Consider the following 72,089-nt stretch of genomic DNA (forward strand, 5'->3'; position numbering starts at 1 on the left):
AAGCACACAAGCGTTTCATCTCACTAGCGTTATTGCTAACAAAACGGAGTATAGCCATGCACTGGTGATCCCCCACGGGCCCCTCTCTAGCGGCATGGGTGGGAGCGGTATCCAAGTGGGCGGCAGCGGAGGAGGACGCGCTACGCAAAGAAGAGGTCAAGGGAATCCGAAAACACTCTATCTCCATGGAGTGAGCCGTGCTATTACACCTTTTTAAACAAGCAACACGCGATGAGGAGCCAGATGCTAGCCCATCCATCCCCAATACCCCCCACCCACCAACGCAGGCACGACTGCGGACCTTGAGGGCGCCTGAAGGCACACTTATGCTGCTGACAGTTGTACCTCACATCCTGTCATATTAGACAATTGAACCCTGCCAATGGCCTAACGTAGCCCCTTCTCGCATGACACTAGTATGCTGCTGCACAACTCAGTGAATCGTACGTCACCCAGCCCCGGATTATACCTCCTACGCCCGCACTCTGCACTTACATGCTCCTCCCCCAGTTTACACCCCAGTTTTAAATAATACTGTTGCATGAAGCCTACAGATCCGCTCCACATGTTACTGATGTCATTATGGGCTTTTGTGAATGCAGTACATTGTATTGCTTATATGTCTGATTAGGTGATTTGTAATGTCCAAATAACGAAATGCCAATAAAAACAAGTTAAAAAAAAAGAAAAAAACTTTATTAAACTTAACAGCAATTCCAAATCTAACTCCTGATGACCGGTACCGTTTCATTCTCCCCGCGCCATTTCAACTCACCATCTCATTTGCTTCACTCCTCCACAGTTCCCTCGCTGACCTCAGTCCATATCTCCAATCTCTCCTTCACTTGCCCTCCATTTATCCTCCCTTGGAGTTCTTTCCATTGCTTACTGCATCCCGTGCCCCGCTGTCAGTCACCTGTGCACTCTCCCCCCTCCCTGTATGTGACTCACCACCCCTCCAATGTACCGCCAACCAGGAGACCCCCAGAGGGCGGTTATCTGCCCGACCTGAAAAAACCCAGGGGCACCTTTCTCGTGATGCTTCATAATTCTACTTTTTGGACAAATGAGACCCCAGCTGCATCGCCAAACCCATGTAGGGCAATTTCTTGTTATTTTTATCCTCTTCCTTTTCTTCCTTCCCATCTGCCCCCACTGTACCGTCTGTCTGGACCCCGGTACCTACCAGCCGTTTCCTGCCGTCCCCTTTCTTGGGTTCCGCAGGTACCATGATTGTGCCTGCCTGCACGGCCCGCAGTACCCCCACCACCCCATCCCCCACCCATAATTACCTGCAAGGTTTCTTTTTTGCACCCGCATCCCCCACATCCCATGCAGTCCACCACCCGGGATCACTCCACTGCTGACAGCTTTGTCCGTGCGTCGAGCTCCTCTGCTCGGGCCCCATAGGTTTGCCGCTCCCTTTGGCTGCGCTTGCCACCTGAAAAACAGCAACATCTCTGGTTGTCTGTGCCGCTGCCCCTGCATCCTCTTCATCATCATGCAACTCTCCTTCCTCTCATCCATCACTATTATTCTCACAATCAAGTGCCAGCTCCGCATCACCTTCAACCTCATCACACACAGGCTCCTGCCCCACACTCTTTTTCCGTTAAACAAATGATTCATCCCGTGCGGGTCCGTCCTTGGCCACCAGGCCTTGCACACCAGCCCTCAGCAGAGGGTGGGCCGCCGTGGTCTACCCTGCTGCTTCGGGCCAACGTCCTGAGGCTCTCTTGTGACCCGTTGGCATCGCCACCTTTCTCCCAGCCTCGCTCGCCGGTCTCGTACCTCTCTCCCCTACCAGGCTTCTCCAACCTGGGGGGTCCCAAGCACCACCGGGCCCCCCAGCTGTGTTGGCTATCACCTTACTCCCCTCTCTGTCTTGATATTCTGGCACCCTAACCCACTGCCTTTACTTCCTAGCCCTCCTGCCCTAACTTCTTTTCCCTGGGCATCTTTGGGCTTGGTCTCTTCCAACACAGGTGGGAGGGTGGCGGCCCTCTCCCTGGACGCGCATGTGTGTGCCCACCTTTCCTCTGTCTGCTGCATGAGGAGGCACTGCTCCCGTATCCGTGCCTCCAGGTCAATGCCCTGCAATTTACTGCTCTGGGTATACCTGGGGACAGCCCCCACTATGTCCCTTGCCTTAAACTTCAATCAATCAATCAATCAATCAATCAATCAATCAATCATAATATTTGTAAAGCGCACTACTCACCCGTGAGGGTCTCAAGGCGCTGGGGCGAGTGTGCTGTTCCGGCTTGAATAGCCAGGTCTTCAGTAGCCTCCTGAAGGTAAGTAGGTCCTGGGTCTGCTGTAAGAGGATGGGAAGGGTGATCCAGGTTTTGGCAGTGAGGTGGGAGAACAATCTACCACGGTGGTCGCTCTTCGGATGCCGAGGATGATGGCAAGGGCGACGCCAGTGGAGCGGAGCTGTGGAACAGTGAAGGTTTTGGATCCTACATCTGCCCAGCCCGGATCTCAACAATAGGGAAAACAGAACAGGTTGGCTGGACAGGAAAATTAACAAGAAAATTCTACAGTCACGCAGTCAATATGTACCACGTGACCACTGGATTTATATTCCAAACAAATTTATTTTCTTTTTAACTTGAATTCCCAAAGTTTCAAAAAAACAACAACAGGCACAAACAAAAAATCGTCAGAACAGTAGGTTCATGTGTACAGTATCTACAAATATACAAATTTACAAATGTACAACACTTACAACAACGAATCAAACGAAGCAAATAATAACACATCAAAAAACAGTAAAACATACAGTGATCCAATTGAATTGCAATTATATACAGTGCATAATTAGTGCATGACAAAGGACAGAAATCCAGTCCTTAGAACTAAAAAACCAGGAGACAGGCGGGATTGAGATGGAAAGGAGTGCCTGCCTGTCTACCAAAGCCTGTGGTCGAGTATTTATATGGGGTTGCACTGCTAGGGTCCAAGGTAGTGATATGATTTACATCCTAGCGGCACCCTTTGAAATTGCCACAGGGTGGAAGTGTCGACGCGTTTCGAACCTAAATGTTATAGGTTCTCTTCAGGACAGGGACTGGGGACGGTAAATCTGCAAAGAAATACGAATTGGTGTCAGAATTGTACATCATAGTACTGCAAGGGCCTCCTCTGACTCCGAAAGAAAGGGAAATGATTACCTGCACAGGGGCACAGAGGTTGCCGTAGTGTGGGTAAATCTCAGTAAGAAGTCAAATCTGAAAAAACATACAAAAAAGTGCTCAGCACGATCACAAACCGTAGTGTCTGAGATATTAAAGCGATAATGGACTGGCGCAAGGCCTTTGTGAGTGTGAATCATACCTGTAATTCACGCAGTGGTGGACTGAAGACGTAATGCCCGCCGCGCGGTGCACACTTGGGGTGGGGAACAACTCACATTTTGCAGCGCAGGTGTTGTTGGCTGAGTGAGTAACAACAAGAGAAGGATTCCCAAGGTCAGCATGATTGCAGAGTTTCAAGACCCAGTATAAACAACCAACCAGCCATAGGCATGAAACAAAGGAGAGAGTTCCTACCGGAGTTCAAAATAGCGGTGATTGGGGCGCCTGGTCACTGAACCAAATTGTGGAGCGGAGCTGGCGGTTCGGGGTGTAGAAGGTGAGTCGTCTGTTGAGGTATGTCGGTCCGGTGTTGTGGAGTGCTTTGTGTGCGTGGGTGAGGAGCTTGAATGTGATCCTCTTCTTGACGGGAAGCCAGTGCAGGTCTTGTAGGTGGGGTGTGATGTGACTACGGCGAGGGCTGTCGAGGATCAAGCGTGCAGAGGCGTTCTGTATGCGTTGTAGTCATTTCAGGAGTTTGGCCAAGGCTGCTGCGTAGAGGGTGTTGCCGTAGTCTAACCTGCTGCTGTCGAGGGCCTGGGTGATCGTTCTTCTTGTTTTGTTGGGGATCCACCTGAAGATCATGCGGAGCATGCAAAGGGTGTTGAAGGAGAACGAGACGGTGTTGGCTTGCTTGGTCATGGAGTGTGTTGAGTCGAGGATGAACCCTAGGTTGCGTGCGTGGTCGGTGGGTGTTGGTGCTGCTCCCAGTGTGGGGAGTCATCCCACGCCGAAGGAGTGGAGTCGAGGATGAGGACTTCCGTCTTGTCTGAGTTCAGCTTCAGTCAGCTGATCTTCATCCACTCGATGACGGCTTTCATTCCTTTGTGAAGGTTGGTTTTGGCAGTGAGGGGGACCTTGGTGAAGGAGAGGATCAGCTGGGTGTCATCTGCGTGGGATGATGTTGAGGTTGTGTAGTTGGGCAACATGAGCGAGTGGTGCCATGTAGATGTTTAACAATGTCGGGCTGAGGGATGATCCTTGGGGTACTCCACAGATGATCTCGGTGGCTTTGGATCAGAAAGGGGAGAGGCAGACGCTCTGGGTTCTAACGGAGAGAAAGGAGTTGGTCCAGTGCTTTGTCTCAGATCCCAGCGTTGTGGAGGCATGTGCATAGGGTGCGGTGGCAGACAGTGTCGAAGGCGGCTGACAGGTCCAGGAGGATGAGGGCCGCGGTTTCGCCGTTGTCCAGTAGGATTCTGATGTCATAAGTTGCAGGGATGAGGGCAGTTACGGTACTGTGGTTGCTGCGGAATCCTAGACTGGGACAGATCCAGGATGATGCTCTCCTCGAGGTAGCATGTCAGTTGATTGTTGACGGTCTTCTCCATGACCTTCGCTGGGAACGGGAGCAGCGAGATGGGTCGGAAGTTCTTGAGGTCCTTGGGATCCGTCTTGGGTTTTTTGAGTAAGGCTTTGATCTCGGCGTGTTTCCAGCTTTCCGGGAAGGTCGCGGTCTCGAAGGAGATGTTGATGGCCTTACGGAGAATGGTGTAGCTGGCTTTTTTGAAGAAGTTGTGTGGTGATGAGTCTGACGGAGAGCCAGAGTGGATGGTGCATGCGTAGAGTGGAATGCGCATGCATGGGCTCCAGCGCATGCGCAGTTCCCAGAAGAAGACGCAATGGAGACGAATGGAAGCCTGGGGACGCCGCTGATAAGGTAAGATTATTTCAAATGTTATATATCATGCTTTTCAAAGTTATTTAATACTGCGGGCGGGAGGCCAACTTCCGTTACGCCAGAGTGTGATGAGGTTTGCCTTGTTTCTCCGCCTATATCACGGAAGGCGGAAATGGCAGATCTCCGCACATTCCGTGGGTGGAACTGAGTTGTCCACCGACCACTACATATTATAATCAGCATGCATCTGGTGTAAGGTCTCGATCAGGGGTACTCATAGTACGGTCCACGGGCCTTCCCTGCGGTCCGCAGACCTTGAGACATCCGTGTTTTATACATATATATATTTTTAAAGAGTTTCAGCAAACGGCAGTGTGACTCGGAGACCTCAGAGACTCTGCTGCTCTGTGGGGGCCGGGCGATTCCCGGCATAGTCAGAGTGGGGCTGCAGGGGCGCTAAGAGGTGTACAAAGCCTCATTAACATGCAAATGGTCTTTGAAAGACATGTGAAGTGCTCGGGTGCGGCTGTGCGTGTGCCTGGAAGCGGTCTCAGCCCGGGCTGACACACAGGCAGGGTGAGATGAGAGAGTGGTGCCATTGTAGATATTGAACAATGAGGGAGGTAGAGGGAGGGAGACAGAGGGGGGGGGGGGTAAAGGGAAGGTGACAGAGCCAGACAGAGGGAGAACGAGGGAGGGAGTGAAAAGGGAGGGAGAGCGACGGAGGGAGGGAAAGGGAGGCAGACAGAAGGAGAGCGAGGGAGGGACGGAAAGGAGGGAGGGAAAGGGAGGCAGACAAAGGAAGAGCGAGGGAGGCAAAGGGAGGGAGAGGGAGGGAGAGCAAGGGAGGGAAAGGGAGGTAGAGAGCGCGAGGGAGGGAAAGCGAGCAAGGGCGGGAAAGGGAGGGAGAGGAAGGGAGAGCTAGGGAGGGAGGGAGGGAAAGGGAGGCAGACAGAGGGAGAGCGAGGGAGGGAGAGGGAGAGCGAAGGAGGGGAAGCGAGGGAGAACGAGGGAGGGAGGGAAAGGAGGGAGGGAAAGGGAGGCAGACAGAGGAAGAGGGAGGTAGGTAGAGGGAGGGAGGGAAAGGGAGGGAGAGCGAGCGAGGGAGAGGAAGGGAGAGGGAGGGAGGCCGACAGAGGGAGAGAGAGGGAGCGAAGGGAGGGAGGGAAAGGGAGGCAGACAGAGGGAGAGCGAGAGAGGGAGGGAGGGAGGGGGAGGGAGACAGAGAGAGTGAGGGAGGGAGACAGAGAGAGGGAGGGAGACAGAGGGAGGGAGGGAAAGGGAGGGAGACAGATGGAGAGGGAGGGAGGGAAAGGGAGAGAGAGCGAGGAAGGGAGTGAAAGGGAAGGAGAGCCAGGGAGGGAGGGAAAGGGAGGCAGACAGAGGGCGAGCGAGGGAGGGAGACAGGGAGGGAGGGAAAGGGAGGAGGAGGGAGACAAAAAGGAGAGGAGGGAGACAGAGGGAGAGGGAGGGAGGGAAATGGAGGGAGAGCGAGGGAGGTAGGGGAAGGGAGGGAGAAAGAGGGAAGGAAAGGGAGGGAGAGGGAGACAGAGGGAGGCAGGAAGACAGAGGGAGGGAGACAGAGGGAGGGAAAGGGAGGGAGAAGGAGACAGAGGGAGAGGGAGGGAGAAGGAGACAGAGGGAGAGGGAGGGGGGAAAGGAGGGTGAGGGAGACAGAGGGAAAGGGAGGGAGAGGGAGACAGAGGGGGAGGGAGACACAGAAAGGGAGAGAGACAGAGTGAGTGAGGGAGACCTCAGAGTGAGGGAGACCTCAGAGTGAGGGAGAGGGAAGGAGAGAGAGGGAGACCTCAGAGTGAGGGAGAGGGAAGGAGAGAGAGGGAGACCTCAGAGTGAGGGAGAGGGAAGGAGAGAGAGGGAGACAGAAGGAAGGAGGGAGAGGGAAGGAGAGAGAGGGAGACAGAAGGAAGGAGGGAGAGGGAAGGAGAGAGAGGGAGACAGAAGGAAGGAGGGAGAGGGAAGGAGGGAGAGAGAGAGACAGAAGGAAGGAGGGAGAGGGAAGGAGAGAGAGGGAGACAGAAGGAAGGAGGGAGAGGGAAGGAGAGAGAGAGGGAGACAGAAGGAAGGAGGGAGAGGGAAGGAGAGAGAGAGAGAGACAGAAGGAAGGAGGGAGAGGGAAGGAGGGAGAGAGAGAGACAGAAGGAAGGAGGGAAACAGAGTGAGGGAGAGGGAAACAGAGTCAGGGAGAGGGAAACAGAGTGAGGGAGAGGGAAACAGAGTCAGGGAGAGGGAAACAGAGTGAGGAAGAGGGAAACCAAGTGTGGGAGAGAAAAACAGAGAGAGAGAGAAAAACAGAGAGAGAGAGGGAAACAGAGTCAGGGTTAGGGAAACAGAGTGAGGAAGAGGGAAACCAAGTGTGGGAGAGAAAAACAGAGAGAGAGAGGGAAACAGAGTCAGGGAGAGGGAAACAGAGTGAGGAAGAGGGAAACCAAGTGTGGGAGAGAAAAACAGAGAGAGAGAGGGAGACAGAGAGAGAGGGAGTGAGTCAGAGTGAGTGAGACAGAGGGGAGAAGGAGGGAGAGAGAGGGAGTGAGTCAGAGTGAGTTAGACAGAGGGAGAGAGGGAGGGAGAGAGAGGGAGGGAGAGAGAGGGATGGAGAGAGAGTGAGAGAGAGAGGGAGGGAGACAGAGAAAAAGAGAAAGAAATAGAGAGAAAAAGAGAAAGAGAGAAAGAGAGAACGTGAGAGAGAGAGAGAGAGAGAGAGAGAAAGAGAGAAAGAGAGAGAAAGAGAGAGAAAGAGAGAGAAGAGAGAGAGAGAGAGAGAGAGAGAGAGAGAGAGAGAGAGAGAGAGAGAGAGAGAGAGAGAGAGAGAGAGAGAGAGAGAGAGAGAGAGAGAGAGAGAGAGAGAGAGAGAGAGAGATGTGTGTATGCCGGGTCTGGTGGCTAGGTGGATGACGGCGTCCGCTGCAGGGACCTGTGGTCAACCTTATGTTCACAGTTTGTTTTTGTTGCTCTAGCCTGCCGCCTTCTCCACTGACCCCTCCCCCACCGGTGCGGCCCTCGGACACAAACCACACTGTAAATTTGTCCCCCGAGAGAAGGTTTGTGAGTACCCATGGTCTAGATGGACAAATTATCCTTATAGGACTTCTTGGCTCCTCCTTGTGGGGTGCAAGAGTAACAAAAATATGCTTGGGGGATCAGGCGTAGTACCAAGCAGGGCATGAGCAGGATATTTCTCCTCAAGAAAGTATGTCACCCTAAGTACTCATATCAAAGAAATCAGGAAAATTGCTACAAACACAATTTTGCTTCTTACAGACCAGGAGGACCAAACAGGCTCATTTCGCTCAGGATGTGAAGCCGTGAAATGCTGCTTCTCCTCCTGCATAGGGGGACCAAAGTGATACATATTCTTTTCATAGAACTGTGGGAAGACTTACACTTGGAGCGAAGCTGGAATAAAGAAGAAGAAATCAAACAATACATTGTCCACTAAACGTTGGCGCTGTTGAGCACCAGCACTGGAGCTGCTCATCCAGCTTGTATTCAAATCCCACTTGCAGGGCAAAGTATCTCCTCCTTCAGAAACACAGCGCATTTGCCCTGTTCGGTGATTGCTCGAATTATCGCACCAATCCCTCTGTCCCTGAGTTATCGTTGGATCCACTAGCAGTGTACATGCACTCTATTCTTCAGCAATGCAGGCCATCCCTAGTAACCTGACGTTCCCTTTGGTGCACTGTTCGTCTTACGGGGGCGCCAATTGTATCTCAACACCCCAGGGACAGCAGGGTCAGAGAACAAAGGGTCCAGCTCAAGGGGAGCAAGGGACAAAGAGCCAGGCTCAGGCACATCAGTGGATTGGGTCTCAGCTGGACGCAACTCAATCACTGGTGGGCCAGCATGTTGGTGTTCGTGTACGGCCTTACTTTCAGGTGGCCCTGCTTCAGTCATCACTGCATCACTTTCCTGCTCTGTCGGTGTCCATGTGAGCCAAGCATCCGAGACAGGGATGAACTGTGGCACTTGCTCCTTCTCGCAGTCCCCCATCCCATCCGCGACCCACTGGTCATAGGGCGATGGCAAGGGCACCCTTTTGCAGTGGGTGCTTTGGATCCAGTTCTTCCACCCATCTACTTTTACTGCTGCCTGGTGGCCAGAAGGACCTGGAGAGGTCCCTTCGAGCATGGCTCCAAGCTGCTCCTTTGATAGTTCTGTATCAACACCCAGTCACTGGGCCGTAGTTCATGACCAGGAGCCTCTGGATGTTGCTGCAATGTCTCAGTGATCTGTTTGTGAATAGAACGCAAATTTTTGGTTAACTCATAAAGATAATCGATAAACAAGGGGTATTCAATTTCAGAGAATCTGCGCGGGACGCCCCACACATTTGCCGGGCATCCAAACACGACCTCATACGGACAGAAAAGTTGCACAGAAGTATGATAAAGGCACGCCAGGCAGGTCGTTATTCAGGAGGCCACCAAATGATTTAAGCAGCATCAGATCACCAACTCAACTAAGTCCGTGGTTGATCCCCGTGAGAAATCGCAGCATCAATCTTGATCTTGGCCATTTTCACCTTGAGAGTACCAGTGTACTTCTCGACCAGGCCTGCTGATTGGGGGTGGTTCTCTGCATGAAACTTCTGCCTAATGTGCAATCCATCGCACACCAACTGGATAAAGTTAGCATTGAAATGGCTGCTGTTGTCACTCCAGATCAAACAAAGCAAACCAATACGCGGGAAGAACTCTTTCAAGAGTACCTTCGCTGTCACCATGGCGGTGTTTTCTTTTGTGGGGTAGGCGTCACCCATTTACTGAATGCACAGACAACCACCAGTACATATTTCAAGTTATTGAACCATTCCATTTTGATGTAATCATTCTGGAGGGCGGTGCAAACCTGCAAACAGTAGTGGGAGTACCTTTTCAATGGTTATATTTTCAACAAACCATGCAAAACTTTACTAGGTGAGCTGGAATATTGTCATTTTGCCATACAGGGTCTAACAGTCTACAGATACCCTTCGCACTAATATGTGCTGGCCCATGCGCCATGGTAACCACAGGAGGACATACGCATCGGGCAGCATCCATCTATGCTTCCCGAATTTGTCCATCCAACACCCATTCTCATCCAAAGTACCCATACTCTCTTGCCATCTTGCTATTTCTTAATTGTTGCCTCACTTTGGATGTCTTTCACGTTCTCTAACGCATCCACAAACACCCCATTTTAAGGCACCGATCTAGCTGGACCTGCCACAAATATCCACTTCATTTTAGTACGAGCTGTCTCCTTTGCTGTCCGGTCTGCAAATGCATTCCCCCTTCCAACATCATCCGTTATTGCCTTATGAGAACTACACTTTACTATTGCTAGTCTCTTAGGGAGTGTCAAGGCTGACAAATGTCTTTGTATTAATGGGCCAATCTGTATTCTCATGCCATGGGATGTCAAGAACCACCTGTATGCCCATAGCCGCACAAAATTATGGGCCACTCCGAATGCTTACTGACTGTCAGTATATATATATATTGACAGCCAGTCGCTCACTCAACTCACAGGCACAAAGGAGGGCCACTAGCTCTGCAGCCTGTGCTGATTGGTAGGGAACTTGTGATGTTTCAACAACAGTGTGTAAGGTGGTGATAGCATAGGCTGCTGTTGTCATGAGATCTGATATTTTAAACCAAGAGCCATTAACATTTAGCTCCCCTTGAGGTTCAGATAGAGGAACCTCAGTAAGGTATACCCGTCCTTTCTTCTCTTCCTCCGTGCAGTAGATGCAATCATGCACGTCCGCTTCCTCACTCTCAGAAGGGAGAGCTAGAAACGTGGCTGGGTTCAGAGTTGTACATCGTTTGCTGGTGACGTGTGGTGCAAACAGGGTCAACTGATAACCAGTCAGACGTGTACTGGTAAGATGCTGTGTCTTCGTTCTGTTCAAAAGTATGTCTCAGCATGCGGACCCATGACTGTGAGATCAGTATCAAGGATACGCCCTGCCGATTGTCGGATGGAGGTGGCCACTGCCGCGGTCCCGCTCAGACAGCTTGGGAGGGCTCTGGCGAAGCTGTCAAGCAAAGCGGAGAAGTAAGCACCCGGCCTTTGCTTACCTCCAAAGGCCTGTGTTCAGACAGACAGCGTGCAGCCAGCCATTTCATGTACAAACAATGTGACCGGCTTCTGATAGTCTTGGGTGCCAAGCACAGGTGCAAAGCAAAGCGCTGCTTTTAATTGCTCAAAAGCATTCTGGCAATCATGCTTCCAGGACAGGGGTTCATGCACATCTTTAGTGATTAGTTGCAATAAGGGTTTTGTTAGTAAAGCAAAATTAGGGATCCAGTAGCGACAGTACGAAGTGATGCTTATTAACGTGCGCACCTCCCGCTGTGTCTTAGGGATAGGCATCTTAGTTATGGCAGCCACGGGCTCAGGTGTTAGTCTCCCTCCCTCCTTTGACAGTAGTTGACCTAAGTAGGTGACCTCCTGTCGACAATATTGAAATTTAGAAAGATCTGGCAGGTGGTTGCCTACATGTAGGGTATACACTCTGACGTGGGTGGACTCCACCGTACAGTCCAGGCTTTGTCATCCGCAGTGACGTCTGCCCTCCAACAGGCACATGCTCCCATTCCCGCTCAGGTGCCTTTGTCCACCCCCCATTCAGTGGCCACATCAGAGGACAGTGACCACGGTTCGCATGCGTCACAGACACAATACAGCACAAGGAGCACAAAGCAGACACAACCCAAGCGGTCTTGCCCACAGACACCATCCCCACAGAAGAGCAGAGCCAGCCCAGAATGCAAAGACAAGAGCCCGTCAGGGTAGAGCAAAGCCAAAAAAGCAATGAGACTGACATCAGGCTCACATACCTTTGAGGCATCATCAGCAAAGGACTATCCTGTCCCTAAAACTTCACGCAGAGCTAGGCGTGCAGTGTCTGTGCCCACTGAGGAGGTGATTTATAGCAAGGGTACACCTAGGAAGGGCACAGGCCACATCCCCCCACAACATCAACTCAAATTCCAAGCCCAGTGAAGCAGGTGGAGGAGGACACTGTAGGGGCCACCCCTGGCAAAGTGGCAAAGGAGGGCACTGTAGGAGCCACCCCTGACAAAGAGGCCAAGGAGGGCACTGTAGGGGCCACCCCTGGCAAAGAGGCAAAGGAGGGCACTGTAGGGGCCACCCCTGGCAAAGTGGCAAAGGAGGGCACTGTAGGTGGGACACCTGGCAAAGAGGCAAAGGAGGGCACTGTAGGGGCCACCCCTGGCAAAGAGGCAAAGGAGGGCACTGTAGGGGCCACCCCAGGCAAAGTGGCAAAGGAGGACACTGTAGGAGCCACCCCTTGCAAAGAGGCCAAGGAGGGCACTGTAGGGGCCACCCCTGGCAAAGAGGCAAAGGAGGGCACTGTAGGGGCCACCCCTGGCAAAGTGGCAAAGGAGGGCACTGTAGGTGGGACACTTGGCAAGCAGCGGAAGGTGGTCCAGAGACGTAGCCAGACAAAGCGTTCCGCAGGATCCAGCACGTCACCACAGGGAGTGCCAGTGTCTGCACCTGATACAGGACAGTTGGTGTGTGTGCCTTTTATGTCATCACCAGTTTCCATTAACCCCAAGACAGGGAAGCCATTTTGTATTCCCAAAAAGTGGAAGGACACCCCTCCAACCTCTCCCACCCACACTGTGTCACAGGTCTGCATGACTCCACCTCCACGTGCCACTACACCACCTGGTCCAAACAGCCCTCCATCTTGCCAAACGACTGATAGCCCTACATCACCGGCTTCTCTGTCTCCCCAATCAAGTGTTCCTGCTGACCCCGACACACAGACAGCTTCAAGTCCACCTGACAGCCAAATGTGAGTGGCAGTTCCCCTCCTACACCTGTCTCTCATACAGGTGTACTTGTCCTGCCTATTGTCTGCCACCTGGATGTGTTGTACTCTCCCCTGTGCCATGGACACTGGCCCTGTTGCTCTGCTCTGTTGTACTCTCCCCTGTGCCATCGACACTGGCCCTGTTCCTCTGCTGTATTGGGCTCTCCCCTGTGCCATGGACACTGGCCCTGTTGCTCTGCTGTATTGGGCTCTCCCCTGTGCCATGGACACTGGCCCTGTTGCTCTGCTGTGTTGTACTCTCCCCTGTGCCATGGACACTGGCCCTGTTGCTCTGCTCTGTTGTACTCTCCCCTGTGCCATCGACACTGGCCCTGTTCCTCTGCTGTATTGGGCTCTCCCCTGTGCCATGGACACTGGTCCTGTTGCTCTGCTGTGTTGTACTCTCCCCTGTGCCATGGACACTGGTCCTGTTGCTCTGCTGTGTTGTACTCTCCCCTGTGCCATGGACACTGGCCCTGTTGCTCTGCTGTGTTGTACTCTCCCCTGTGCCATGGACACTGGCCCTGTTGCTCTGCTCTGTTGTACTCTCCCCTGTGCCATCGACACTGGCCCTGTTACTCTGCTGTATTGGGCTCTCCCCTGTGCCATGGACACTGGCCCTGTTGCTCTGCTGTGTTGTACTCTCCCCTGTGCCATGGACACTGGCCCTGTTCCTCTGCTGTATTGGGCTCTCCCCTGTGCCATGGACACTGGCCCTGTTGCTCTGCTGTGTTGTACTCTCCCCTGTGCCATGGACACTGGCCCTGTTGCTCTGCTGTATTGGGCTCTCCCCTGTGCCATGGACACTGGCCCTGTTGCTCTGCTGTATTGGGCTCTCTGCTGTGCCATGGACACTGGCCCTGTTGCTCTGCTGTATTGGGCTCTCCCCTGTGCCATGGACACTGGCCCTGTTGCTCTGCTGTATTGGACTCTCCCCTGTGCCATGGACACTGGCCCTGTTGCTCTGCTGTGTTGTACTCTCCCCTGTGCCATGGACACTGGCCCTGTTCCTCTGCTGTGTTGTACTCTCCCCTGTGCCATGGACACTGGCCCTGTTGCTCTGCTGTATTGGACTCTCCCCTGTGCCATGGACACTGGTCCTGTTGCTCTGCTGTGTTGTACTCTCCCCTGTGCCATGGACACTGGTCCTGTTGCTCTGCTGTATTGTACTCTCCCCTGTGCCATGGACACTGGCCCTGTTGCTCTGCTGTATTGGGCTCTCCCCTGTGCCATGGACACTGGCCCTGTTGCTCTGCTGTATTGGACTCTCCCCTGTGCCATGGACACTGGCCCTGTTGCTCTGCTGTGTTGTACTCTCCCCTGTGCCATGGACACTGGCCCTGTTGCTCTGCTGTATTGGACTCTCCCCTGTGCCATGGACACCGGCCCTGTTCCTCTGCTGTGTTGGGCTCTCCCCTGTGCCATGGACACTGGTCCTGTTCCTCTGCTGTGTTGGGCTCTCCCCTGTGCCATGGACACCGGCCCTGTTCCTCTGCTGTGTTGGGCTCTCCCCTGTGCCATGGACACTGGCCCTGTTCCTCTGCTGTATTGTACTCTCCCCTGTGCCATGGACACTGGTCCTGTTGCTCTGCTGTGTTGTACTCTCCCCTGTGCCATGGACACTGGCCCTGTTGCTCTGCTGTATTGGGCTCTCTGCTGTGCCATGGACACTGGCCCTGTTGCTCTGCTGTATTGGACTCTCCCCTGTGCCATGGACACTGGCCCTGTTGCTCTGCTGTATTGGGCTCTCCCCTGTGCCATGGACACTGGCCCTGTTGCTCTGCTGTATTAGAATCTCCCCTGTGCCATGGACACTGGCCCTGTTGCTCTGCTGTGTTGGACTCTCCCCTGTGCCATGGACACTGGCCCTGTTGCTCTGCTGTATTGGGCTCTCCCCTGTGCCATGGACACTGGCCCTGTTGCTCTGCTGTATTGGGCTCTCCCCTGTGCCATGGACACTGGTCCTGTTCCTCTGCTCTGTTGTACTCTCCCCTGTGCCATGGACACTGGCCCTGTTGCTCTGCTGTATTGGGCTCTCCCCTGTGCCATGGACACTGGCCCTGTTGCTCTGCTGTGTTGGGCTCTTCCCTGTGCCATGGACACTGGCCCTGTTGCTCTGCTGTGTTGTACTCTCCCCTGTGCCATGGACACTGGCCCTGTTGCTCTGCTGTATTGGGCTCTCCCCTGTGCCATGGACACTGGCCCTGTTGCTCTGCTGTGTTGGGCTCTCCCCTGTGCCATGGACACTGGCCCTGTTGCTCTGCTGTATTGTACTCTCCCCTGTGCCATGGACACTGGCCCTGTTGCTCTGCTGTATTGGGCTCTTCCCTGTGCCATGGACACTGGCCCTGTTGCTCTGCTGTATTGTACTCTCCCCTGTGCCATGGACACTGGCCCTGTTGCTCTGCTGTATTGGGCTCTTCCCTGTGCCATGGACACTGGCCCTGTTCCTCTGCTGTATTGGGCTCTCCCCTGTGCCATGGACACTGGCCCTGTTCCTCTGCTCTGTTGTACTCTCCCCTGTGCCATGGACACTGGCCCTGTTGCTCTGCTGTATTGGGCTCTCCCCTGTGCCATGGACACTGGCCCTGTTGCTCTGCTGTATTGGGCTCTCCCCTGTGCCATGGACACTGGCCCTGTTGCTCTGCTGTATTGGGGTCTACCCTGTGCCATGGACGCTGGCCCTGTTGCTCTGCTGTGTTGGGCTCTCCCCTGTGCCATGGACACTGGCCCTGTTGCTCTGCTGTATTGTACTCTCCCCTGTGCCATGGACACTGGCCCTGTTGCTCTGCTGTATTGGGCTCTTCCCTGTGCCATGGACACTGGCCCTGTTGCTCTGCTGTATTGGGCTCTCCCCTGTGCCATGGACACTGGCCCTGTTGCTCTGCTGTATTGGGGTCTCCCCTGTGCCATGGACGCTGGCCCTGTTGCTCTGCTGTGTTGTACTCTCCCCTGTGCCATGGACACTGGCCCTGTTGCTCTGCTGTGTTGGGCTCTTCCCTGTGCCATGGACACTGGCCCTGTTGCTCTGCTGTGTTGTACTCTCCCCTGTGCCATGGACACTGGCCCTGTTGCTCTGCTGTATTGGGCTCTCCCCTGTGCCATGGACACTGGCCCTGTTCCTCTGCTGTGTTGTACTCTCCCCTGTGCCATGGACACTGGCCCTGTTGCTCTGCTGTGTTGTACTCTCCCCTGTGCCATGGACACTGGCCCTGTTGCTGTGCTGTATTGGGCTCTCCCCTGTGCCATGGACACTGGCCCTGTTGCTCTGCTGTATTGGGCTCTCCCCTCTGCCATGGACACTGGCCCTGTTGCTCTGCTCTGTTGTACTCTCCCCTGTGCCATGGACACTGGCCCTGTTGCTCTGCTGTATTGGGCTCTCCCCTGTGCCATGGACACTGGCCCTGTTGCTCTGCTGTATTGGCCTCTCCCCTGTGCCATGGACACTGGCCCTGTTGCTCTGCTGTATTGGACTCTCCCCTGTGCCATGGACACTGGCCCTGTTGCTCTGCTGTATTGGGCTCTCCCCTGTGCCATGGACACTGGCCCTGTTGCTCTGCTGTGTTGGGCTCTCCCCTGTGCCATGGACACTGGCCCTGTTGCTCTGCTGTATTGGACTCTCCCCTGTGCCATGGACACTGGCCCTGTTGCTCTGCTGTGTTGTACTCTCCCCTGTGCCATGGACACTGGCCCTGTTGCTCTGCTGTATTGTACTCTCCCCTGTGCCATGGACACGGGCCCTGTTGCTCTGCTGTGTTGTACTCTCCCCTGTGCCATGGACACTGGCCCTGTTGCTCTGCTGTATTGGGCTCTCCCCTGTGCCATGGACACTGGCCCTGTTCCTCTGCTGTATTGGACTCTCCCCTGTGCCATGGACACTGGCCCTGTTCCTCTGCTGTGTTGTACTCTCCCCTGTGCCATGGACACTGGTCCTGCTGCTCTGCTGTGTTGTACTCTCCCCTGTGCCATCGACACTGGTCCTGTTGCTCTGCCGTGTTGGGCTCTCCCCTGTGCCATCGACACTGGTCCTGTTCCTCTGCTGTATTGGGCTCTCCCCTGTGCCATGGACACTGGCCCTGTTGCTCTGCTCTGTTGTACTCTCCCCTGTGCCATGGACACTGGCCCTGTTGCTCTGCTGTATTGGGCTCTTCCCTGTGCCATGGACACTGGCCCTGTTGCTCTGCTGTATTGGGCTCTCCCCTGTGCCATGGACACTTGCCCTGTTGCTCTGCTGTATTGTACTCTCCCCTGTGCCATGGACACTGGTCCTGTTGCTCTGCTGTGTTGTACTCTCCCCTGTGCCATGGACACTGGCCCTGTTGCTCTGCTGTATTGGACTCTCCCCTGTGCCATGGACACTGGCCCTGTTGCTCTGCTGTATTGGGCTCTCCCCTGTGCCATGGACACCGGCCCTGTTCCTCTGCTGTATTGGGCTCTCCCCTGCCATGGAGACTGGCCCTGTTGCTCTGCTGTATTGGGCTCTCCCCTGTGCCATGGACACTGGCCCTGTTGCTCTGCTGTATTGGGCTCTCCCCTGTGCCATGGACACTGGCCCTGTTGCTCTGCTGTATTGGCCTCTCCCCTGTGCCATGGACACTGGCCCTGTTGCTCTGCTGTATTGGCCTCTCCCCTGTGCCATGGACACTGGCCCTGTTGCTCTGCTGTATTGGGCTCTCCCCTGTGCCATGGACACTGGCCCTGTTGCTCTGCTGTATTGGCCTCTCCCCTGTGCCATGGACACTGGCCCTGTTGCTCTGCTGTATTGGGCTCTCCCCTGTGCCATGGACACTGGCCCTGTTGCTCTGCTGTATTGGACTCTCCCCTGTGCCATGGACACTGGCCCTGTTGCTCTGCTGTATTGTACTCTCCCCTGTGCCATGGACACTGGCCCTGTTGCTCTGCTGTATTGTACTCTCCCCTGTGCCATGGACACTGGCCCTGTTGCTCTGCTGTGTTGGCCTCTCCCCTGTGCCATGGACACCGGCCCTGTTCCTCTGCTGTGTTGGGCTCTCCCCTGTGCCATGGACACTGGCCCTGTTGCTCTGCTGTATTGGGCTCTCCCCTGTGCCATGGACACTGGTCCTGTTGCTCTGCTGTATTGGGCTCTCCCCTGTGCCATGGACACTGGCCCTGTTGCTCTGCTGTATTGGCCTCTCCCCTGTGCCATGGACACTGGCCCTGTTGCTCTGCTGTATTGTACTCTCCCCTGTGCCATGGACACTGGCCCTGTTGCTCTGCTGTATTGGGCTCTCCCCTGTGCCATGGACACTGGCCCTGTTGCTCTGCTGTATTGGGCTCTCCCCTGCCATGGACACTGGCCCTGTTGCTCTGCTGTGTTGTGCTCTCCCCTGTGCCATGGACACTGGCCCTGTTGCTCTGCTGTATTGGGCTCTCCCCTGTGCCATGGACACTGGCCCTGTTCCTCTGCTGTGTTGTACTCTCCCCTGTGCCATGGACACTGGCCCTGTTCCTCTGCTGTGTTGTACTCTCCCCTGTGCCATGGACACTGGCCCTGTTTCTCTGCTGTATTGGACTCTCCCCTGTGCCATGGACACTGGTCCTGTTGCTCTGCTGTGTTGTACTCTCCCCTGTGCCATGGACACTGGTCCTGTTGCTCTGCTGTATTGTACTCTCCCCTGTGCCATGGACACTGGTCCTGTTGCTCTGCTGTGTTGTACTCTCCCCTGTGCCATGGACACTGGCCCTGTTGCTCTGCTGTATTGGACTCTCCCCTGTGCCATGGACACTGGCCCTGTTGCTCTGCTGTGTTGTACTCTCCCCTGTGCCATGGACACTGGCCCTGTTCCTCTGCTCTGTTGTACTCTCCCCTGTGCCATGGACACTGGCCCTGTTGCTCTGCTGTATTGGGCTCTTCCCTGTGCCATGGACACTGGCCCTGTTGCTCTGCTGTGTTGTACTCTCCCCTGTGCCATGGACACTGGCCCTGTTGCTCTGCTGTGTTGTACTCTCCCCTGTGCCATGGACACTGGCCCTGTTGCTCTGCTGTATTGGGCTCTCCCCTGTGCCATGGACACTGGCCCTGTTGCTCTGCTGTGTTGGGCTCTTCCCTGTGCCATGGACACTGGCCCTGTTGCTCTGCTGTGTTGTACTCTCCCCTGTGCCATGGACACTGGCCCTGTTGCTCTGCTGTGCTGTACTCTCCCCTGTGCCATGGACACTGGCCCTGTTGCTCTGCCGTGTTGGACTCTCCCCTGTGCCATGGACACTGGCCCTGTTGCTCTGCTGTATTGTACTCTCCCCTGTGCCATGGACACTGGCCCTGTTGCTCTGCTGTATTGGGCTCTCCCCTGTGCCATGGACACTGGCCCTGTTGCTCTGCTGTATTGGCCTCTCCCCTGTGCCATGGACACTGGCCCTGTTGCTCTGCCGTGTTGGACTCTCCCCTGTGCCATGGACACTGGCCCTGTTGCTCTGCTGTATTGGCCTCTCCCCTGTGCCATGGACACTGGCCCTGTTGCTCTGCTGTATTGTACTCTCCCCTGTGCCATGGACACTGGTCCTGTTGCTCTGCTGTATTGGGCTCTCCCCTGTGCCATGGACACTGGCCCTGTTGCTCTGCTGTATTGGCCTCTCCCCTGTGCCATGGACACTGGCCCTGTTGCTCTGCCGTGTTGGACTCTCCCCTGTGCCATGGACACTGGCCCTGTTGCTCTGCTGTATTGTACTCTCCCCTGTGCCATGGACACTGGTCCTGTTGCTCTGCTGTATTGGCCTCTCCCCTGTGCCATGGACACTGGCCCTGTTGCTCTGCTGTATTGTACTCTCCCCTGTGCCATGGACACTGGCCCTGTTGCTCTGCTGTATTGGACTCTCCCCTGTGCCATGGACACTGGCCCTGTTGCTCTGCTGTATTGGACTCTCCCCTGTGCCATGGACACTGGCCCTGTTGCTCTGCCGTGTTGGGCTCTCCCCTGTGCCATGGACACTGGCCCTGTTGCTCTGCTGTATTGGACTCTCCCCTGTGCCATGGACACCGGCCCTGTTCCTCTGCTGTGTTGGACTCTCCCCTTTGCCATGGACACTGGCCCTGTTGCTCTGCTGTGTTGTACTCTCCCCTGTGCTGTGGACACTGGCCCTGTTGCTCTGCTGTATTGGACTCTCCCCTGTGCACCCTCTCGTGTACCTGCTGTGCCACCTGCCCTGGACTCTGGGCTTCCTGTTTGTAGTTTGCCTGTGCAGATTATCTTGCATTTGATCAGCATTTTGTGCCTTGCTCTTGTGTACTGTTGTTCTACTGTCACATCTGTGCAGTATGTAAATAAAGACAGTTACTCCTGTTGTCTGTTTTGTCAGTGTCCTTGCTGATTACAGTTATTTTGGTGTGTGCATTTGGTTGCCTGTGCCCCATGCTCTATGTATCACTCAAACATTGCCAAGCTTTGCCCAGATCACATTTTTAAAGAGGGGTGACAGCGTCTTCAGTCCATCAGACACAGATACTTGTGTTATCTGTGTTGGCTCTTTTATCTGTCATGCAGTTCTCTTTTTAGTAGTTTGCTATTGTTTGCTACGTTGTTGCCATGTCAGTTTGGGGTACACTGCCAGCCCAGGGTGTGATGCTGTGCACAGGTTTGCATGCAGGCTGGGTACTGCCATGATGTATGTGTGTTATTCCTGTATATGTGCCCAGCTGTGTATGTGTATGGTCATCCTGTGTTGGCCCTTAGTCCTGGTCCCACATCCTTCATGAGATGTGTTCTCTTGGGTAGTCAAGAGGTGTGCAGTGTGAAGGGTGTGACTTTGTAGTGGGTGTGGATGTGTGTGTGCCCCTGGATTGTGATAGCCACACATGTGTCACCCAGGAGTAGTGTGTCTGTTGTTTGGATTGTCCTGCCCTGTGTAAATGATTGTATGCACTTGTGTGAGTTGTCTGTTGTGCACTGTGCAGTGTGTTGGTATGTTCATGCAGTTCTGTGTGACTCCTCCTTGTTGTTTTGGTCACTTATGAGTGTGCAAAATGTGTGACTTGCACATCAGTGTTGTGTTTGTTTGATCATCAATGTATGTTGTGTAGACTAAGTGGCCCTGCTGCTCCTCACTGGCATTGTGTTTGACTTTCTCATGCATTGCAGGCACATGGTGCCTTTTCTCCTCCTGTATGGCATGGTGTGTGGTGTGATGCCATCCCCTTTGTGTGCCACTTGTGCCTAGCCATTGTGGGTCTGGACTCCCTCGAATTGTGTATGGTACACCCCTTACATGTTGGCTATTGACATGCAAGTCGATTGACTTTGATGCCTGCTGTCCCCTTTATTTACAAGTGTATGTGCCTCCCCATCCCTTCATTTGTGAGACTGTGCCTTGTGGGGCAGTTCGTGGGCTAAGAGTGATGTTCCACTCTGGACATGGCCCCATTGGTTTATGTGTGATGTTCTTGTGCTATTCATCAGTGTGGATTGCCCTTGTGCACTTGAGCTGTGTGTGCTGCCCAGTGTTCTGGTGTAGCTGGTTGTGCTCTTGTATCCCAACGTGGTGCATCCTGTTGTTGTTGCGTTGGATGTCTGTGTGTTGGCTGTGGTGTTGCTTCACTTCCTGGGTGTGCTGTGCTGATTTGTGGTGTGTGTGTTGAGGTTGTGTCAGTCATGTCTGTGTTTTGCTGTTGTGCTTGCTGTGCACACACTGCTTGTTGTGCATACAGTGCTGTGTGTATGTGGACTTGGCATTGCCTGATGTGCATCCCCTGATGTCCTTTTGTGTTTGTTGATTTGTGCTTTCATGTGCATGTGTGGTTTGTTTGATGTGGCAGTGTAGTTCTGTGCAGGTGCAATTCTTGTGTGATTTGTGGTATGCTGTGTGTGTGTTTTGTTCGTGAGAGATGATGTTGTGCACTCATGTTGTGTTTGTACTCCCATTGCCTTTCCACAGTTTGGTTGGCAGGGTATGTCTGCTTCTGTTGGGGGGTGTGTGTGTGTTCCTGTGGTGTTTGTGTGTAGTTTTGGGCAGTCATCTGTTCAGGCTACCCTCTGTGTGTGTTCTGTTTGTGGATACACCCAGGGTGTGTGTATGTGCTGGGAAGTATTGTCAGCCTTGAGTGTGTGTAGCACTGGTGCTTTGTGTTCATTGTCAGCCACTCATGCAGTGGCTGTCTCCCTGGTTGTCTGTTGTGTGGTGCAGGGTGTGTATCGTGCTTGCTTGTTCCTGTGCTTGTTACTGTGCATGGGGGTGCACAGGATGGGCACCTGGCCTGTGACTTGCTGGTATGTGTTGATGTGTGGTTGGGGGTGGTGTATCCCTGTGGTCTCTGTGCCCTGCCCATGTCTTGTAGTGGCCCTGCCTTCTGCATTGTGCGCATGTGTTGACCGCTGCGGTGACGTGACCGGGAGCGGGACGTTGCTGCTAGTTCACGGTCGATGTATGTCCAAGATGCAGAGGGGTGACTTGTTGGCAGGTGGGTGATGTAGGGGTGCCCTTGTGGATGTGTTGTGACCCCCAGCAGGGTGTCTGTGGTGGACTTGGACCCTGTGTCAGCCCGTGTGTTGTGTGTTGCATTTGTGTATTTGCGTACCTGCGTCGTCGTCCGCGGCGGCCCATTTGATGGTAGTGCAGTAGCAGGTACATGACCGGATGCATATGTAGGGCTGGGTCCATGGCGTTCATGACCAGGTGGTAGCGACCGGGTCTGTGCTATGGCACTCCGCTATCGAGTTTCCGCTGTGTCTGGTTGGGCGGTGTCTCCGCTGCGGTGATTCTGCCTGTTTGGGCCATCCTAATTTGTGGAGCGGGGCGGACGTCATTCAGCACGACGGTGAGTCTCCATTGGCTCACACCGCCGTGGTGGCGGGAGCACTTTGATGGCGGTGCACGTCGCTCCGCGGCGGACAGGAAATGACATATGTTTTGCTATATTAATATGGCAGACTTGAGTACCGCTGCTCGTGGGCGGAAAAAGGCGTTTTTCCGCAGCACCGTGGTCATGCCCCGCCCGACATCCTAATGGATCCTTAAGGTTCACTTACCTTACACTGCCTGCAGCACGTCTTCAATGTTCTTTATCATGTCCTCAGCAGCACATCCTCGATGTTCCTGACTCCAGAGTCCAGTCAGAGCACGAGACCCTACAGACAACTCCTTTATCCAATCAAGTCACTGCTCTCGTGCTGTTAAGCAGCATGAATGAAGCATCTGGATTGGATGGAGCAGGTTGGCTCTGCGCTCCAAAAGGCCCTGGAGGCCTGTAACTACTCTCACACCCAGCTGTCTAAGATAGTGGGGCTGGAGAGGTTTGAATTGCGCATGTCGGTCGGACTGTAGCAAGGTAGCAAATCAACATACCCACCTCAACCTGAAGTTGCCACTCCTCACTGCTGCCAATTAGAAGCAGTTACGCTCTATTATCATTTTTTTCACGCTTTCTGTGCAGCCGTGTGGGGGGGGGCATGCTCCTCATCTCCTATGGCGGAACTGCCACTGCGATTTGAGTTTACTGCAGCTTGGAAGATTTCGGCACAGCATTAAATAGGCAATTGTAGTGACAATCCAGGTGCTCTCTCTGAATATAGATGCTGTAGGGGTGTAATATTGACTAATTGTGTGCAGGGGACCCCACATCAAAAAAGCAGGAAGCAGAAAACTCAGTGGAAACGCAGAGAGGAGTCGCTGAAATGGTCAGCAGGTCAATGGAGGTTGGCCAGCCCTCTTCTGCCATTGGTTAGTTCCAGTGTTAGCCACACTGTATGTTGGTCCATGACAGCATACCGCGTCTGGCTGTTTATCAGCTCACTGAGCCATTGGCTCCATAGCCTTTAAGTGACGCTTTTTGCCTGATCACATGTGCACATCTGTCTGACAATGAGTGCCCTTCAGTGCCAGGGCTGGGAGCCAGTTCTACAGGCTTTCATTTTGATACTTTTTCCAGGTCTTCTTTAGTTTTGTTTCTTCTCTTTTGCATTGTGTTTTTAAAGCATTCTGCAGCTCCCACGTCCCTCGCTTGCGCCTCAGTTCATTTGTAATGCACCGCATCCTGTGCTGCCATTGCTCCTAAACTACACAGCTATCTTGGAATGGTATTGTCCCTAATGTGCCGTTACTTTACCATCCCAAAATGGCCACCAATGCTTCTAAACATGTCGTTCATGATGGAAATTTAAATAACGGTACCCTATGTACAATGCTATTGCAATATGGCAACCCGCTGCTTAGTTTAATTATTATTATTATTTTTTCTACTTTTATTCTTTTTATTTATATTGCTTACGTAGGTTCTGCAAGTAGTGGAAGGTGCTGCAACCCTCAAAAGGACCATGCCTGAATTCAGAACGTGAGTGCGCAATAAAGATGCCTTAAAAGTTGTGTTTTGTGTCACATTTGCTGTGCATTAAAGACAGGGGTATATTTTTTTGACAAACTGTAGCTTATTATTTTAATTTGGAGATCATTTTTACTTTCCTTTCTCTTGATACAAATTGAGAGGATTTGGTAGAGTGAACACTGTGACAGTCTTGCAAGCATACAGAGAGTCTGATTTTTTCTAACACAAAATCAAATTCAAACTGATATTATTGAACTGCACAAATATTAAAAATTCACCACCAGTTAGGAAACAAAAAATAAAGCCCATTTTTATTTAATTCCAAAGTGTGATGAAAAGAAAGATTAAATACAATAAAGACTGTTTACTTGGGGATGCGCAAATAAAAAATATCCACTGAAACCTCATACATATGGTTCCTGCCATGTATTCCCAAGCAACACCCATGGTTTTTGACACTGCCCCAGATTTACACAGTGGCGGCTCCTCGTCCGCTATGGTGGAAGTGCGTCACCCCACTGCTCGTAAGCAGTGAGAAAAAAAAATTACAAAATTACAATAACTGCTTTGCGGCAGTCGGGTGGGCGCGGCAGCTCTGCTCTCTGAGCAAGGCAGGGGAGGAGAGGTTTTCCCACTCCTAGATGCGCAATGACTGTTTGGTCGGCCCTCTCGGGCGGCCCAAACTTGTCATGCGCACTTCACTGTTCTCCATGCAGACTGCATTACAGCCTGCATGGAGAACATGCCCACCCCTCCAGCCCCTGGATGAGTGCCGTGTCACTGCACTCTGACCAATCACAACGCTGCACAAAGGGAGCCTGGCTGTCTGCTTCCTGTTCCTGTCGGAGACAGGAGAGCAGGAGGAGAGAAGATGCAGACCCGGTCTCAAGGTACATTTTATTTTTTTTTTGTTTCCGATACCCCCTACTCCCCCGCCTCTGCACCACTGCCACCCCACCCGTCCACCGCATCTGCGTTGCCACCCGCGAGCTATTCCAGCCACGACTGGATTTATAACATAGCATAAATCTGGGGCAGCGCCAAAACTAATGCATTCCCAAAGCAGATGCAGCATGGAAAAAAGACAAGCATTGGCATAGCCAGTAGGTCTCGCCTTGTTGTTGCACGAAGGATATTGCGCAGCATAACTAAATACTTATAAGCACCCAAAAGCGAGACCTATTAGCTATGCCAATGCTTGTTCTTCAAAGAATCTTGCCCTGATTACCCTGAATATTTCTCAAACAGAGTGTTTTAAATACTCTTTCCCTTTAATTTATTTTTATTGTGAGTGGTGTTTGGGAGTCTATTACAGAAATTTTGCAGAGAAATGTTGTGTTTATGTTTCAAGCAACATCCATAAAAAAAGTACATTAAATAGTACCTCACATATGAGAAGTGGGAGGGTGTCACAGTGATTATTTGCTGTGATATTAGTGATCTGCTGCTGTTACAAAATTGAAAACAAACTAATTATCCCTGAATATTAGATGCAAACACATTCAGATTTGGATGAGTGCACCTGTGCACTGTCAGTGACCTGTATAAAGAGGGCATGAAAGAGCTGAAATTGGATCATAAAAGCTGTTCTGTACAGGGCCCCCCAAAATACGTTCTGTCTTGGGCCTCGAAAATCCTTAAGATGTCCCTACATCCTTCAAGGGTCAGGATCATATGCTTCCTGTTCCTTCACTCACTCAGCGGCAGCCAGGTTGTTCAAAGTGGGGAGCAGGGCCGTACTGGGCATAGCGGGCACCGGGCAATTCCCCGGTGCGCCACATGGGTGGAGGCCAGTTTTGGCCCCTGGGGGCCGTTTTTGTTACAGAGCTGTTTTTGCAGCATACCAAAACCGGCCCCGGCAAAGAGACATGTATTTCTCTGGCTACTTCTATCTGAAGAGAGGGAGGGATGCACATGTACCACATGATCCCAAAAAGAATTTATAACTCAGAAACAATTAGTCATGGCATATGTAGCAAGGGTATGCCACCCACAATGTCACAAACAGAATTTGGGGGGTTTCGCAGATCCAGAACATAGTTTATTCTAGAATAAACTGTTTCCTCTGGGATCACACCCAATGACGTAGTAATTAATCTTTTTTTCCCAAAGATACCTGAAATATGTTCTTAATATATCATGCATGACACTAATGATGTTCCGTTTTGTACTGGGGTTGGAGTGAAATAAAACCATACGTCCTTAAAGTTGGGCAATTTCACATGTTGCAAAGAAATGCTTAGCCCCCCGAGTTTTTACAGATGCATAGTTTAATTCTTCCAACACCCTGCCCTCCAGACAGATGTCCTCCCGAATATAATATGACATCTAGCTACAGGTATTTGCATTTCCCTGCTGTCACTGGGGCTGCACTTGCTCTGAGTGACAGACAGTAGGGCAACACAATGTCCTCTCATTGGCAGGTGTGGCATGTGCTTTCCCAACTGCAGGATGTCCGGAAACAGAGAAAGGAGCAAGGAAATGGAGCCACTTCGTTTATTCAACGACAGACGGCTGCGAGTAGCGCCCATTAACTGTGCGCATTCGCAGGAACATTCACAGAGACCCGACTGTTTTTCTGCCCCAATTAATTTACACAGTTTTGCGGTTTACGATCGTGGTGACATATATATATTTTTTTAAATAGCGCCCTTTCAAGAACTAGCAGTTTCCTGTTCCACAAGCGCGCTTCTATGCTTATTTAACATACCTATTATAAATATAAACTAATGAAGAACAGTGCTACCATTCAAGTCAAATTCATCTCACCATTCTGGTCTTACTCGTTTGAGAAAAAAAAAAATAACAGAAGCCACGCACCTTAATGCTCTAGGGTATTATTTTTGGGAACCCCTCCGCTAAAGGTATGTACTCCTAATGCCAAAATGGAAGGTGCAAACAGGAAGTCATCTCGAGGTTCCGAGGAATCCTTGTATTGTGAACACCTCGTGAATACAAGAGTAGATGAGATATCCAAACTATGCAAATCTGTTTGTTTATGCTTATGTACCCTGAGTACTTCTTTTAAAAAGGATTACTGGCTGTCTTTAATGCATGTGTTGAAAGGCGCATAGCCTGAGCTTTGATGTACCAGCGAAGCCACCACCAGTGTTGGATTACTTGATCCTATAATGACTTTTGGACCACATCAGTCTTGCGCCCTCTTTTCAGAAGTCTTTGTCGGGCCTGTTGATGGGCTGTCGGGTCGCGCCATGTGAGAACTGGAGCAAGCAGTCGCCGAGATGCGCTTTGTTGACGTTTAGTTACTCAAAATATATTTAGAGAGTCGTATAGCATTGCGTGTCTCTTCGCGGTTACTTCAAAGTGCTGCATGTTTATGGTTAGGTTCAGTATTTAGTCAGCAGGGGGAGGGGGCGTGAACAATTCCCTTGTGGGAGCGTGCGACCATATGGTGCCACCATATGGCGTCGCGCGCTCCCGCAAGGAAATCGCCAGACATGCACGAGTTGCCATTGAAGGCAATGGAACGCGTGCACGTGTTTGGATGAAAAGCCGAAGCAGTAGGAATAGGTCATTTTGCCTATGCAGCGCATGTGCGCTGCATAGGCGAGACCTAAAAAAGGAAAAAATGAGGAGAAATGTTTACAGTTCTCCTCATTTATTCCTTTTTCCACAAGTGCTGCAACACATAGAAGGAGGAATATGCCTCCTTTGATCTTCCTGCGCATAAACAATCATGCCAACGACACAGACACTCTTGCACCGTAGTGTAAAGGTGCATGCATTGGATCTAGGCTGCAGTGTGTGCACCTGTGCACTGGCAGACAGGACAGGAATGTGCCGTAGCATGTAGAAACAGCGTCTTCCTTCTCTTTTCTTTTGGCGCAGGACAACGCACCTAGAAGGCTTGCGGCGCTGCTGTACTCCAACATATCTTAAATAGGCTACTCATTTTGGACTTGCATTGCTCTTGCACCAAGTTGCGTGGTGCAAAGAGTGACGCAACTCCGCTCGTAAATAGGACCCATTATTCAGACCCTCCAGGATATCGCGATTTCGCGATTTGCAAAAAAATCGCGAAATCGGCCGAACGCCGCAAATCCCGCGATATTTGCCCAAACGCCCGCGAAATCCGCCGTAAATGCCGTTTGCTCTATTCTGATTTTCACAATAAATAAAAAATAGCGCAAAATATATTTATTTTCACAAGTGCCAAATGTTTGTGTCCCAGCTTCAGGTAAAGGCACCAGGTAGGTCTGGATTTTTTTTTGGGGGGGGCGGGGGTGGAGGGCGGGGGCTTTATATAGCGTGAACTCGACCCGAAGGTATCAGAGGCTATATGATTGTGAAAATCATAATAGAGCAAACGGCATTTACTCCGAGCTATTTTTTCCACGGAGTGAAGCTTATTTCAGAAGGCAAACAATGCCACAACGTTTGAGGCAAACGAAAACTGTCCCGTTCTGTATCACATACGTAAAACAAGCTGCGCAGAGACGGTGTGGTCGGTTTTTTAGGTAATTATACAAGCTTCAAACATCTTTGTTAATTTCTCTATTAAGCTTTTCAAATAATGCATTTCCGGCACATTTTATAACAATGGTTCACAGTCATTTTGTTCTATTTTTTCTACAATACACACATATTTCTGTGTTGAAGAAAAAAAAGCCTGCTTACTCCTTTTTATCACGCAGGCAGCAAACATTGTCGCAATACGTTTCACTCGTTCGCTGGGCACCTCTGATGCAGTGATGGAACAACCATCCTGTGTCCCTCGCCAAACCACAAACACAAGACGTGTGCAGCACATGGATTGTGCACGAGGGAAGCAAGCATTGCTCAGCTCGTAAAACAGACTGATGTAGCAGCTGGCAGAAAAGGAGGGCATTCACGTAAAGACCAGGAACATGGGTTAGTTCTGTCCCATATTCCGGAGCAAAAAGAACTGATTCTAAATGGCTGCATCAGGACAAGTCGTTCGCTCTCCCAGCATCGATGGGGTTAAGAGAGGGTCATCTTGCGGGATACATTCTGCCATCCCATGTGATACAACATAGCTCACCGCCGTTGATCAGTTACGTAAAAGACTCGTATTCCATGCGGCTGACTCAGCCTTTCATCCTTCTTGAGCCAGAACCATAGATAAGGTTAATAATAGCGGCTGCCATAGACAAGCGTTGCAATGCTCCTTCTGGGACGCCCCGAAGATTTTACATGAACTTTTTGTAGAGTTCCGCATTTAAGTGCTTGAGGAGAACTACTGAGACAGAGACAGAGAGCGCTATCGCCAAGGTGTGGAAAAGGAAAGAGGGTTTAACTGAGATTAGGATGACGAACGGCGGCCATGAGGCCGGCTGGATAGCTGCACACCTATCAGAGAGAAGGAGGGAGGGAGGGAGAGAGAGTGGGAGGGAGAGGGACATAGAGAGGGAGGGACATCGAGAGAGAGGGAGGGACACAGAGGGCGAGACAGAGGGAGGGAGAGGGAGACAGAGGGAGGGGGAGGGAGACAGACAGAGGGAGGTAGAGGGAGACAGAGGGAGGGAGAGGGGGACAGAGGGAGGGAGAGGGGGACAGAGAGAGGAACAGACACGGAGAGAGGGACAGACTGAGGGACGGAGAGAGGGACAGAGACTGAGGGACGGAGTGAGGGACAGAGAGCGAGAGGGACGGAGAGAGGGACAGAGAGCGAGAGGGACGGCGTGAGAGATGGTGAGAGAGAGAGGGACGGCGTGAGAGACGGTGAGAGAGGGACGGCGTGATTTTTTTGCTCTCCTTGTGTTTTCTGTGTGGATGTTCACAATGTGCTTACTTTTTTGAGTACATCTGTATGTTTCAATGACTAGAACGTAAGCTACTTGGAATATCTGAAATCCGAGGGTTCCCTAGTAAGGATATAAAATGGGCTAATACATGACCCCATGAAGTCTTGTTGCATAAAAGAGTTTGAAGGCGCTGCCAGCCTCCGGGGACAGGAGATGTACATGCGTATGGTAAGCACATCTCCTGTACGCTCGTGCCTTCTCTTGTCTCCCTTCGGGACAGAAAGCAGCAGCAATAGAGTCTCATAGCTTCATGTTGCTAAATAACTCAAAAACAAAGATATCTGTGTTTGTTGTAGGAAAAATGGCCCAAAAAAATGCCGCAAAATTGCCGCTAAATTTCCATATTTGTGCTGCTAAATTTCCTTTTTTGTGCCGCTAAATTTGCTAATCCATGCCGCTATATCCTGGGGGGTCTGATTATTCCTAGGAGTGAGAATATCAGTCGCAGTCCGTGCAGGTAACAGCGGTGGGGCCGAGTAAGGGGGATTTCGAAGGACGACGCAGAAGGGATATTAAATAAATACTTAATTTTCCCTTTTCATTGTCCGTTGAAACCTCCCCCAACCCGGCCCCGCCGCCCCGCCGCCTCACCGCTGTTACCTGCACAGGCCGCAGCTGGAGGATATGTTCCACGCTGTGGACGTCACAATACGTGGGGTCCAAGGTCATTGAGCGTGATTGGGCCCAGGGTGTGAGGCTCACACGCAATCAGTGGTGTGTGATTGTGCCTGCAGTGTGTGATACACTGTAGAATAGAGCTCCTGTGCACAAGGTGTGAGACTCACAAACAACAGAGGGGTTGTACCGGAAGGATGTATCATTGCAAGAAACGAATAAATAAAACATGAGGAGCAAGGAAGGAGAGAAGAATAAAAAGGTTAATGTTGTTGATTCAACGTTTTCTTCCCCAAGTTTCTAAATATGTTTATAAATAGTTGATGTTTGAGTCAACAAAAGGCATCTGCCGAAACCCGGGATCGAACCAGGGACCTATAGATTTTCAGTCTAACGCTCTCCCAACTGAGCTATTTCGGCCGCTCTTCTTATGCTTTTGTGACTGTTGTGATTTCAGTGAACACGCCCTGGAGCTGTTGTGCTCGGAGGAGTTGTTTCCGGGTTCACGGGTCTCATTTACCCCTGCCCCCCTCAGACTGGTGAGTGCCTGCGCCTCTTTCTTCCCAGTGCCAGGAGCCTGGCACAGAATACACAGAGCAGGGTCCTTGTGCCCAAAATATGCCCATCACAACCACAGCCACAGGCTATCACTACGAAGGGTGCCTGGGGTCGTTATTGTACCCCTAAAAAATACATATCACAATGATTGTGCCAGAGAATAAGCCTTTGAAATACACCACTACCACTAACGAATGCGCCAATCAGAACCAAGGCGCTGTAAACGCGACCATCCGAATTATTGAGCCAAAGAAAATACACGGGACATTTAAAGTGTCCCAGAAATCCCGCTTCTCTTGATGCACCAATCAGAGTGAAGGAGGCCGCGTCCGTCCTTCTAACTTCACTCTGTACAGAAACACCCGAGGTTGGTTTCAATAAAAGTTTTTCATCCCCTGTTCTCAGCTTCAACGCGAGTCACAATAAAATCAAACCCCTCCTGGCTGCTGATGTGGCGGGGTCGCTGCCCCGCCCCCTCCTCCAGCTGTTTCTGCATCTGGCTCGGTGGTGCAGGGCTCACGTTCTTGCCTTGAGTGCGGCAGAGTATGTGTGAATCAAATGCAAAACCAACCCTGGTTATTTCAAAGTCAATTGTTTTGTGACTCGCACCTTTTCAAAGTATCCATTTCTTGAAATACAACTTTATAAAAAGAAAAAGAGGGCTCGTCCGGGATTTGAACCCGGGACCTCTCGCACCCTAAGCGAGAATCATACCCCTAGACCAACGAGCCAACTGTTGCACGCTGCGTAACATTTTGTATATGTTGTGTCCATCTCTGCTCGGATTCTACCTGTATTTTATATCATTTTTGTCTGTCCCCACGTTAGTCGCAGGGACTCCCAGAGGACAGACGGACGCTCCATGGCAGGGTCTCCTGACTCAGATATTCTTTCAGCAAATACCTGCTTCCTTGTATTCAAAACTACAAGAGAAGGAAACATCCACCGCACACCGCTGCAGATTATTGTGACAGGATCACACATTGAGGGTCTCATTTACAGGAAACTGGCGCACTGGCATTGATGCATCCGTTTGCTTGCGTCCGCACCAAATGTCCATGCGACGCCATGGATGCGCTGTATTTACAATAGAGGTCTCTATGGCGCACGGATTAACTGATGCGTCAGAAATTCAGACACATCTGTTGCCGTAAATGTGACGCATTCCTGGAGTTGCTCATAAAACTGATGCAACTCCAGTAATGCGTCAGATCACATAGGAAAGTCCCATTGCAAAAGCCATGCGTCACTCCTTAAGCCTAGTTTGAGCAGGCGAAAGGATTTTGACTCAGTGAAATCATAGCGTGACGCAGTGAAATGTAAATTTCACTGCACCCGCTCTACAAGGCTTTTTTGCAAGGAAACACCTACCCAGCATACTTTATACCTGGCGCAGGTATAATGTACCGCAGTGCTCTACAAACTGATACACTGGACACAATGCGTCAGTTTGTAGATATGGCACGGTGTGGTGCACTGATTGTGCCGCCGCTGCGTCAAAAAAAGCGATGGAGCGGGGGCGCAAGGGGCTTGTAAATGAGGCCCTGAGTCTGTCAACTTTATAAAAGTTTAATTCCGATTTCACTCAGGCCTGAAGCGTTTACATTAGGAAAGTAAGAACATATATTTCTCCGAAAGGGATCATTCTACATTATTAATGGATCCATAGCTGATGGGTTACATTTTTTTAATTCATAAAGTCTATTTCAGTCCAATTAAGACAACAGACACTAAAGGGTTATAACGTCACAGCATGGCACTAATAAGAAAACATAAAAAAACAATTAGAAATTAGTCCAAACTATGTTAGTTTATTTTTTGCTTCAAGCCATCAAAAAGTCCAGCAACATATCCAATATGATTCAATTCCACAATATTCAATTTTCAGGAGTCTTGCAATTATGTTTCATAATCCAACTTCTGTTCATTGTTCAGAACAGCACATTTTTTCCAATCAGCCCAGTCAACAAGTTTCGCCCCTGAGGACTACATCAGGGTTCTGCACCCATTACCACATATTTCGAAAGGTGTTTAGTATACCATCTGGTTCAGTGTCCTTCTGGGGAATCAGTCTCTTTCCCTGGGTGGTATAGTACCCCCCTGTTTCATCTTGTCCGTGTGTCGAGGCAGAATGTCATGAAAAAAACACCTAGATTTTAGTTGCTCAATAGTTGTTGCGTCTAAGAATGTGAGGTCACGAAAAGTATAACGTACAAGTTTAAAAGACATTCACTAGTGCGACGCTTGGCCCCCCACTGCTGGTGCTTATTTTTAGTGTCTAATAAGAGATAATGCCTGATCAGGAAGGGCGCAGATAGTGTATGCTCCAGAGCAGAGTGAGAGGGCATCAGGGTTACATGCCCACTCTTTGAGGACGTGACAGGCTGTGTCTGTTACCTTAGGCCAATCACAATCACTGATGCATTCCTACAAAGGAAAGACACCTTTCCCCTTCAGGGAGTGTCTGCTGTCCTTGGCACAGCCAGACAGGCCTTTTATTCCACTGGGCATTTCCACAGTAGGCTTCAGAATACAGTACACATCTAAAGAGGAAAAAATCAAGAGAAATACAAATATTTCTACTCTTTATGCCGACTTTGGGAAGGCGTACAATTTTGGCGCTGCCCCTGGTTCATGTGATTAAGTAAATCTGGGGCAGCATCAAAATCCATGGGCGTTGCGAGGGAAAACCCACCATCAACACCCGTGGAAGGATTCCTACCCCAGAGTACGGCAACACAGTCACTTGTGCAGCTTTGTCTTACTCTATAGCTATGAGGCCATGCAAAGCCCCGCAAAGTGACTTTGCGTTGCCTCATAGATATGATTGAGGCGTCTGAGCCATTAGAGCGTCAAAAAAAGTGATGACCCGGCAGTGCCGGCATCTCATAAATAAGCAATTCAACAAAGAAATTGTACAACGAGCCATAAATACCGTACCTCCCTCTACACCGCTGGAATGTTTCTTTTTGTGACATTCCGTGGCACAGGAGCCTGATCCATATTTACGAAGCAGCACGAAGCCACTTTTTTTGGCTTAATGCTGCCTCGTAAATATCGTTCCCTTTAACGCATGGTGTTACTGGGAGCGATCCCAGCAACATCCATGGCTTTTTGAAACTGCCCCAGCCTTACAAGAAAGCGTAACTCTGAGGCAGCGCCAAAAACGTACCGAGGCACAACGAGCAGAAATATCTTTATTTCTCCTCATTTTTTCTTCTTTTTGTGAGTGCTGCACACAGCAAACCTCATAAATTAGGTCATCAGGGCCTTATCTATGAAGCCCTTACGCTGCAGTTGCATCCCTTTTTGTGACGCTGCGGCAGATGTGGAAAATGATTATTTCTCATAGTTTATGTCCCATCATACACCCTCTCAGTCATGTCCCCGAGCCCATTCATGTCAGAAACGAGCAAACAAGCAAAACGAACACATGAGCAAACCCGATCACGCGCACACAAAGTTGCACACGCACTCTCCTTCCTCTAAAATTCATAGGTACATTCTTATGGTCAGGGCAATTCCTAGAACCAGCTTCCTAACTCAAACTGTACATTCCTATGGTCAAGCCGATTCCGAGAACAAGACCCTCCCATTTGTAACCATTTCCCTGTAATCGGGCCGATTCCGAGAAATAGGCCTCGTTTTGCTAAACCACGACAACCAATTCCGAGAAGAAGAGCCCCCGAATGCTGAAACACGACAAACAGACATCCTGTCACGACCTACTCTCTCTTATCTAAGGAACCAGCCTAGGGTTATTTCTCCACACTTCTGCTTCTCTTGTGCTTCCTCATTTAATCATGACGCAGCCTCATCCCCTCTGCCATGTTTCCTCTTTTCATGACGCAGCCTCTTTTTCTTAGTCATGACTTCTGTTTTATTGCAACATATGACACGTGCCTGCATTAAAGGGAAGCTCCTTCCTCTTTTCTATATATAAATACACAGTGTTATGATAATAAAGTTAGAGATTCTTCCGATCCTCCTCAGGTGACGGAGCTCTCCCTTAACTCGAGTTACTGAATAAAGACCCTGAATTCGAACCACCACGGACTCTGCTCTTCATACTTGACCTTATTGATAATATAGAAATTCCGATCAAGGTAAATTACTAAAATATTTACCACAGCAAATTGGCGCCCGAATAGGGACTTCTCTTTCTCCCCACATGCCGGTGATGCGGACCCAAACCGGTCTCTTCAAGACATTGACTGACTTCAAAAGAGTGCACGCGTAAGGGTGTTCCTGCATGAACTCCTTCGTGTCCAGGAGAGGCTGTACCGAGGTCTGAGCATCCATACGAGGCGGTGAGGATGACAGCGGAAGTCTCGACCCAGAGCCTGAAACCCGTGAAGATTGCCGAGTCCGAGGTCTTCTGAAACCCGACCAGTCCTTGTCCACGAGCGCTGCGTAATCGAGTATCCAGATCTTCAAGGTCTTCAAGTTCTCTGCACCTCGGTGAGTACTGCTGGGAGTGTATCAAGACGGGCTCTGATTTTTCAGAGCACGGTCAAGACGGGTTCTGATTTTTCAGAGCACGGTCAAGACGGGTTCTAGTTTCTAGAAAACGGTCCGTTTGTACTCTGATACTCAGTGTATATCAAGTTTTTTTCAAAGTATAAATTTTATTTGTATTTAATACAATGCCTTTGTTCTCTAAACTGTGTAAACTGGGTACCCGGAAGGGGTTACTGGAACAACATGTACCAGTCCCCCCAAAGGATACTCCAGGTTATTTCATGTATACAAAGTACGGCCTTGGTGCCATCTCGTACTTAGATCTTTGGGAGAATTACACTCAAGATTTAGACATTGCGATCAGATGGCCAAAGAGTGGTACATGGGATTTGAATTGTATTATGGCAGTTGAAAGAAAATGTTGGGAAAAGAAAGCAAGATCCTCGATGTTAGAAAGTGTAGAACTATGGTGAAAAGAAGCACATCGAAAAGAACAGAAAGAACAAGGGAAAGTTGAGAAAGCACAGAGCATGTCAGAAGAAAGTAAGATAAGGATGTTACAGGATCAGAATGATGAAATCAATCTAGAACAAAAGAGAAGGGAGGTCTCGGCCTCTATAACGGGTATGTATCCTGTCCTCTCACCAAAGATAGGGTCCGAGGTTTGTTCAGAATCTAGTATCCCTACGGCACCTCCACGTCCTAAGGTTCCTTCTGTACCCGACGATTTTATCACTACTTACTTAATGGAACCTCCTCCTGCCTATACCAATCAGATAACAGCTAGACGAATAGTCAGACTGAAACCATCTCTGACACCTCAAGCGGAATTCCACCCATGTTAGAGTGCGATTACGACCCGACCCCAGGGGAAGGTTCACAAGCGGATATCTCCCTTCGCCTACGAGAGGCTCCAGAAGGTATACGGGAGGTACCGAATATCACAAATTGTCTAACCAAGATTTACGAGGTTCTCCGAACAGGAGAAAATTTAGAAGCCCTAAAAGAAGCTATTAAAAATAGACCTATAGCACATAGGAAATGCCACTCACGATTCATGATCACTTGTTTTATCGGAAAAAGAGTTCCTGATGATTTACTACAACTAGATCAAGCAGTGGTTGCAGGAAGTTACTCTTTATGAGTAAGTTTTCTGATTCCCATCGAAAAGACACCCCCACTCAAGAAATAGAGAATGAGAGTACAGACAGGGAAGAAGAAGCTGCCTTTCAAGGAGCAGTACGCTCCCGTATCCCTCGTTCTCAGAATAGTGGACAATTCAAACTTAAAACTAAGAAATTGTCAGATCCTACAGACAGATTGTTCCAACGAACACAAGAAGCTCTAGATGATTGGATGGACGATGAACCTCCACTCACTACCCAAGAAAAGGAACTAGCTCGATCAAGCACTCATTGGGTATCTCAATATTCTATATATGGCCCTGATATAGTTGCTCAAATGCTTTTATCAATCCCTCCGGCATCTCAAAGGCTAGCTAGCATCTATATGGTTCAACACCTCATTACGATGTACGAAGATACTGGTTGCCCGCCCCAAAAATTACATTCTCTCTTACGAGACTGTTTAGAAGGGAGGTGGGTGGCTAGGGGACAAGAGTTCCTTAATATCTTCCTTGATCTACGACAGCGATACATTCAATACTTTTCAGACGGTTATGATGCAAATCCCCATCACTATGACCAAGGACAGTTCCCCCTCAGAGAAGTACACCCCGTTGTAGATTCTGCAGGACAGTTACAATAAGCGTTTGTTTACACTCCCTTGACAAAACTAGAAATACTAGAGATGAAGAAAATGGTCCCTTCTCATGAGAAGGATCCTTCGGGTCTCCATAGGGAGCTCAAGGATTTTCTCCAAATGGGTTCCTTTACCTATAAGGATCTCAACATTCTCCTTAAAGTCCTACTGCCCCAAGGGACATATGACAAATTAAAGGGAAAAGATTGGGAGGTTAAAGGGAAAAAGGTAGCACGGGAAGCTCTGGAAGCAGAGGAAAGTGCCTGTGATCCCGGACAAGGCTTGGGATCTGTAGTTCAGGAACTCCCTCGCCTTCTCCCTAAAATACTCTCCCAGTTGCTGACCACTAAGAAAGAAGATTGGGATGCTATCTCTGCATGCAAACAGAAACCAGATGAGGATATAGGGGACTATTATACAAGGTTAGAAAAGTGTTTTCTCATCAACAGCGGCCTCTCTTCAGGTGGAGATGCCTATAGTCGATTATTTGTCTCCAGATTCGTAGAGAATGCCTTGCCTACGATCAGAAATAGAGTACTGAAGGTAGAGAGTACTTGGCAAGCAAGCTCCCCGTCCCAAGCACTTCAGATGCTCCAGTACCACCAAAATAGAATCAGAGATGAACAAGAACAAGAAAAGAAAAGAACTAAAGATACTAAAATGAAGGTATTGGTAGCACAGACTAATACAATCCAACAGACCCCTAAACAACCTCAAGGGCCACAAGAAAAAGTTACTTGCAATTATTGCAAAAAGCCAGGTCACTTTGTGCGTGACTGCCCAGTATTACAACATAATATTGCCACTGGGAAGACACAACCTCGTAACTATCCTCCTCGACCTTCTGTTCCCACATCAGCTCCTCCAACTGATACTAAACCTGCCCCCCAACTATATCAGTACCCAGTGTCATCCTATCCTGAATTCCCCTCAATTTCATGAGACAGCTGGGAGGAACACGATAGTCGTCCACTGATCCCCGTCCCGGTTGACCAAAAGGGTCCCTATGTAAATGCTAAGCTCTTAGGTAAGGAAACAAAATTTCTAATAGACACCGGGGCCAGTAGGACGACAGTGCAACACAACGAAGTTCCCAAGGTACCCCTCTCTGGCTCAAATAGTATTTCCTTGGGTTTTTCAGGTACACCAGTCATCAACAAGGTTTCTGAACCAGTATCACTTCAATTTGGTCCTCTTACAACATCCACTGATTTGGCACTTACTAAGTCATGTCCCGAAAACTTACTCGGCATCCAAACGCTAAAGGAACTGGGTTCTGTGATATGCTGTTCCCCAGAAGGAATACGACTATTCCTCCGAGATTTCGAAGGTCATATCACCACACGAGAACTAGACGTCAGACTAAGAGACATTCCTACTACATTATGGGCTACAGATCCGACTGACGTAGGGTTCATGGACATTACACCACACATGGTCACATTGAAAGAAGGTGTTGTCCTACCTCGTGTCCGACAATACAGGCTACCTCCAGATGCAGAACAAGCACTTATCCAGATTATCGATGACTTAATACAGAAAGGAGTAGTCAAAGAAGTCCCTTCCAACATATGTAATTCGCCAGTCCTACCAGTAAGAAAGAAAACAGACGGTGCACCACCAGTTTACAGACCAGTAGTTGACTTACGTGAACTGAACAAGTGTGTGGTACCACAATACCCTGTGGTCTCTGACATCAGTACTCTGTTAACGGCTAAAGATCCTGATGCCACACACTGTAATCAACCTGAAGAACGCCTTCTTCAGTGTACCCATTCACCAAGACAGTCAGTACCTATTCGGATTCTCACTAAAAGGTCATAGCTTCTGTTTCACAAGAGCTCCCCAAGGGTACACAGAAAGTCCCAGCATCTACAGTCAGGCACTTAAAAGACAGTTAGACAACATTGTTATTCCCTCAAATACAACATTGTTACAATATGTCGATGACATACTGATCACCGCACGCTCCGAACCAGAATGTGAACAAGCATCACAAATTGTCCTAATGTTCCTTGCACAACATGGCCACAAGGTGTCACCCTCGAAATTATAATTGTGTTTACAGCAGGTGGCCTACCTAGGACACCTGCTGTCAAAGGAGGGTAGGGCACTCACACCTGAAAGAATGCAACTCATTTTTAACATTCCTGTCCCCAAGACACAGAAAGAAGTCCGTGCTTTTATTGGCCTCACGTCCTACATAAGATAGTGGATTCCCCAATTTGCTTACTTGGCCAAACCCCTGATACAGATATCGACCACAACCTCTTCCCCATTGCCATGGACACCTGATCATACTTTTCCTTTTGACACCCTCAAACAAACATTATGCTCTGCACCTGTCCTAGCTACACCTGATTATGCCAAACCTTTTGTCCTCTTTGTCACAGAACGGGAAGGTACAGCCTTGTCAGTACTCACACAAACACAAGCCAACAAACATCGTCCCTGTGATTATTTTTCTAGCACTCTTGACCCTGTTGCACAAGGTTTGCCTGCCTGTTTGAAATCTGTTGCAGCTACAGCTCTAGCAATACAATAAAGTGATTCCATAGTACTAGGACACTCTCTTGAAGTACAAGTTCCACATGCAGTAGAACTACTCTTGAATAGGACACAGACACAACACTTGACCATAGCTCACCTCACAGGTTATGAAGTCACTCTGTTCCAACCCCGCATCTTCATCAAAAGATGCAATATCCTCAACCCAGCTACACTACTGCCTACTGTTCCAGTTGACAATCAGATTCACGACTGCTTAGAGGTAGTCGAACTAGTCACAAAACCCCGGTCTGATCTTACAGATGTTTCCCTAAGTACACCAGAACACACACTGTTTGTAGACGGATCCTGTATGCGCCTCCAATCAGGCGAACTTTCAGCAGCCTATGCTGTTACTACAGAAAACACCGTCCTTTTAGCAGCTAGAATATCCGTACATTCAGCACAAGCAGCAGAACTAATAGCTCTCACACAAGCATGTGAGTGGTCTAAAGGAAAACGAGTCAACATCTACACCGATTCGCAGTGCGCATTCAGGGTAGTCCATAACTTCGGCATCCTCTGGAGAGAGAGAGGTTTCCTAACCTCTCATGGAACCAAGATCCAACATGGAGATCTTATCCTCCAGCTACTAGAAGCAATACACAGACCTACAGAAGTAGCTATACTAAAATGTAAAGCACACACCAAAGTCATAGACTATCACTAGAGGTAATGCTCTGGCGGACGCCACAGCTAAACATGCTGCTCAGACAGGAACACTAAACACCGAAACCTCCATTAGAACCATCTGTCCAGTTATCAATCCCACCAAAGATGTAGTAGACATCCAAAAGCAAGCCACAGAGACCGAAAAGAGAAAATGCGAGGAAGAGGGAGGTTCACACACAGACTAAGGTTGGGTAACAAAAGACAAGTCCAAATGGTTTCTCCCTGACATAATGGTTCCCGTAATGATAGAAACTGCCCATGGTCCTGCCCACCTAGGAGAAAAAGGAATGTTAGACAGTCTGAATTTAACATGGCACAACAAGCATCTGCGTGCAGCAGCCAAACAAAAGGTACGAACCTGTATGATTTGCTGTCAGTTCAATCCCGGGAAAAGTGTATCCGTTGAACAAGGAGGGTTCCATCCCCCAGACCACCCCTTTGAAGTCCTCCAAATGGATTATATCCAAATGGAAAGATGTCGAGTATATAAGTATATCCTCGTAGTAGTCTGTACCCTAACCCGATGGACTGAAGCTTATCCTGTCCCAGACTATGGTGCCCAAATGACAGCTAAACAATTGGTGATGGAATTTTTCCCTAGATATGGGTAGCCCAGAGTCATCTACTCTGACAATGGACAACCATTCTCCTCTAAATTAATGGAAGCAGTTTCCTTACTGTTAGGATACACATGGAAATTTCACTGAGTTAGGCATCTCCAAGCAGCAGGACTAGTCAAACGACATAACCAAACATTGAAAACCAAGTTGGGAAAAATATGCGCTGACAAACAAATAGACTGGGTGACAGCCCTTCCCGTCGCCCTGTTCTACATGCGAATGGTGGCACATTCCCGGACGGGTCTGTCACCCTATGACAGAGGTCCTCAAACTTTTGGATGCCGAGACCCCCCTGTCAACATTTTCAAACGTAAGGACCCCCTCCTGACAAATTTCTAAACCTCTAGGTTATGAGGAAGGTGAGGACCAAATTATGCGACAGGCTTGACTAAATTGTGTGAGTAGAAAATGTAAATAATGTTCTGTGATGCTGCGTATTTTGGGGTAGCATTGCTTTAATATTTAGAATTTTTTCAAACACAGTAATACTGAGGAAAGATTTCCCCCCATTAGTACCAGTTTATAACCAAAATACAGCAATTAACATAAGAAAGATGTCTATTCAACCTCTGTGAAGGGCCTCCCAATCCGCAGGAATACGTGCTGCCACATTAGAAGCTCACCTGGCCATGGCCGGGAGCAGCAAGGGTGCATTCAAACCGTGGCGGTCTTGTGCAGAGTTAAACAGTTTACCCATGCCCCTTTCCTCTCATCCCCTTCCTTCCATCCCTCTCTTCTCTCCTCTCTCAACCCAGGATCCCTCTCTCACATTGCAGGCAGATGGTTATTAGCCCCAGGACACTACAAATGTAAATAATAGGCGGAAGCAGGGGATCCACTAGACCCGAACTTCGGGGGGGGGGGGGTTAATACTCCCAGCCAGGGCTTGTCCAAGCACTGGTCGCACACGGTGCAAAAGTCTTTCCACATTCTCCATGAATTCCTTCACTACCACTCACCAACAATACACCTCATCTCTCTATAGCACCTGTCTGACAAACATTTCATTTTTTATAGCGTTACTCATAGTTTACTCACACTTAGTTCTTTGATGTGCATGGTACATCTTCTTTGTACCAGGCACTTTAACCTTCTGCACTGTGTGCGTGACAAGAGTGCCCATGTGACTGCATGGTGAGCAATGCAACAGTGTGAGAGTAGGGTAACAGGAGTGACTGCAGGGTGAGTGAGGTGACCATATGAATTTGGGTTCGGCTGTAAGTGCAGAGTGGGACGAATTAGTGCATGGTTAATGATGGCCTTGTTTGAGTGAGCTACAGATTGAGCAGTAAGAGGGGGGACAGGTGAGTGGAGTGTCACATGAGTGCAGGGTGAGAAGTGTGCTCGTGTGACTGCAGGGTGAGGTGCAGAGTGAACAATGCAAGCAAATTTTTAGTGCAAAGTGATCACTATGAGAGCAGGGTGAGCGGGTGAATGGTGTGAGTGCATGGTGATTGGCGTGAGTGCATTGTGATCAGTGTGTGGATGGTGATCAGTGTGAGTACATTATGATCACTGAGAGTGCAGGGTGAGCGGGTGAATGGTGTGAGTGCATGGTGATTGGTGTGAGTGCAGGGTGAGCGGGCGAATGATGTGAGTGCATTGTGATCAGTGTGAGTGCATTGTGATCAGTGTGAGTGCATGGTGATCAGTGTGAGTGCATTGTGATCACTGTAGGTGCAGGGTGAGTGGGTGAATGTTGTGAGTGCATGGTGTGAGTGCATGGTGATCAGTGTGAGTGCATGGTGATCAGTGTGAGTGCATTGTGATGGCTGGGAGTGCAGGGTGAACGTGAAAGTGAAGGCGAGAATGAGAAGTGAGTAGTCTGAAAGCAGGGTGCATTCCCAGAAACTTGAAGTGTAGGGTTTCAGATATAAGTTAAACTATTGCTATAATGGCATTAATCAGGGTTCGAGGGTGGAGGAAATAAATAATGTGCTGATCCTTCAACAAACTTCCAGTCTAATGATTAGGGTTATCAGCTCATTATTTTGATGGCCCAGAAATAAGCAGTCACCTACAGCTGTATTTTTTGCACTTATCTGTGAATACTTAGAACAGTAAATATAAATAGAAAGCACTTTTAATTGTGTTCTAGGGATGCCTCAATGATCAATGACTAATAATTAAAGAGAATAAAGACAGAAAAGTCACATAACGAATTAATACCTACTTTTTTATTTATAACTCAATTTAGTGTCAAGAGCAGGTCTCTGCAGGATCTTTAAACAACACATAGTTTCTTTTGGCAACCAAACTTTATATTTCTTTTCATTAAATGCATTCTCACACTACAGCAGTAAGTGTAAAAATACAAATGTAAGGATTAGGCAGAGTGGGGGCCCAGGGGGTCCTGAAATCATAAAAAAACAAAGCTTTGGTAATCAGTTAACAAAGGCATGTAAATATGCTAATGGTCTTAAATGACCTGTGAAAAAGGGTCGGAGATAAGACTCCAGACACTGCCCAACCGAAGCCCCAGGAGCGTGAGCTGCACTGCAGCAGCTCGGGCTGAGACACAGGATGGGGGAAGAGGGGGGCTGAAGCCCTGGAGGCCAGGGCAGAAGTCACACTGTGAAGGCGCGACCCCCTTTGTATCGCTCCACGGCCCCCCTGGGGGTCGCGCCCCACAGTTTGAAGACCCCTGCCCTACGAGGTTACATATGGGAGACCTCCAAATATCTGGGGTGTCCCATCGCCTAAAAAGCTAACTGACATTGATGCAAATGTGCTGACAGATTACTTGGCTTCTTTGATGTCTGCACTACGTTCTTGCCGTTCACAGGTGGCTGCAGCCTTTCCAGACAAGACCACGCCCGACAAGCACTCTCTTCAACCAGGCCAATGGGTGCTCGTCAGAAATTTTGACCGAACCAGCCCTCTGGAAAGAAGGTGGACATCTCCCAAGCTGGTGCTGCTCACGACGAGGACCGCCGTCAAAGTCGAAGGACGAAAAGGGTGGCTCCACGTGAGCCACTGCAAGCCCTTCTACGGGCCAACTCCTTGGACGCTGTTGCTGATCCCGAGACCAGAGACACTAAAACATCAGACTCTAAAGCAGGGGTCTTCAAACTGTGGGGCGCGACCCCCAGGGGGGCCTGGACTGATAGGAAGGGGGTCGCGCATTCCCTTCACACTTCTGCCGAGGCCCATAGCTTCAGCCCCCCTCCTTCCCCATAGTGTCTCTCAGCCCGGGCTGCTGCAGTGCAGTACGCGCTGTTGGGGGCTCGGCTGGGAGGTGTCTGGAGTCTTATCTCCAGCCGCCTAAGCTTTTCACAGGTCTTTAAAGGCCATTTGTATATTTACATGCCTTTGTTTACTGGTTACCTAGGCTTAGTTTTTTTAAGGGTTCCAGTACCCCCTGGGCCCCCACTCTGCCTATTCCTTACATTTGTATTTTCACACTTACTGCTGTAGTGTGAGAATGCATTTAATGAAAACAAATATAAAGTTGGGTAGCCAAAAGAAAAATGCCTGCCATGTGTTGTTTAAAGAGCCCAGAGACCTGCTCTTGACACTAAATAGAGTTATAAATAAAAAAGTATGTATTAATTAGCTATGTGATTTTTCTGTCTTTGTTCTCTTTATTTATCAGTCACGGACCATTGAGGTAGCCCTAGAACACAAATAAAAGTGCTTTCTATTTATATTTGCTGTTCTAAGTATTCACAGATAAGTGCTAAAAATACAGCTTTAGGTGACTGCTTAATTCTGGGCCATCAAAATAATGAGCTGTATCAGCACATTATTTATTTCCTCCACTGACGATCCCTAATTAATGCCATTATAGCAATAGTTCAACTAGTATATGAAACCCTACGCTTCAAGTTTCTGGGAATGCACCCTGCATTCAGACAACTCACTCCTCATTCTCGCCCTTCTCTTTCACTCTCACCCAGCACTCACAGCGATCACAATGCACTCACACAGATCATGATGCACTCACAGCAATCACAATGCACTCACACTGATCACCATGCACTCACACTGATCACCATGCACTCACAGCAATCACCATGCACTCACAGCAAACACAATGCACTCACAACATTCACCCGCTCACCCTGCACTCACAGTGATCACAATACACTCACACTGATCACAATGCACTCACACTGATCACAATGCACTCACACTGATCACAATGCACTCATACTGATCACAATGCACTCACACTGATCACCATACATTCACACTGATCACCATGCATTCACACTGATCACCATGCATTCACACTGATCACCATGCACTCACACTGATCACCATCCACTCACAGCAATCATCATGCACTCAGAGCAATCACCATGCACTCACAGCAATCACAATGCACTCACACTGATCACCATACACTCACAACATTAACCTGCTCACCTTGCACTCACAGTGATCACAATGCACACTGAACACCATACACTCACACTTATCACCATGCACTCACAGCAATCACCATGCACTCACAGCAATCGCCATGCACTCACACTGATCACCATGCACCTACACTGATCACCATGCACTCACACTGATCACCATGCACTCACACTGATCACCATGCACTCACAGCAATCACCATGCACTCACACTTATCACCATGCACTCACAGCAATCACCATGCACTCACAGCAATCACCATGCACTCACACTGATCACCATACACTCACACTGATCACCAGCCACTCACAGCAATCACAATACACTCACACTGATCACAATGCACTCATACTGATCATAATGCACTCACGCTGATCACCCTCTCACCCTGCACTCAAAGCGATCACAATGCACTCACACTGATCACCATGCACTCCGACTGATCACCATGCACTCACACCAATCACACGCTCACCCTGCACTCAGTGATCACAATGCACACAGTGATCACAATGCACTCACACTGATCACCATGCACTCACACTGATCACCATGCACTCACAACATTCACCCGCTCACCCTGCACTCACAGTGATCACTCTCCACTAGCAATGCGTTTGCACTGTTCACCCTTTACCTCACCCTGCAGTCACACAAGCACACTACTCACCCTGCACTCATGTGACACTTCACTCACCTGTCCCCCCCTCACTGCTCAATCTGTAGCTCACTCAAACAAGGCCATCACTAACCATGCAATAATTCGTCCCACTCTGCATTTACAGCCGAACCCAAATTCATATGGTCACCTCACTCACCCTGCAGTCACTCCTTTTACCCTACTCTCACACTGTTGCATCGCTCACCGTGCAGTCACTTGGGTACTCTTGTCACCCACACAAATTTTTGTCAGGAGGGGGTCCTTACGCCTGAAAATGTTGACAGGGGGGTCTCAGCATCCAAAAGTTTGAAGACCTCTGCTCTAAAGACACTAAAATGACAGACTTTATTTCACCCCTTCCAGAATTCTTGCCCAAAGAAGAGTACAAATCATGGCTGCAATCTTATCCAAAACAGACTTGAGACTGTAGTGTAGTTCCTATTTTCCCAATAGGCCGTGCGCATTGGAATAACATAAACAGTAGTATCGACGTAGAAGTGCGGATCTTCCAGGCCTCTACTGACTATGCTAAACTTAATTGGGTTTGTTACCAACTAGCTCAGAGGTCACTGGAAACTTTCTTGACTGAAATAGGAAGTGATCAGCTTCCCTGGCACAGACAAGAAGGGATTCAGTTTTCCAACAACCGTGCAACATGACAACTTTGCTCCTCAGATCAAGAGTCAATCTCTAGGTCGTGTGAAACAATAGATAGTTATTTTACTCAGTCAGTGGTTGTGCAGTTTACTTTCACAATATGTAGAGAATAGAGAGACGGGCGTTTGTCAATAAAGATAACATTTATTGAACAGTCTTTCTTCTCGTACAAGAGAAATGAATTGCCACAATTGCAAGACTTGTTATCATAAAAAGTACGTACAGTAAGATAAGTATTGCGAAATAGTACTGTAAAAGCATTGATATGGTTTCTTAGCCATACATGGTTTAAAAGTAATAAAACATATATACATTCATATATACATTAGGCTAAAATACTCAACTGGTGCTTCTAATTACGCCTACCCCAGTGTACCTGACCTAAGCCTTATACGTGGGAGGGGAGTAAGTAAGTAGCTTTAAGTTAAGTTGGTTTTGCCAAGGTTTGCTTCAAGAATTCTCACTAAGGGTTTAGTCAACACCATACCTCTGAATAGAATGATGGAGGTCTGGTATCTCCTTCAGGGAAACTCGGTATCCCAGTCACCCGCAAGGGTAGACCAGAAACGCTGGAGCTGGATTTCTCGGCAGGAGAAAGGCAGCGTCTCTCTTCAGCGCGTCGAGGAGGAGGAGGGGGGACAGCGTCCGCGGGCAGCTTGCATCTGCTGGGCTCTTCGCAGGGGACGGCTGTTCAGCTCCTAACTTCACCACACCATTGTTCGCTAGTTAGCAGCGATAGCAGTAGTGATAGCAGTTATGATATCTTCAGCATGACAGCTTCTTCAGCAGCAGCGAAGATAGCAGCGATGGCATTGAGGCAGCTAGCGTTTGCTTAAGGCAACGTTGGTAGTATTTATACCTGAAAGGTGCCTTGGTTGACGTAAGTTTGCTGGACATAAGACGTCAATAAAGATGTCACTTAGGAAGTGATCGTTTATCAGTGCTCATTAGAGTTCTATTACTAATCAAAACACAGCAAGCGGGGATTTCCAGGTTTGCTGAGTTTTTATCTTGTTGAAGAACTCAGAGTGTTAATCTAGGAATCTCAGATAGTGACTTCTGCTCTGTCATTGCACTAATTGGTTGCAAAGGAAGTGGCAGAGAAAACTATTCTGAAATGTGGCTCTGTTCGTGTGAGGCCAGAGATGAGTTTCTGAATATCGCACTTGAACGGTTATGCCAATATAGGGAATAAATGGATTTATAGCCGAATAGGGGCATAAGGTCACAGTATCGATCAGGATCCTAGATAAGCACGCAACACCCACTCCACGGGTTCATGTCCATCAAATTACTAAAACTAGAGCAATAAGATGCACGTGTAACATTGCCCACCCCAAAATACATAAATGCATTTGAAATAGGCGTATATTGTAATACGTGAAAATTATAGGTACTGTACGTTTTTGAAGCCTAGAAATCATGCAAAAATTATAGCATATGAAATCAATGAACGATTATGCAAAAAGAATTACACATGAAATATCTCTGAAACAGAAGAAGGGCGAGATAAATCATCACATATAAATGCATTGCAATAACATGTGCTAGAGGCTGGTGTAAGGTTGTTATGTCTCTAGATGTGTGTAGAAATAGAAGTGTGAAGCTTCTGTTCTCTAAGAATAGTTTTTACTTTAAGCAAAGAATTGTTCGTGCCAAAAAAGGGTCAATATTAAAAAGTGTTCAATTCAAAAGAATTAATGCTTGAACGGGGAAATAGAGTACCAACGCTTTTAGCAGTTTTTGTTGTTCAAAACTGAAGGCCGAATTCAGAGTTCATGGGAACGCCGTGTGTCGGAAAGCTTCTCCAAAGTTATTATTTCTGTTCGGGTGAGAACATCATATCAGACAGGCTCTCAAAGAATTGGTCTACAAAATCAGGTGACAGTTTAACCAAATTCGATAGTGCTGTAACTTGGCAGGTGTGAGAATGATTGCTGTCATCATAGTCGGGATCAGCAATGCTCACAGAAGGTCGTACCTGGGTGATGCTGCTTTTGTCACTCGCTCCACTGTTACCACCTAGTCGTAGCACAGGAGTCTCAACGAATGCCGTCATCAGGATTGGTAGCCGCTGGGGACAACACAATGCGTGAGCCGTTATCGGACTGAGCAAAGTATCGACGTCCATTGGTACTGCTGATGGAAGTGAAAGACAGATGTCCAACACGCACTCATCTCCGCATAGCATACATCGAAGTACCGGTAAGATACAGTTCTGCCATATAGGTCTGAATGAAAGGAACCAGGTCATGTTTAGATCTCTCAGCCTGGCCAATCCAAGGACTCTAGTTATTCTGTCCCGGTAGCGCATTGCAAGGATTGTCTCTTCCATTCCCATGGGAGCTATGTCTGAGCTTTGGCTTGCCATAACAAAGCAGGAGGGTCAAAAACAAAATCCCTGCTACAAGTCCCAAAAATAGGGGTATGCCGCCAAAAACAGAGTGGACAAAATTTGGAACGATTCCCAGAATTGCTTGAAATGGTGTTAGCAGTCCCGAAAAAATCGTCTTAAATATGCCTGGGATGCCTGTGGCACTAGACATGTTAAGGAGTTGGCTAAGCATTTCTACGAAATGCACGGGGCAATTTGTTGATAAAAGTTCATGAACCTCCGTAGCTGTCCTTGCAACTAGGAGATCATACGTCTCTTTTGATGACGTTATGGGCACTGTTGTCTGCAAAGGAACAGACTTCATTTTGCTTAAAGTATCAATTCGTATAGAATAGAGATTCAGACGAGGTCAGATGTGAGTCTCTGTGTCTACCGGCCCGCTTGGAAACAATGCCTGCATACAGCATTTGACCATGGATGTTACTCTTACAAGATAACTTTTCCCTGGAACAAGGCCACAACATCTGTGATCCGTTCTAAGAATGTAACTTCCGTTAGCAAGTTGCATAAAGAAGGGCTCTATCTGAGTTGCAGGTGTGAAAAGCTGGTGGCATGAAAGGTTGTTAGAATTTCCATCACAAGCTCCGTGTAAATTAATACTCTGGCACAAAAGTATACCGCTTAGTGAACGTTTACAGTTTTCACCACTAAGAAATACATTTTTGTCGCTGTCACTCTAGCATGAATGTGTGTATGGTAATTTCCATTCTGATTTTACATATCCTTTACCCAATCGTTCATACTGGCCAGTAGGTATGTACTCAAGGCACTTTTTAAATCGGAAAGTTGTTATCGGAATGGTGATAATTCCGTGTATTATCCATTCAATATCAGGACTTTCTGACATTGTCAATGGTAATCTCTCAAGTTTTTCGATGCTCAGGATTGTATAGTCTGCTCCTTTCTGTGCCAAACTGTTTTGTTTATCAGTAAGGTTAAAAATGGAAAATAATGACGTTGTGTTGATTAAACGCCAAGGCACATAGCCTGAACGAAGATTTTGCAGCGTCCAGCCTAATTGTACAATAGAATGTATTTGAGATTTGCCATGTTGTAACATTAGCAAGTCTCTGTCTATTATGTCAAAGGCAGAAGATACAATATTGTCCAACGAATATATTCTGGAGGACAGAGTCATTAACCCATTGTCCACTACAGAAAGTGATTTTTCCAAATTAATACGATCAATTTCTCGTATTTTCTCTGCTGTTTCAATTTGTGTGACTTTCCAAGCCTCGTTGTACGCAGCATAGATACTGGTCGCTATGAAACGGTTTTGACGCTGTTTGCGTGGTCCAAGAATGAAATCGCGCAAATTAGCACCATCTTTTAGTAAAGACAAGTGTTGCTTAATTTCAGCCAGTGTGGATGTTCCTAGCCATTCGAGGCAGAGTTTCCCTACACTGTATGTTGTTACTATCCCTGGATGTTGTCTCTGGGAGTATCTAGGGTCTAGTCTGGTCATTTTTAACCCCTGTGTTTTATTCAGGAATCTATCTTGACAGCTGTTTGTGTCAGTAGGCCAGATTAACCACTTTTTCCAATCAGGATGTGTTCTGTTAAAATTTAAATTTTTAGTTACGTCTATCTCAATATCTGTTGTTGCATTATCAGGTATTGGCTTCGGAATAGACGGTTTGTTAAGGTCTTTGATCTTAGCTAGGCCAAGACAGGATGTTTGGTGAATTGTATCATTTAAAAACATCATTTGTTCTGTTATCATGCAGGTTCTGAATAGTGCTTCAATGCCTTGTACCTGCCAATCTTTTGTACCCCAAATTGTTTTCGTTTCAATGTTATTTTTCCAATAATCAAAACCAAATGTCATCATTTTGTCATAAAATGCTTCTGAATATATCAATTTAGAATTTGTCAGCATTGTTTTCATTCCTGTTTTATCTAACAGTTTGCAATAAAACGTTTCTGCATCACTGGTGTTAAACCCTGAGAAGTACTTGAATTTCTCAAAGAATGTCTAAGAACTGCTTTTAGGTGGTGTAGCACAATGTTCCCATTGATTATACATAAAAACATTTCTAGGCTGTGCAGATTTATGCAAATAATGATCACCATAATGTGTATAGCAGAATAATTGCTCATAACTAGATGAACCTTGTAAATATTCATGTTCTGTGAATCTAGCTGACATTACTAAATCAGACATCAGGTCATTAATACTGTTAAAGTCCCAATCATCAGAGAACGTACTAGGTTTTACAAAGTCACTTAAGGAAACCTTCAGTTGATGAGGATACTTCAGGATTTCGACCGGACCATAGATCTCAGTCAGTTTTCTCCCATACTACCCCACCAGGTATTGGAATGGCTGTGACATTTACTGTTGACAGTTCTCTTTTCTTCACGTGGGATGACCTGTGTGGTTTGAGGACTAGGTTGATGTTCTGACTTGCTGTGTCCATTGTGCTATATTTTCCCTCAATGAATTTTCCCAAACAAAGTACCATGATGAGCCAAAGCAGGAGGAAAAATACACCTAGACCGAACCAGAACTCTAACCAAGGTGAAATAAGGTAGATTTCCTTCAGTTGATGAAAGAGTTCCGTTGCTTTTTCTTTAAAAGTCTTTTTTGTTTCTGGCATCACTTCGGGGTCGTTTTGATCTTCAGAGAAGTTGTCGAAGTTGATGAAATAACCAGAGGCAGTTCTGTCAATTGTTGGGATTGTTCTTTCAATCTGTCTCTCGGTAGCACTTTCTGATGCCACATTATTGTAGACTGGTGTTTCTTGACGAACCGTTTCAATCTGTGTCTCAAGAGGCACGAGTTCCATGGCATTATTGCATAGTCCTTCTCTGTGCACTGCAGGCTGATCGAATGTGATTAGTCTTTCAGTTTGAACCTCTTGGATTGTTGCAAGTTTGGGTATTCTGTTGTTTCTTGGGAGTCCACTGGGCCTACTGTTGATTATAGGCCACATGCTTGTGGTTTTACCAGGTCGATAGAAACAACTCTGTTCTCCTTTTTACCAGCAAGGGGCGGTAGTACAACTGATCTTGTTCCGGTGACTGCCAAGACAGGCACTGCTTTTCTGTAAGAAGGCCCAAATTCCTACTTCACCGCAATTTTTTCTCTGACTAGATCCCCAATCTTTGGAATCTAGACAGGCCTTGCTGGGGCTGTTGCTTGTGGTGCCTCGTCAGTGGTAGATGGCTGTTGCTTTAACTTTATGTTGCTTAAAGATTTTCTTGTTTCATTCAGTTCCTGTAAAACAGCCAAACGATCTTTGATGTCAAAGCCTGTTGTTTTTTCTTGTACCACTGATATTTGACTATCGAGGTCCTGAATGTTCATTCTAATTCCGAACAATAGTTCGTATGGGCTGAAACCTTTTAGAGAATTTCTTGGCAAGTTATTAAGACTGGTGTGGACACTTATTAGATGTTTGACCCACCCAGCGCCTGAACCTAATACCTTCGCTGTTATAGATCGCTTTATGTCCTGGTTTTTTCTTTCAACCACACTATTCCCTTCGGGGTGCGACGGACAAGAATACCGCAACCCAATTCCCATGCTGGCCACGGCCTCCCTATAAGCTCGAGAGCTGAAAGCAGGACCCTGGTCAGAATGGAACGTGGTAATTGCGTATGTGCCGATATAGACTCGCAGATCTCTCTTATAACAGTTCTAGCGTCAGCCGAGCGCTGGAGGCCTCATTTTTTAAGTGTGTTTAGCCTTAAGGATGTACAATGGGACGCGCTTCTCTTCTTTGATTGCGCAGATAGACCGCCTTATGCTGTCTATCAGGGTTCCTGAAACTACACTGGCCTGTTCATTACTGCTATCTCTGTTGCAGTCTTCACAATTTTGAGCAAAACATTGAATATCTATGCTCATACCAGGCCACCAGTACTCTGATTGTAATACTTTCAGAGAATCCTTAATTGTTTGATGTCTCAGACCCAACCCCATGTGTGCTTCCAGTAAGAGGAAGCCCCTCCGGTCCCTGTTTGGAATTACCCTATCCCCCACTCCAGGGATTCGAGCAAAAGGAACGGAGTTTGCATCGATTTCGTATGCATAATTGAGTGGATAGTTCACGGGTAGTGCTGCACAGTCGCCTTTTACGGTCGTTTTTACTGCCAGCATAGTTTCCCGGTCTATGTATTTTTCTGTACGCTTTTTTGTGGCTATGGAAGCCGGGTTAGTGGCTTCCGCTGTGGCTGTATTAGCCAATGAATTCCCTGCAACGTGAACGCCATCACGTTGAAGACTCTGTGCGTGTATCACGTGAGTCTTTTGTAGTTCTTTGTGTAAAAGAGCTACCTGTTTCCAGAGCAATTTATGCTTTATTGTGGCACCTGTGTCATCTTTGTAATCGTTTTCAATCCAGCTCTGCAGCTTATTGTTGTAAGAGTTGACACAAAAATGAGAATCACACACGATAAGTGTCGGGAAATCACGTTCTGCATTTTCGAGCGCCATCTTCAAACATCTGATTTCAGTTCTCTGAACCGAACAGTTTCTTACAGATTCAGTTTTTGTTCCTTTCGGTCTGAATTTACCGCACAGCCAACGACCTTTAATAATCGCACAGGCTGCATCGTAGGATTTGCTCTCTACGTTGAAATGCTGTACAAATCTATCTGTATAGATTATACAGGTGTATTGTGGGAGAGGCAGAAGTTCGATTGGCAGAGGATATTCTTCTTCATATTCTAATTCATTCAGTTCTTCGAATTGTGGGGCGAAATAATATTTCACATCTTCCGCTCCTAGAGAATCTACACACTGTATCCATTTCGGATCCAGTGACACTGTAGGCAGGTTTACTGGGCTGAATAGCGCCTCGAAGGCGGATTCCGCTGTGAGGATATTAATCCTTTTGCCGTGTGCTAGTTCTCGTTCATTTGCTAATGCAATTTGCACTGCTTTCACAGTTCTTTCTTTGTTACTGAATGCTTTTTCTGCTTGTGTGTACAAGTGAGATTTAATTGAAATTGGTACCTTTTCTCCCTCATTAGAGGTCAGGTACGTGAATCCGCATCTTCCTGGGATGACTCGGATTACAAGATTGCGTGTGTTGTCACGTGTATCTAATTTAGTTTTTGCCAACATGTCTGTTTGCAGTGATCTCAAAATTTCTGTGTGTTTTTGAGTCCAATTGATCTGTTTAAAATCAGGTTTAATTAGTTCGTAGAGAGGTTTAACCCTCTCTGCGTAATTTAGAATGTAAGTTCTTCCGAAATTCAGAAAACCTAGTATGGATTGTAAATTCTTCCGCGTTTTTGGAGCTTGGAGTACAGCGCACTTCTCTAAGAAGTTGTCCGCTAGGCTTTTTCCTTCACTTGATTATTCGTACCCTAAGAATAGTACTGTCAGATGGGCAATTCGGGACTTTTTAAAGTTGAATTTGTAACCCTCTGCTGCGAACCCAAGTATAATGGTGTTCACTCTTTTCAAGTGAGTATCCAAGTCGTCGTCTGTGAGATAGATATCATCTACGTGAGATAATGCCTCATCATCATACATTTGTAGTAACTCTGTTACTCTAGCTGAGAATAGTCCTGGGCTGTTCTTGAACCCCTGTGGGAGTCGACAGAATTTTTTCTGCGACCCAAATGCTGAGAAAGCGGTCAAATATCTGCTTTCTGGTGCAATGTTTTGACAAAAGAAACCATTAGATATACTAATGTCGTTATATATTTTTTCCTAACTATGTTATTCATTAGGGCTGCACTATGCGAGTTTTGTACTGCAAATGTTTTACAACATGCATTAAGGTGTCTGTAGTCCAAAACTAGACGATATGAATTGTCTGGCTTGGAGACAGGAAACAAAGGATTGTTCATTTGAGAGGTGCATGTTTCAATCACCCCCTGGTATTCAAGTTGATCTAAGATCTCCCTGACTTGTTTTTTAGCTTCTTGCTTAATGGGATACTGTCATTGGGCAGTTGGTTCACTTTTTAACTGGATTTTGTGAGGAGGAGAGTCCTCATCCCATCCTACATGATTTTTATATAATGCCGTTGCCTAGGCTACTGCCCATTTCCTTGCATAAGTATATTTTTTATGAATCGGAATGTGATTCGAGAAGGCAGGCATAATCACTTCTTCGCCACGAGGGCACTCCCTGACAAACTCTGGGGGCCAATCTTTTTCAGCTAACAGAATATCATAGCCTTTTGAGAGTTTATCCCAAAACAGACCTCTTATTTTCCTAGTCTTATCACCCTCTATACGCAATGTTATTTCGTATATTTTATGGGGCTCGCTAAGTCTGGTGTCGGCAGTTTCAACCTGAATGTATTCATTCGTGTCCACTGTCTCCAGATGACTCATCAAGATCTTGCGCGCTATACTGATTTCTGCTGCACTGTCCAACATTGTCAATGCCCACTCCCCGTTTTTCAACTGTGTCCTCAGTATTCTCGGCATGGTTGATTACTCTAATACTGGCTACCTTCTTTTTTGGAAATTGAGATTTTTTACTCTGAGCAGGATCCTTGTCTTTGGACTTGGTGTGCTCTCCTGGGTCTGACCGTCCTCTTCTTTCCGATTTCTGCGAAAAAGATCGAGAGGGACGTGTATCAATACTTTGATATCTATCAGGTTTTTTCAGATTTTCCCTATTTCTAAGGTTATATCTTTTTTCAGAGGGCTCCCTCTGGGGAGACTGGTGTTCTCGAGTTGGAGTTCTTTCCCTCCGTCGAGGAGACCTTCCTCTGGACTGGAAAACTTTTTCCTTGGGAGTGGATTGTTTATTTCCATCCCAGCTCTTTTTAGGAGTGTTTGAATTATTTTTAATAAATAATTTTTCAGGATTTTCGAGCAGTTGGGGCTTTACTGGTTTTCCACCCAAGCTGTCTCTACCTAATTCTTCATAGCATTTTTCTATGATTTTGGCAAGCTCAACTGGCTGATCTTTTATATCTGTTTCCTTCAACATTTGGCGAATCGCCACAGATGCTGCTTCTCCTTTTATATTGGCTAATAATATAGCCGAGACCTGCTTGAAGTCTTTCAGTAATTTCATACCAAGATTTAAAGCGGGCTCTGGACCGTATTCATTTTGAATCTGTTTTAGCACTTCTGGTATTACCGCCATAGACGGAACACTGTGTGTTTTTGTGTAAATGGAAGCAAAGACTGTACCCCAAGTGTCACAGTCCTCCACGTGTGGTGCGATTCCCATAGGAAGGCAGATGGTCAAGATTCTGTGTTTCTCTATAGGGGTAGTATCAGGAAATACTGCCTCTATTTGAGTGATTTTCTGTGCTAACCAGAAAGGCATTTGTTCCCGTTTTACGGGTGTTTTACCAAGACATGACTGTATGTTCTGTGGTGTAATTTTATTAGTGTTCCCCTGATGAGGGGTCAGCTGTGGTACATTACCAGCTGGTTGGACTGTTGCAGTCCACATTACATATTGGACTAATTGCCTATGTATTTTTATTAATGTTTTTAGCTGTACTAACAGCTCTTCCTTTGACATTTTTGCAATGTGGTGTGTAGCTGGCTAGAACCGGCCACGTTGCTCCTGGTCTACCTAGTGGACCGAGCCTGGTAATATGATCATTATGTTTTAGGGCGCCATTAAACCAGAGCAGGTGCTCTTGGAATTTTAGTGGGATTTCAGTCTCCTCGAAAGGAGCGTACTCTTCCGGTGGTTTCTCTATTTTGTAATAGTGAAACTCTTTTGTTCTAGCGTTTGCCGCTGGAAAGTTTATCCATGAATAGAATACCTCTGTCTGCCGATATTCGTGTGCCTCTATCACGAAAATTACTGTACCACCTTGTGGTGTCAGTCCGTTTTCTATAAGTTTTAACGTTATAGATTTTCTTAAATGTGCCGGGATGATTATTGCATCCGGGTCTGTGTCGTCGGGACCCTGCTGAGTCGCATCTGCTGCGGCCCCAGTGGTTCCGTTTTCTCCTGGCATTGTATAAATGCAGGTTTTGCAGAGTTGGTCTCCAAGGAGACAAAGATTAGGTGCACAATATTTTGGAACACTGTATCCTTCAACATTGAATAAACCAGAGCTTTACATAGGAATCTCTTCCTACTGAGTTCAGGCGGATTTTAACCTTTCACCCACTCCAGACGTCTATTGGGGTATTTACGGGAGAAAGGGGTCTGTGTGAAAAATGCACGACTGAGTTACTCTAACGTCTTGCGTTAGTTTATCGCCTTACCAAACGTTGGGCGCCATGTAGTGTGGTTCCTATTTTCCCAATAGGCCCTGCGCATTGGAAAAGCATAAACAGTAGTATCGACATAGAAGTGCGGATCTTCCAGGCCTCTACTGACTATGCTAAACTTAATTGGGTTTGTTACCAACTAGCTCAGAGGTCACTGGAAACTTTCTTGACTGAAATAGGAAGTGATCAGCTTCCCTGGCACAGACAAGAAGGAATTCAGTTTTCCAACAACCGTGCAACATGACAACTTTGCTCCTCAGATCAAGAGTCAATCTCTAGGTCGTGTGAAACAATAGACAGTTATTTTACTCAGTCAGTGGTTGTGCAGTTTACTTTCACAATATGTAGAGAATAGAGAGACGGGCGTTTGTCAATAAAGATAACATTTATTGAACAGTCTTTCTTCTCGTACAAGAGAAATGAATTGCCACAATTGCAAGACTTGTTATTATAAAAAGTACGTACAGTAAGATAAGTATTGCGAAATAATACTGTAAAAGCATTGATATGGTTTCTTAGCCATACAATGGTTTAAAAGTAATAAAACATATATACATTCATATATACATTAGGCTAAAATACTCAACTGGTGCTTCTAACTACGCCTACCCCAGTGTACCTGACCTAAGCCTAATACGTGGGAGGGGAGTAAGTAAGTAGCTTTAAGTTAAGTTGGTTTTGCCAAGGTTTGCTTCAAGAATTCTCACTAAGGGTTTAGTCAACACCATACCTCTGAATAGAATGATGGAGGTCTGGTATCTCCTTCAGGGAAACTCGGTATCCCAGTCACCCGCAACGGTAGACCAGAAACGCTGGAGCTGGATTTCTCGGCAGGAGAAAGGCAGCGTCTTTCTTCAGCGCGTCAAGGAGGAGGAGGGGGGACAGCGTCCACGGGCAGCTTGCATCTGCTGGGCTCTTCGCAGGGGACGGCTGTTCAGCTCCTAACTTCACAACACCATTGTTCGCTAGTTAGCAGCGATAGCAGTAGCGATAGCAGTTATGATATCTTCAGCATGACAGCTTCTTCAGCAGCAGCGAAGATAGCAGCGATGGCATTGAGGCAGCTAGCGTTTGCTTAAGGCAACGTTGGTAGTATTTATACCTGAAAGGTGCCTTGGTTGACATAAGTTTGCTGGACATAAGACGTCAATAAAGATGTCACTTAGGAAGTGATCGTTCATCAGTGCTCATTAGAGTTCTATTACTAATCAAAACACAGCAAGCGGGGAATTCCATTTTTGTTGAGTTTTTATCTTGTTGAAGAACTCAGAGTGTTAATCTAGGAATCTCAGATAGTGACTTCTGCTCTGTCATTGCACTAATTGGTTGCAAAGGAAGTGGCAGAGAAAAATATTATGAAATGTGGCTCTGTTCGTGTGAGGCCAGAGATGAGTTTCTGAATATCGCATTTGAACGGTTATGCCAATATAGGGAATAAATGGATTTATAGCCGAATAGGGGCATAAGGTCACAGTATCGATCAGGATCCTAGATAAGCACGCAACAAGACATTGCACTTGACCTCGGCCTGCCAGTGGCTATTTAAGCCCAAGACGGATGCTTGGTGAAGCGGTTGCTGGGAAGTGTCCGGTCACTGGTGCATACTTTACTCAGACTAAGCAGCCGAAATCATGAAGATAAAGACTCATTGTGCAAAATTGTTACAGAACAAAGTTTCCATTTCCCTTTCTATCATGATTCTTATTTTCTACATCATGGCTTGTCTAGGTTGGTTCCTTCATCTAGCTTTTCCACTCTCTCCCCCTACGCTTTGGAACAACACTACTATGCATTCACACATATATCTTCCCCCGCATCTCGAAAGTAGGAGAAAAGAATTCTTCAATAACACATTCATCTCCACACTCCATCAACAAAACTAACTGTTGGGTCTACGGCTTAATGCCACACTCCGTACACGGAGGTATGCCTTTTATCCCTCTCCCTTTTGGCTATGCTGGATCTACCTATGCTCTCTCTATGATATTCTCCGCCTCTGTTAGAAACATCCCCGAGACCAAGACCAAAAACACTAGTACCTGGAACGAGATTAAGACAAAGACTGTGCGCGCTGTTCAAAAGATGGTAGATTTCACCGCGACATGGGGACGGGCAGATACTAGTGAAAATACCAGTTATTCCCTCTTTAACAACACTACCTCCTTTAGAAAAACATTCTCAGTTCAGAAGAGACAGACAGAGCAGGGAGGATGGGCTGTGCCTCATAAGGGCCTGTTTTGTGTAAGAGGTAAGGGCATGGGTCAGAAGATGGGAGACAGTGAGTGTAATAAGACGTACACCCTACCCGATTTGAACTTCCTCACAATGACCACCGCCCCAATACATATTTTATCTGTGGACCTCACGCACGTACTTGGCTACCTCAAGGCTGGTCCGGGAAGTGCTATATTGCATTTCTCCTCCCCCTACCTACACCGCCCCAGCAGATTATCATCTAAGTGATCCTAAAACCGTGATTAATAGACGGCGAAGGGGGTTCATAGATGCTGAAGACATAGTGGATCAGGAGGCTGGCGATTTCTTCAAGGGAATCATCCCTTTCTGGGGGCCCATGATCAATAGCTGCCACATAAGACAACTGACTCGTGTAGTCCAGGGAGCCATAAATGAAACAGCTGGTGCATTAAGTAACATCACTGCTGAGATGGCTTCCGATAGACTCATGACGTTACAGAACCGTATGGTCCTAGATATCATATTAGCGGACCGTGGTGGCGTATGTGAACTGATCGGATCCAGCTGCTGTATATACATTCCAGATAATGCTCCCTCAGTGTATTCTGCCATTTCCCGCCTTGATGTACTTTCCAAGATGCTAGACGCAGACACTGCTGCCTGGTCCCTGACGGGATGGCTCTGGGGCCTCCTGTCCGCATGGGGATGGAAGGTCCTTACGATAATAGGTCTTGCTCTAGCCATTCTCTTTTCCTGTTGCCTCTGTATTCAGTGTGGCCCAGCTCTCTGTAGTTTCTGTATCACTGCCTGCATTCCCAAACCCCAGTCCAGAAAGAAAGAAAAAGGAAGGATCATGTTACAGGAACAAGTAGATGGCCTAATGAGTATAGAAGTAGACTAAAAAGAAGAAGAATTTTAAAAGGGTATATTATGGGACAAGGAGGGAATGTGGAAAATGATTATTTCTCGTAGTTTATGTCCCATCATACACCCTCTCAGTCACGTCCCCGAGCCCATACATGTCAGAAACGAGCAAACAAGCAAAACGAACACACAAGCAAACCCGATCATGCGCACACAAAGTTGCACACGCACTCTCCTTCCTCTAAAATTCAAAGGTACATTCTTATAGTCAGGGCAATTCCGAGAACCAGCTTCCTCACTCAAACTGTACATTCCTATGGTCAAGCCGATTCCGAGAACAAGACCCTCCCATTTGTAACCATTTCCCTGTAATCGGGCCAATTCCGAGAAATAGGCCCCGTTTTGCTAAACCACGACAACCAATTCCGAGAAGAAGAGCCCCCGAATGCTGAAACACGACAAACAGACATCCTGTCGCGACCTTCTCTCTCTTATCTAAGGAACAAGCCTAGGCTGATTTCTCCACACTTCTGCTTCCCTTGTGCTTCCTCATTTAATCATGACGCAGCCTCATTTCCTCTGCCATGTTTCCTCTTTTCATGACGCAGCCTCTTTTTCTTAGTCATGACTTCTGATTTATTGCAACATATGACACGTGCCTGCATTAAAGGGAAGCTCCTTCCTCTTTTCTATGTATAAATACACAGTGTTCTGATAATAAAGTTAGAGATTCTTCCGGCCCCCTCAGGTGACGGAGCTCTCCCTTAACTCGAGTTACTGAATAAAGACCCTGAATTCGAACCACCACGGGCTCTGCTTTTCATACTTGACCTTATTGATAATATAGAAATTCCGATCAAGGTAAATTACTAAAATATTTACCACACAGCTTAAAAATGCACCGCACTGCGCCATATTTACAAAGTAACACATCTAGGCAGATGTGTCACTTTGTAAACCACTTCACTACAGAATACCTGCATCAGGTATAATGCATGCAGGTTGGGCGTTCCAACTAAGAAAAACCATGTAGAAGTGGCGCAGAGAAATCTATGCGATTTCACTGTGACTCTTCAACAACTTAACTGCGTCAAATCCTTACACCTGCTTCAAGCAGGCATAAGGAGTGATGCAGGGCCTTTCACATGGGACTCGCTCCGTGTGTAATGACACATCGCACAGGCCACAGCAGTGAGAGCACAAAATCCTAACCACTGGACTACCAGTAAGCATGCTTCTCAGAGACAGCACTTACAATAAGACACATTGTCAGCATGCTGTCAGTGCAGTTTCTGCTATTAATGTAAAGTAGGTACAAGACAAAAAATATCACGCAACAATCAGTAGTGTTTTTCTATGAGGAAGCCAGTCCCGTCCAATCGGAGGAAAAACAACAACAGGAATAAAAACACACGACACTGAGGCAGAATATGAAGATATAAAGAAGGAAATATACTGCACATTAGATAGACTGAAATCTGTTAAGACTTTACAAGTGTCGAAGATGTAAAAGACTCTCATAGCACACTACTGTGGTAGCCTAAATAAAATAATAGCAATAAGCACATATGCTAGAGAAAATGTATTATAGATGACAAGGTAATACAAGTACGTGCAGCACGGAGACAGTCGGCATAGCTGCTGAGTGTCCAAAGAAGTGATGTCTCTGACAGTTTTTATTGACACAAACCCCAGAGGATGCAGCATCGTAATGCACGGAACACAAATGAAGCATCGAATACTTGACCAATTAGCAACTGCCTAGGCTGCGATACACCATTTATGGTCCGAAATATATTGTTGCTGACCACGTGTCTTAAGTAGGCAGCTTTTGGGACTTTCCCCTGTAATGCGATGTATTAGCCCTAGTACTTTTCCATAGAAACGATTGCAATATCATAGCACGTACCAAACATATATCTAAATGTGACATGCTGAAATGACTTTGGGTCATCTAGCATCCTGAGCTGTTCTGGTATCTCTCTTATCCAAGCCTTGCGTTACAAAAGAATCTTTACTTTCCGCAGCTTCAGTAACTTTTAGTTAATTTGTTTGTGTCAACGTTCTACAGGCCTTTAAGGTAGATATTATGTAGCACATTATAAAAGCAGCTTCTACACTACAAACTAGAGAGGAACAAGCATTTGTAATGCAATAGCTCTCGCAATTGAGAGATTTTGAGCTATTGGAAGTGTAAATAACAATGCCTTTTATTTATGTGTTTAAAAAAACCTGCAATAATAAAATGCATTGTCATTTACAATAGGTCAAAATGTGTAAAATACAAGACCTATTGCATTGCAAATGCTTGTTGTTTTCAAACGCCCCATGCTGCGCTTTCATGTTAATAGAGGCCACGGCCCTTTCTTTAGACGAGTCGTGTCAAAAGAAACATCAGCGGCTGCTATTAAAATGAAAGCGCCCTGTAAGAGGTGCTTATTTTTGTAAATACGTCCCGTGAAAGCACACATGGCGCGCTGAATGTTGAAGGAAAGCATGTAGTGCCCGCAGTAGGAGAAAAATCATTAAAGAAAATAGTGCTTACAGCAGCCGCGCCACTGCAGGTAAGAGCGCTGGGGTGGTGGGGCCAGGTGAGGGGGTATTTTGAGAGACTCTCGAAATTCCACCTCATGCGGCTCTACCGCTGTTACCTGTAGTGGCGATGGCTGGCTTGCAGACTAATAAAAGACCTACTGTGTAACAACCGAAGTAAAAGGGCAAGTCCTTATGGGAGGTTAAAAATGAAGACAAAGCGGTATTAAGGAGGGACTAACAAACCTATTAAGGAATCAGGAGCCAGCATTTTTGAAGGACAATGGTACAAGCCAATGAGAATTATTAACGGAGAGAGGGCGGGACTCCAAGTACAAATTCCAAAACAGCATGCATCGCAGAGCATCGTATGCGCTGCCCAGGCTCGACCTAAAAATATCAGTGACCAACAAACCAAGAAAAATAGAAAGTACAATGCTAGGGTCAGAGCTTCTTCTCAGGGACCCTGCAGGAGGACAGCCCCAGGTTTCCCAGACATGCATGTGCATGAGCAACTCCTGGACAGTAGGTGACCAACTGTCCGAAAATTACATGGACTGTCCGGAATTTGGATCTCAAGTCTGCAGTCTGTAACAATCCCTTTTACGGATGCCTTTTATCCGTAATTTTGGGCATTGTGGAACAGCACTGTTCTCCTGCATGAAGCCTCAGCTCCCTGATGGGGCCGCCCCGCCTTGCACTCAATCTGGGAGCACAAGAGCAGCCTCACCCGCCCATTGTCATTCTGTCTGCTGCTGATTGCCACATTCAGAATGAGAATGGGCCAGTCTGGGCTCTCACAGCATGTGGTGGCCTCCTCTTGCCTCGGCCTAGGGCAGGGCATTCTTTCAGATGGAAGAAATGTGCAAAAACCCCAATGCTGCTGCGTGAGAATCCAGCTCATTCAAAGAAGGTGGGAAAGCAAGTTAAAAGAAGGGGCTAGAGTTCTTTCAGTCTCATCATTTTAGGAAAGTGCATTTTCAATATTCAACGATGCAATGGTTTCTGCTTTTTTCTCTTATGCAACTAACAACCATTGACAAAGCCAAAAGTTTTGGCTTGCAGGTGTAACATTACTTGTTGTGTTAATTTTCTGGATACAATGACAAAAGAGGCAAAATACCAGTCCAGCAGCACACTATGCTAAGCATAGCTTTTTAGCTTAGGTGTTTTAACCCACGCCCTTAATTACAAATCAAATTTCAAAAGCTTTAATCGACAGCAAGTCATAAAAGCAAATTACACTAAACACCCCCTTTGGAGAGACCCCCCCCCCATTTTGTTTCATCCTGTGTACAACCCTGGAAACAACAGGCTGTGCTGTACCTTGGGATGAATGTTGCACTCTACAAATACTCTAAAAAACAAATAAAATACAAATACAACACCATGCCACAGTCACCTCACTTCCTGGCACTGTGCATCATGCTTGACTCATGACTTCCTCTTTTTCAGATTGCCTAAGCACAGGGGCATAGTGAACCCAACCCCTTGCTTTAGGAACTACAGCAAGGGTGAAATTCTTGATGAGCCTCTTCTATCTCCAGCTCTGCAGTCAAGAGCTCAGCTCATAATTAATATGAAAAGGTGGGCGAGTGAGGAATTGAAGGGATGGGTGGATGGCTGGATGGATTAGTGAAAGTGTGAATGGATGAATGAAAGGGTGAATGGATGGATAATGAGAGAAAGGATGGATGGATGAATGAGTGAGTGGAACGATGGATGAGACAAAAGGTAAGTGGATGTATGGGTGGAAGGGTCGATGGATGGTAAATGGGTGGATGGATGAGTGGATGGATGGGTGGATGAGTGGATGGATGAGTGTATGGATGGATGTGTTGAGATCTAGTTTGCAGCGTCAACATTATCGGCGCCATCTTGTCCCTTTTTAGGCCCATTCGTGCGCGTAAGCGGCAGCCATTTTGAATGCCATGGCCTCTCTGCCCACCGCCGATAGCCAGCGCGTCTCTCTCTCTCACTCCTGACCTCGCAGGCATCCCCCGCGCGCTGACAGCCCCCTCTCTCACATGCTTGGGCCATAAACCCCTCTTCAGCGCAACCCTGCCTCGGAACCCCATCCTGTTCCCAGCCCAACACCTCACTCCATTCCTTTCATGATCCCGTGCCCTTTGATAAAACCCCTTTTCTTTGTGCCCGATTGTCCTGCTCGTTCCCAGGCTGCCACCTGGCCCTGCGGATGCTGTTTATTGCTCCCATACAGTAGGAAGCTTCCCCCATCAAAGGATCCACAAACTGATCAAAGCCCCCACCCCATGAGATCCGATCAACCACATGCATTCCCAGAATCGGCGGAATGCCCAGCTGCGTGACAATCATCACCTGTTGTGACCGGGGTGGGACTTCTACTGTCTACTGTAAATGTGTGTGGGAACGGGCTTGAAGCTGGGATTCCGAGGATGTCTTTCCGTACTTCAAAGTGTTCGCAAGAATGTGCCACATGCAATAAACTGTAATAAAGATCATAAACCTGTGTATAAGAGGCCAGGCCTCAGAGATGCGGTTAGAGCACCTCGAGAAGATACCCTGTTGTCTGAGTTGACGTGTTCTGCTCCGTCGGAATAAACCTCTGTTTCCTGCCTTCCAGTCTCCAGCGCCTGCCTCTTTGCTTGATAGATTGAGTGGTATTAGAGGCGGTTAGCGCCGGGTAATACTGAAAAAGGTTTTTGTTCGACATCGGCCCTACCTATCCTCCACAATTGGCACCCAACGTAGGGCCCATCAGTGACTCGTGGATCCAGTGGGAGAGGTCCTGACGACAGAGTGAACGACTGCAACGATCGGGAGAGCTCCTGTCCGATAGACGCTCGTCTGACAGCCGATCATCCGAACTTCACTGGTTCCGAACAGACCTCTCTAGAGTTGTCTACGGTCCTGACTGGGAACCATCAGGAGTGCCGCGACAGTCACGGAGAATGGAGGACGATCGGGCGCTGGATTCGGAAGACAAGAAACTGTCCATGCGGTCCGGGTAAGGTCGTGTAACACGACAACATTGCGAAATGATTGTTTGATTGTTTGGAAAATACTAGTATTACTCTTTGAATTGTTGGTTCTTTTTGGAGATTCGCTGTCTGCAAACGGAGAAGAACAGATTCTCTCTTCCTTTGCAGGTAGTGAAGGGTAGGTAACGCAGACTTTTGTCCCCTTTGTAACCCGTCGTGCCTATCTTTCTCCCCCACTGATTGATTGTTTGACCCGAACATTGTTGTTCGCGGATTGTTCTCTGGAGATTCTCTGTCTGCAAACAGAAAAACAGATTCTCTCTTTGCAGGTAGTGAAAAGTAGGTAACGCAGACTTTTGTCCCCTTTGTAACCCGTCATGCCTATTATTCTCCCCATTGATTGTTTGATTGTCCGAACATTGACTGTTCTATATTAGTTCTTTGGAGGTGTTCTCTGCCTGCAAATAACGAAGAATAGAAATATTCTGTCTAGTCTTTGCAAGTGGTGATAAGATAGGTAGTGCAGACTTTTGTCCCCTTTGTAACCCGTCATGCCTATCTTCTCCCCACTGATTGGTAGTTGGTTCAGCCCGGACCGCTTATTAGAGATGAACCATCCAGCTCCTCTGGAAGGCACCCCTAATAAGGACATGCTCATGAAGCATGGATTGATCGCCATAGCCTATAGTAAATTATGGCATAAATATACAAAAAAGGATCAGAAAAGTCAGTGGCCACTGATAGGGTCCTTCGATGAGGATAAGATAAGCGCGCTAGAAACAGCCCTTTGTAACAACAAGACAACGCCCACTATGCTTGATAGTCTCGGCATGTGGCGCAAAGAAACGGAACAACGTAAAAAGAGAAATTAAATTAGATTAGAGAAAGAACTACGAAAGGCAGCCCACCTAGCTGCTAGGAAATTAGAAGAAGAGATTAAGGAGAGAGAGGAAGCCAAACGGAAACAAGAATCCAAAACATCGAGTCAGTGTCCGGTTAGAACACCCTCTACGCTCTACCCTGAATTACCCTCAAAACAGCGAGCCAACAATGATCTTTTGTTAGGTCCTCCGATCATCTACATGCCCCCTCCATATGCCCCTTCCCAACCTTTAGCACAGCACCCATTGCCCCCAAGCACAAGCGAGAGTAGTACCAGAGCTTCGGTCCCCATGGCCTCCGCGCCGGCCGAACCCCTTGTACTAGATACAGCACAAGCTACAATGTTAGATGACCCTGAGGCTCGAAAGACAGATTCCACAAGAAAGAACAGGTTGAGCAAAGATGAGCGAGCAGGGATTGACAAGATAGTGAGGACACTAGTAGAGAGAAAAGAGAGTGAGGAACACATCACGGATATGTTCAACTCATATGCTGGGAGCCACAGACGGCACTTTGCCGTACGATTATGTTACCATGCCCTGAATGCGTATGAGAACTGATATCGAGACAAAGGTCCCGAGAGCCTAACGACTCTGTATAGAAAGGTCGATATCGGGGATGAGGGCGAGTGTGACGTGACAGACCTCCTCACGCGTACGCTTGAGGTTTTCCGCCACCTCACTGAACAAGAGTCGGAAGCTAAACCTACGACACCTATAGCGACCGAACCACGAACAGAACAAGCTAGCACCATGATGCCGATAAGAGAGGCTGCCCCCTACTGGGTTCCCCCACGAGGTCTAGGAACACACGATGACGTCAACCACCAAGATGCAAGAGGGAGGGTAGTGTACAACTGGGTCTACCAGCCATGGGATCGGAAAGATATCCTGACGTTCCGAAAATCTCTGCCCGATTTAAGTAAAAACCCCACTGCCTTCTATACCGAACTAGGTACAGCCTTAGGTTCAACGATTATGACCCTAGCCGACATTGATTTGTTTTTCGGGTTATGTCTGCCAGCTGATGTGTGGAAGCAAATCCAGAAAGTCGACCACCTTGAGCTGTTTGGACATACCTGGTCACAACTTGATGGCATAGATGGACAACGAGAACCTGGACAGAAGCCTTTGAAACCCATTTTAGAACTCCCATACAAAATTGTGCAGAAACTAAAAACCCTGATCCCAGAAAAGAAAGTGAACTGGTCGATAGTAACGGCCTGTCGTCAGAAACCCCAGGAAGACGTATTGGAATACTTCTCCCGGTTTGAAACGGTGTTCTCCGATTACAGCGGCCAGGACATGACCACTGCAACCGGACACCATCTGTTTGTCCAGAACTACGTCAAAGGTCTGTCGCAGGAGGTCTCTCAGAAACTGCAGGCCCGCGAGAGTAGTTGGGCAGCCTCCAAACCTGTGGCTATCCTCCAGATGGCCCAATATTATGAGCACCAGAAAAATGAAAACGATAGAGCGACAGAGAAAAAGAAGAAAGACTTGAAGGAGAGGGTGATGATTGCGCAGTTGCAAGGGGTGACTGTAGGTCGAGAGCAGTACAAAGGGAATTACCAGACCAATGCCCCTAGGAATCCACCCCCTAAAGACCGTGCTCCCGCACTCTATGTTGGACGTAAAGATATTAGCGAAGACCAGTGTGCATTCTGCAAGGGATTCGGCCACTGGAAATCCCAGTGTCCAGTTCTGTTGGAGATGAACAGGAATAGGGACCCCAAAGACGTAGCGGGTGGACCGAGAAATAGAGGACAGGGACGAGAGTCCACGAACGGTACAAATAACGACAGATCAGGCAGACCGAATATATTTGACCGTCCCCGACAGAACCAGTGCCAACAGTCCGACTGCGACGATGCCCGCGACTTCGCATAGGACTGCCTAGGGCAAGGGAGGGATCCAGTCGAGCTCTATGTTGACCAGCACGGTCCTAATGTCACCGCTAAGGTCCTGGGTACGAAGTCTCCATTTCTGGTAGACACTGGCGCGACACGTAGTGCGTTATCTAAACGACTGATTCCAAGGGCACCCTTGTCTGGCTCACTTGTAACATCGATAGGTTTCGATGGAACGCCCTCCACTAACCCTTTGTCCACACCGATCTCCTTTGACCTAGAGAACAACACCACTGACACAACGTTTTTGTTTTCTTCCAATACCCCTGACGCCATTATGGGACTTGACTTGCTAAAACATTTCCGAGCCACCATTAGATGTTCACAAGACAGAGTTCGAGTCTTTCTGTATGACAACCCGGTTCTACTCAGACATTTTCCTTCCCGACGCATGTTTTCCATCACTGACACTGACTCGTCCCTACTTGACGCTCTGCCTCCGTATCTGTGGGCCAAGACTGATTCGGACGTAGGACGCATGATGATTGACCCAGTGCACATAACTGTTCGACAGGACGCAATACTCCCAAAACTCCCACAATATCGGATATCGCCCGAGGGCGAGAAGGCATTGGTGAAGATTATTCAGTCCCTGATAGACGCAGGAGTGGTAGAGGAAGTGGTTAGCAATGTTTGCAACAGTCCTATCTTACCCATCATAAAGAAACAAGGAGAGGGAGATGAGAAAGCGTACCACTTCATCATCGACCTTCGAGAGGTCAATAAAGTAGTTGTACCTCAGTACCCCGTGGTCTCGGACGTCACCACTATTCTGACTTTGATTCCTTCTACTGCCACCACCTTCACTGTCATTGACCTCAAAAATGCTTTTCACTCTATCCCCATCCATCCAGACAGCCGATACCTCTTTGGATTCACCTTGAAAGCCCGCTCATATAGATTCTGTCGAGCACCCCAAGGCTACACAGAAAGCCCCAGCATCTACAGTCAGGCCCTCAAGAGACAACTGGACGAAGTCCAGTTACCCGATGGAGTGGTGTTGATACAATACGTCGATGACATCCTTTTGGCGGCCGATACCACTCCACTTGCAGTCACAGCCACCATCCAACTCCTGCACTTCCTTGCGGAAAATGGCCACAAGGTCTCCAAAAAGAAGCTGCAATTCTGCCAACCCCAGGTCACTTACCTAGGCCACCTCCTGTCCAAAGATGGAAGGAAACTTACTCCTGACCGAATCCAAACCATTCTAGAGACCCCTGTCCCTAAGACTCAGAAACAAGTCCGCTCCCTACTAGGCCTCACTTCCTTCTGCTGACAGTGGTTACCGAATTTCAGCCTCATCGTGAAACCGCTGCTTTCTCTGCTGGCCAAAGATGTTCCCTTCCCACTCCCTTGGACCCCTGAATGCCAATCCTCCTTCATAGAACTGCAAGATGCCCTTTGTTCAGCCCCTGTTCTAGGAACCCCTGATTACACGAAGCCCTTCTCCCTCTACACTCACGAAAGGGAGGGATGTGCTTTGTCTGTCTTGACCCAGTCCATTGGCCCAAAGCAACGACCATGCGCTTACTTCTCTGCCACTCCTGACCCTGTAGCCAGAGCTTTGCCTGCCTGCCTTCGAGCTGTAGCTGCCGCTGCTATCTCTATCCGACAGAGTGAGGGAATCGTACTCTCGAATTCCCTCACAGTGTTAGTACCCCATGCGGTTGACACCCTCCTGAACCAAACTAAGACGCAACACCTGACGAGTGCACGACTGACTGGATACGAATTGACTCTGCTTGCACCCCACATCACCCTGAAAAGATACACCACATTGAACCCGGCAACTTTGTTGCCCCTACCAGAGAACGATCCCAATGTGTCCCCTGTACATGACTGTGTGACCCTCACGGACGAACAGACCAGGAGTAGGGTTGACCTCAGAGACACAGCTTTTCCTGACCCTGACGGAGAGCTGTGGGTGGACGGTTCTTGCATCAAACTCCCCGATGGCACTACCTCAGCTGCTTATGCAGTCACCACAGCCCGAACTGTAGTAGAGACAGCCCGCATCACACAACGATCTGCACAGGCAGCAGAACTGATTGCCCTCACACGAGCATGCATCCTGGTAGCAGGAACCACAGCAAACATTTACACCGACAGCCAGTATGCCTTCGGGGTGGTTCACCACTTTGGGCTCCTTTGGAAGGAGAGGGGATTCTTGACCTCGCATGGCACCCCCATCTTACACGAAGATCTAGTCTCCGCCCTAACCGAAGCAGTCCTTCTTCCCAAGCAACTTGCAGTAATAAAATGCCAAGCGCACAAAAGGGTGACAGACATCATTGGACAGGAGAATGCACTAGCCGACATGACTGCCCGAACCACAGCTGAGAATAGGACGACAACACGCATGTACATGACCAGGTCACAAGCCGAGAAATTGGACAGGCGCTAGGGAAACTATTAGGGACATCCAAATGGCCAGCTCACAACACGAATTGACTGAATGGGCACGGGTGGGACTGAAAGACGATGAAGGCTGCTGGCGAACAAAAGACACGAACAAATGGTTGCTACCTGACTCATATCTGATTCCCATACTGATTATTGCATACTCCCTGCACACACAGGATCAGCCCCTATGATCGAACTTGTCTCCAGAGTTTGGCACAACGACAAGATCACAGACTCCGCCAAACGTCTGGTCCAACAATGCTTGATATGTTTGCAACACAACCCTGGGAAAGGAACTGTAGTACCCCGGGGACGGTTTGGGGTTCCCAATCCCCCGTTTGAAGTCCTGCAGATGGACTACATCCAGCTAGACATATGCCAAGGCCTGAAGTACGTACTTGTTGTGGTGTGCGCATTTAGCAAGTGGGTGGAAGCCTATCCAACCCGTGACAACACTGCCATGGCCACCGCAAAGGTACTACTAAAGGAATTCTTCCCTCGTTACGGCCTCTGTCGAATTTTGTGGAGCGACAATGGCCCCCACTTCGTAGCCGAAGTTATCCAACTCATCCTGAAGGGGTTGGGTGTAAAACAGAAGTTCCATGCAGTCTTCCACCCCCAATCTGCGGGACTAGTTGAACGACACAATGCCACTCTGAAACTAAAACTGGCTAAGATAGTGGCTACTACAGGACTGAAATGGCCAGACGCACTCCCACTGGCATTGCTATTGATGCGTTCCACCCCCACCAAACACCACTTGACACCATACGAGGTCGTTTTCGGCCGGCCCATGAGCGTCTGGTCTGCACCAAAACCGACTTCCATTCATGACGTCCCAGACGTCCTAATGTCTGATTACTTGTATCAGTTGACTAAAACACTGTCTGTTATCCACCAACAGGTGCTGCATGCCATTCCTGACACTTCCAGGGGTCCCGGACACAACCTGCGACCCGGGGTTTTCGTCCTGATCCG

At 48.1% G+C, this 72,089-nt stretch overlaps 1 non-coding gene across 1 annotated transcript; it reads right to left on the reverse strand.

Moving 5' to 3' along the window:
• Positions 1-31,716: 31,716 nt before the first annotated feature.
• TRNAP-AGG (transfer RNA proline (anticodon AGG)) lies at positions 31,717-31,788 on the reverse strand. The gene has a single exon. It is a non-coding gene; the product is annotated as a tRNA-Pro (tRNA).
• Between the last annotated feature and the right edge of the window lie 40,301 nt (positions 31,789-72,089).

This window comes from Lissotriton vulgaris, chromosome 1_1, assembly GCF_964263255.1.
Source record: "Lissotriton vulgaris chromosome 1_1, aLisVul1.2, whole genome shotgun sequence".
Classification (NCBI taxonomy): Eukaryota; Metazoa; Chordata; class Amphibia; order Caudata; family Salamandridae; genus Lissotriton; species Lissotriton vulgaris.